This window comes from Chinchilla lanigera, unplaced genomic scaffold (genome assembly GCF_000276665.1).
Source record: "Chinchilla lanigera isolate Chin_1 unplaced genomic scaffold, ChiLan1.0 scaffold00054, whole genome shotgun sequence".
Classification (NCBI taxonomy): Eukaryota; Metazoa; Chordata; class Mammalia; order Rodentia; family Chinchillidae; genus Chinchilla; species Chinchilla lanigera.
In genome coordinates this window covers 1,042,041-1,111,054 of record NW_004955455.1, presented here as the reverse complement: position 1 = coordinate 1,111,054, position 69,014 = coordinate 1,042,041, and the positions used below count along the sequence as shown (strand labels likewise).

At 47.3% G+C, this 69,014-nt stretch overlaps 4 protein-coding genes across 13 annotated transcripts in view; 3 read left to right on the top strand and 1 right to left on the bottom strand.

Moving 5' to 3' along the window:
• The window catches only part of Tpst2 (tyrosylprotein sulfotransferase 2), a 22,053-nt gene extending 17,401 nt beyond the window's left edge, over positions 1–4,652 (top strand). The window contains exons 5-6 of one of the 2 annotated variants that reach the window (XM_013520468.1): positions 2,272–2,320; positions 4,164–4,248. In XM_013520468.1, coding sequence (XP_013375922.1) covers positions 2,272–2,313 — 42 coding nt within the window. In that variant the 3' untranslated portion in view covers positions 2,314–2,320; positions 4,164–4,248. Of the gene's footprint in view, positions 1–2,271; positions 2,321–4,163 lie in introns of both variants that reach the window. The other variant, XM_013520467.1, reaches the window with a different exon arrangement.
• Positions 4,653–13,821: 9,169 nt separating this feature from the next.
• Tfip11 (tuftelin interacting protein 11) lies at positions 13,822–27,239 on the top strand. The gene is made up of 13 exons (XM_005396148.2): positions 13,822–13,919; positions 15,307–15,524; positions 17,606–17,759; positions 18,044–18,200; positions 19,917–20,044; positions 21,363–21,515; positions 22,879–23,406; positions 23,515–23,621; positions 24,237–24,405; positions 24,867–25,110; positions 25,592–25,734; positions 26,128–26,293; positions 26,809–27,239. Exons 2-13 carry the CDS (start codon positions 15,316–15,318, stop codon positions 27,162–27,164), a joined length of 2,514 nt encoding a protein of 837 aa, XP_005396205.1. The 5' UTR covers positions 13,822–13,919; positions 15,307–15,315; the 3' UTR covers positions 27,165–27,239.
• On the bottom strand, positions 20,709–34,942 carry Srrd (SRR1 domain containing). 4 transcript variants are annotated; one of them, XM_005396152.2, is made up of 7 exons: positions 34,741–34,942; positions 32,345–32,385; positions 30,737–30,996; positions 30,541–30,639; positions 29,380–29,534; positions 28,743–28,788; positions 20,709–21,036 (listed from the first exon to the last, which is right to left on the bottom strand). In XM_005396152.2, the coding sequence occupies exons 1-7, from the start codon at positions 34,899–34,901 to the stop codon at positions 21,031–21,033; spliced, it is 768 nt and encodes a 255-aa protein (XP_005396209.1). In that variant the 5' UTR covers positions 34,902–34,942; the 3' UTR covers positions 20,709–21,030. The 4 variants fall into 4 exon arrangements, with proteins under 4 accessions (XP_005396209.1, XP_005396208.1, XP_005396206.1 ...); XM_005396151.2 differs by having other exon boundaries at positions 20,709–21,009; XM_005396149.2 differs by lacking the exon at positions 20,709–21,036 and adding an exon at positions 27,353–28,162 and having other exon boundaries at positions 34,741–34,941.
• A 15-nt stretch (positions 34,943–34,957) lies between these two features.
• On the top strand, positions 34,958–62,109 carry Hps4 (Hermansky-Pudlak syndrome 4). 6 transcript variants are annotated; one of them, XM_013520385.1, is made up of 14 exons: positions 34,958–35,033; positions 37,105–37,602; positions 39,768–39,858; positions 41,439–41,564; positions 44,789–44,896; positions 45,277–45,393; positions 47,234–47,328; positions 49,074–49,146; positions 51,828–51,864; positions 52,511–52,646; positions 53,176–54,085; positions 58,252–58,384; positions 58,801–58,909; positions 60,892–61,148. In XM_013520385.1, exons 2-14 carry the CDS (start codon positions 37,562–37,564, stop codon positions 61,061–61,063), a joined length of 2,148 nt encoding a protein of 715 aa, XP_013375839.1. In that variant the 5' UTR covers positions 34,958–35,033; positions 37,105–37,561; the 3' UTR covers positions 61,064–61,148. The 6 variants fall into 6 exon arrangements, with proteins under 6 accessions (XP_013375839.1, XP_005396200.1, XP_013375837.1 ...); XM_005396143.2 differs by having other exon boundaries at positions 41,421–41,564; positions 52,550–52,646; XM_013520383.1 differs by having other exon boundaries at positions 41,421–41,564.
• The last annotated feature ends 6,905 nt before the right edge of the window (positions 62,110–69,014 follow it).

The following is a 69,014-nucleotide window of genomic DNA, read 5'->3' as shown; positions in this document are numbered from 1 at the left end:
TTTATTTTGAGGTAGGCTCTCGTAAATTGCCCAGGCTAGCTTCAGACTTGCAGTCCTCCTGTCTCAGCTTTCCAAGAAGCAGACCTACACTCAAACAACATACACATTTTTGCATTCATTGCAGTTCCACTTTGTGAGCTGTTGTGTCTCGCTGTCTTAATACCTTCCCATCTATTGTATTTTACTATTTTTGTTTATATGGCCACATAATGTTCTGTATCATCACCTGACACAATTGGTTAAGTGCTTTCTTAGGATCATTTCCAGTTTTTGCATCTTCCTGAATGATGTCTTCTGCTCACCATCATAATTTTGCCTCTTTGCTGTGAGTGAAGGGGTGCCCTATTAAATGTTCCCTTAGAATACATTTGTGTGGAGTGGAGTTGGCAGGGGCAAGGGTGTGACTATTTTGCAGACTCAAAACAACAAGGCTAAAATCTTACAAGGGGATTGAACCAGTTCATATTCTACTGCAGCACTGGTGTGTACGAGACATTGAACTGACCTGGGACTTGCTTTGCTGCTCTGAGGAGGAACATGAAGGGATAGCCATGTCCTTGCCATCACACACATGGCCCTCTCAGGATGGCTGCCCTGGAAATGGCCTCACAGCCCTGCTTTCTGCCCTCACCTCCTCCACTGTCCTTCCTGAGCACATGACATCATTCAGGACATGAAAGCTGAAAAACCATCTTAGGGAAGCCTTCAATGAATGGTGGCACATGCATTCCGTGGGACACAGGTAGCCTTTCAAAGGGGTAATCATGAAAACCAGAAGTCAGAAAAAACGGCAACCAAGCAAAACAAAGCAGCGTACACATTACACATGAGAAATGTAACAAATGCAAAATGCCACCTCCCCCCTCCAACACATCACTGTCCCCTTTGCCGGGAAGCTTTTCCACCCAGATTTTTGCATGGTTCACAGTCTTAGTCACTTCCTGTTGTTAGACACAATACCCAGACCCGCAACTTCAAGGAAGAGAGGTTTATTTTTGTTCGCAGTTTTGTTCATGGTCAGCTGGCTCCAAGGCGTAAACGGCATGGTGGAAAGGCCTGTGTTAAGAATAGTTGTTCATCCTACAGCCGCCAGAAAGCAGAGAGGACAGAGGAGCCAGGGAGGGAGGTATAGACTTCCGGGTCGTACACCCAGTGACCGCCCTCTTCCAACCAGACCCCCTTACAGCACATTTAGCTATGCATTCATCAGTACAGCACCCCCGTGATCCAGTCACTGTCCAAAAGCCCAGTCTCGGAACATGTGAGACTTTGAGGGGACCTTCTGCATCCACGCCGTGACACGGACCTGGTTGCATCCCTCAGATCTTGGCTCACGGGGTCTTTTCTGACACCGACAGTCAGTTCTGTGATAATGCAGACACCAGCCTGGGGTTGCGTGGCTCAGTTCAGTCCTGACAATAATTACATTCGTGTCAAGTCCTATAGATTGAAGGTTCAGTTACACATGACTGTCCCACCTCAAATGCCAGCTCCAGTGGGGTTCCCATGTACCTCACCTCATACAATAATTTTCAAGAACAGCTTATAGAACTCAGGAAAACACTGTGCTTACAGACACCTGTTTATCATAACAGATACAACTCAGGGACAGATAGGTGGAAGAGCTGCACAGAGTGAGGCGGGGAATCATGGAGCTCCCCCCACCCCCAAGCATCTCAGTGTGCTCACCAGCCAGGAAGCCCTCCAGCCTGTCACTTCAGGGCTGATGTGGTGATTCTGTTACCCACGCATGAGTAATGAAGTCACTGGCCACTGACGAGGAGCTCGGTCTCCGGCCCCTCTCCCCTCCCAGGAACTCGGGATGTAGCTGAAAGTTCAAGCTCCCTAATCCTGATGACCACCCTCATTCTGGAGCTGTTTCTAGACATCTCCTTAGCATACAAAGACAGTCTTGTCACATAGATCCGAAAGATTTTAAGGGTTGTATGCCAGGATCCAAGACAAAGACCAAATATTTAGTATACTACATCTTATATGTCATTTTGTAGAGTCCTGTCCTGATCATTCTGAGCTCATTGTGTCACGCAGATTAGACATTACCTTGCATGTATGTATGTCTCAGATTTTGTCCCCAGCTAGAAAGTAAGCCCCAGAAGAATAGGGCAGGCACACTGTGCTCAGCATGAGCACAGGGCACCCAGCCTGTGTGCAGTCAGCATTTCATGAGTGAGGCATGACTCACAATGAAGGCCGTACCCTGCATCCACTACCTGGCCATGACCCCTTCCTCTGCCTCTTGTCTTTCCCCAGGTGAACCAGAACAGCACCTCCTCCCACGTAGGAAGCTTGTGATTTCCAGGTAGGCCTGCCCACCTCACTGGAGGCTCTTGCTGCGTCTGAGCCTGGGCACCACCTTTCTGAATGCCTGCCTGGGGAGAAGTGTCCACCAAGGTGGGCTGACCCAGCCCCATCAGACGTTTCCATGGTGACAAGCTGGGGAGCTATTTATAGAATGGAGGCTTAGTCTCCTAGCTCTGGATCAGGGATGGGGGCAGCAATTGATGCTGAGTGAGCAAGGGGAAGGTTGGTCCCGAACAGGGGAGGGGCCAGCAGGCCCACTGGAGGGGATTCTGAGGGCATTTTTGCACAGAATGCTGCCTGCCAATCCGGCTTCTATAATGAGCATCAGGTCTGGCCCAAAGCAATTAATGTTCCAATAATAGTCTCAGGCAGTTCTATTCTAAGAGTCATGCCCAAGGCATCAGGCCAGGTACTTCTCTGTGTTCCTCACTTAACTCTCACTTAACACAGTCCTGCGATTCTACAGAGGAGTAAACCAAGCACCCTTGGGCCTTTGACTTCTCCAAGACTACACAATGTCCAAAGGGCAGAATTCCTCTGAGTCATCTCCCCCAGAGCTTGCTTTTAGTGAATTATTTTTAAGTGCATGCTAACCCTTCCATGTTTTAAAAGAGATAAGAAAAGGGATTTTGAACTTGGGAATCCTAAGATAAAAGAGCACCAGGTTTAATGCCTCTCGGCCTCTGTTTTCTGCTTCTGGAGACTGGAGGTTCCTCAGTTCTAGGGAAGATGACTAGAGGCTTCTAGGAACTCACTGCAAGGAGTAAAACCTCTAGTGAATGTTTATAAGCTTTTCATCTTGGTGACCGCAGTCTTGAAGAAGGGGAGATGGGTTATGTAACGCCTCCCTGCAGAGGTGGTCCCGGGACGCAGGGAGCTGGCCCAGGTGGGAATGCTCAGGAACTGTAAAGTGCTAGGCACTTGCTGTGGACTTGGGCACTTGAGTTAAGGGTCCAGCGAGCGAGCTCAAGTCCTCAGCCTCTCCGATCAGGCTTAGGGAAACTGAGGGGAACCCCTCAGAGAGTCATGGATCAGGAAGGATCTGTACTTTCCTTTTAGGTTTGTTTATTTGTTTGTTTGAATGCTGGGGATTGAACCCAGGGCCTTGTGTGCATGTTATGCAAATGCTATAACACTGAGCTACACCTCAGTCCTCCTTGTAATTTTAAAATGAAGCAGAGCTTCTAGCCTGGGCTGGTTTTTATATCCCCATCTTACTTTTAAATAATCAGCATATTCATTAGTTTTTCTTTAAATCCACTTTTCAGGCGGGCGACAGCAGACTGTCTTTATCAGGGCTCCCATCTTGCGTTGTGCTGAGACCCTAGAGTTCTGTTTAATTCCAAAAACACTCCTCACTTTGAAAACGAGTGTTGTCTGTGTTTCTCCCTAACCTTATTCCTTTCACTCACTTTCTACAAACTCATTACTAAACTCTCGGGCCTTCTCATTTATAAAACTAGGTTCATTCCTTGGTTTACTGTTTAAGTAAGATGCTACCTACACGGTGAAGATGCAAACCCCTGACACAGAGTCGCCCTTGGGTGGATGTTAATCATTCTCTTTCCCCAAAAACTTCATTGGCATTGACCCCATAACCACTGCCGTTCGCTCCTTATAAGTAACTAAAGTGGGTCTTTGAAGGTCAGAAGGATGCGGGTTGAGATGTGGGTAAGAACCCCAGGAATATTTTTTAAATTGGCCATCTGGGATACACATATAAAACCTTGCATGCTTATGGGGATGGATGAAGATTATCTGTTCCACAATCACACATAAATATATGGAAGCTCTATTTCAGAGTTGTTAATCCGGGCCTAATGCAGTCTCCCCTCTTTCAGATCTCTGCAGATGGCTTTCTTGCCAACAAGCGAAGAAGCCACATTCCAATGGAAATCAGGCCTCTAATCCAAGCATATTGCTTGCTATTAATTGCCAAAACAGGGCTGCTACTGAAGAATGTATTTGCCCATGTGTGCAAAAGCGGAGTCATTGAAGAGGAACCTTGAGACTCTTCGGACATTCCCAGCTGGAGAGCGAAGAGTGTGGAAAGCAGTCCGGTTTGGGAAACTTAGGTATTTCATATTTTTCCCCTCAAGAACTTTTTTAAAGAAGTGGATTTGCCATCCTCCTTAATTTGCAGGACTGCCTTGGTGGCTTTGTTTGCTGAGACAAGGCCCACAACCTGTGCCTCGCCTGTTGACCCTGACTTTGAATTCAAAGAATCTATTTAAAAATCTTAATATATGAGACTTTCTTTGATTTCTCTTCAATTCTACTCAATCTAACAGAGATAAAGGAGTTATTTGAATAAAGTGAACAGAGGCTCATTGGTCTGTGCCTTCCTTTCCTTAGTTGGGTTGTTTTTATTTTATATTGAGATTTTTCACATGGATTGGTGACAAGCAGAAGAAAGAGAACAGGTTTTTGCAAAGACAGCTGAACTCCCATGTCTGGAGTCCTCCAGGGCACTCTCAGGTTTGGTGATTTGCTAGGACCCAGAACTGAAGAATGTCCCTGGTTTGTGTGGGTCCTTGCTCCAGAGCTAACAGAAATTAGAACTGAAGCAACAGCACACACTTACAGGCAAAGCTTTCACTGGAAAGTGAGAGAAGATGGGAAGGAACTTCAGTTTGAGCTAACGGAGCCTCAGCTCTGACAAGGTCAAGCTGGCCCATTAATAAAGGAGAGAGACCGGTTTTATGGGGCGCTGTTGGCCTCTGGTCTGATTGACCATTATTTCAGTTCCAGTTTTGCAGAAGCCCTAGTGACTTGAGGGGACATCTCATTCCCAAGAGGCAATTGCTCCTGCCTTAAAGGAGGGGAGTCTGAGTGTTTCGGAGGCTCTGCTGGAATCCAAGGTGCCTGCAGTTTTAGGGGAAATGACTAGAACCTTCTAGGTACCCATTCCAAGGGATAAAACCTCTAGTTGCATGTTTATAAGCTTTTTATCTGAGTGTTCTCGGTCTTGAAGGAGGATGAGGTAGGTTATGTAAATTTAGGGCTAAAAAAACCCCTTTATGTTATCTGTTTTTATACAGATATGCCTTAAGTGAGTAACATGGCTGAGCAGGGATCTGACCCAAAACTTTGAGGATAAAAGACACACAAAATAAAGGCAGTAATGTCAAGCTTTATCCAGGTTTTAGTTACCCATTAAGCGCTTGGTGAAGTGTTACTGGGTTTTTGTTTTTTCAAAAGCAGTTCTATCACTGGGACAAAATACGTGACACCCTCAACCTAAAGGAGGAGAGGTTTTTTTTGTCTCACGGTTTTAGAGGATTAGTCCATAGTCAGCTGGCTGCAAGGCAGGAAGGGCATGGTGGAAGGGTCTGATAGAGTGAAGCCCCTCAAGTCATGGTGGCCAGGAAGAAGAAGAGAAAAGGAAGGAGCCAGATGGAGATGCACCCTTCCGGTCACACCCCCAGTGGTCCCTCTTCTAAACAGACACATTCGGCTATGAACCCACTGGTGAGTTGAGTGCCCCCATGATCCAATCGCTTTCCAAAATCCCAATGTCTGAACATGGGAGGCTTTGAGGGACTTGCTAGATCTAAACCATAACAAGCCCTTAATTCCCAGACAGCCTCAGAGGTTAACACAGATCATGCTTTTAATGAATAACAGGTTAAGGACCTGGGAGTTTGTTGATCCTCTGTCCCTCTGCAATGATCCCAAGAGTTTTATTTTTTCATCTCGTTTATTCAGGGCCAGGGACAGCCAGGGCATCCTTGCTTTCATTACGCACCTGGTTTTTTTGGGTCTGTTTTGTAGTACTAGGGGTTGAACCCAGGGCCTTCATACTCAGTGACATCCTCTGTCCTTTATTTTGAGACAGGGTCTCACTAGGTCACTCACTCTGGGCTTGAATTTGTAATCTTGCGTCAGCCTCCCAGAGTGCTGGGATTACAGGCTTGTGCCACCATACCCGGCTGATGCACCTGGTTTTTGAGGTCAATAACAGTGTTTGAGAGAGTGAGGGGGTGGGTAGGGAAAAACATTGTGTTACTCATTGGAAGCAGGTCCTGCATTAAGGCTCAAGAGTACACCTGACCTTTGTCCTCATGGATGTCTCCAAACTATCTCAAGAGCCGTTAGGTTCACGGTTATGGCATATGCAGTGAAGGGATACAAATCAAAATTGGCAAAGGAGAAAGGAACATAGAGCAGAGTCCAAAAGACTTGGCTAAAGTTGTCAGCTAGTGGAGTCTTACAGGCCACCTGCTTGGTCCTCCCTGCAAGAATCTATGACAACACGAATGTAGAATTGTAAGACGAGCTCAACTAAGCCTTGAGGTTTATGATTTTTACTAGCACTCAGTCGCACAGGCCTGGAGTAGACACATGACTAACCTTAGTCACCAGTCCCTCTGGGGGCCAGTATGTTACAGCGTGGCCCCAAGCTCTTATCATGATCACATTATTAGATATCGCCTGGTGAGGCCCTGGGCCTGAAGCTATCCAAACCCTTCTGTCCAGGAAGATCACTAAGGGCTTAAAGCTCAGGAAAGTGTCCAGAGCTAGTTCTTTCTTTGAAATGTCCAGTCGTGCTGAGTTAACTCTTTACTGCACAGGCCTCACCTGCTAAGGAATCAACTAGGCCCAGAAGAGCTTTGTATTTCTGTGTAAGCATTAAGGTGTTTATCCACAGTCTTGCCTTATGCCTTTATAGCTCCCGATAACGCATGAGATTTTGGGAAAGTAGAGACTTACAGTGCTTCAGGACAGGGGTTTTCGAACCAGGCTGACCTCCCAGCTGAAAGGCCTAGGGCCCTGTGTCTTCATCTGTAAAGCGGGGTGTTAAACCCTCCTGGGTTTAATGGAGATGGCTAGCAGGCAACACTAGCAGAGGTACCTAGGATGTGATGCACCCAGGCAGGGCAGCTCTTGTCACCCCTTGTGAGACTGCTGTAGGATGGTAACCAGACTTTTGGGAGTGTGAGACCTTTTCCGTTCACTCACTGTGTGATTATTTGTCAGTCTCCTGCTCAGTTTACCAAGTGTGGCGCTTGCCCCCTTTGAAAACCTGGTGGTAGTTGTACATCTCACTACCCTGCCCTCCAGATTTATGACTGGTTCCAGGAGTTCACAAGTTTTGTGAGAAGCCCTTCCATGAAGACACTGGATATTCACAGAAGTACCAGGGAGAATATTAAAAACAAAAAGTCTTGTGAGGAGAAAGGAACAGATTCTGTTTCTCTCTCCCATGCAGTGGAACTGGGTCTTGTCTTCTGGGAAAAAAAAAAACAACTCATTTGCTCTTCACTGATTCCATCTGCAGAGTTTTGATTAAGAGCACTGCATGAATACATTATCAGATGTTAAGCACTCAGAAGAATTTATAGCAGGAGCACAGGAGGTCCCCTTTGTTCATACTCTCAGCATTTCCTTCCCGCCCTAGTGCTTCCAGACCTCTATGCTTTTCCTAAAATGTCCATACACAAAAATACCCTCCGTGAAGCCCTCTACTTCTATGGCCCCGACATCTGCAGTTTCAACTGAGATGATAAAAACTCTCAAAAAATTGCATCTTTATTAAATGTGGATTTTTTTTGTCATTCAGTAGTCTCTAATACAGTGTAACAGCTGTTTACATAGAATTTCCATGGTATTAGGTATTGTATTGTAAGTCACTTAAAGATTATTTAAAATACCCAGGAGGATATGTGTAGGTTCTATGCAAATACTACACCATGTGGTATAAGGGACTTGAACATCTGCTGATTTTGCAGGATCCTGGAACCAACTCCCCCATCAACACAAAGAGATGACCATATTTAATATGATCTTATGCTGAGGATGTGGCTCAGTGGTAGTTTTTGCGTAGCATGTGTGAGATCCTGGGTTTGTCTCCCTCAAAGAGTCATAAAATATCCCACTTTGAGAGGTTATCCTAAAATGTACTTTAGCAAATTGCACTATAGGGGTTTTCATGTGAACACATGCCGTGCAAGAAGGTATTCTAGATCAAACCTTTTTGGAGCAACCCACTTTGCTGCATCCTTCGTTCATTTTTAGTTGCTTCCTCACCAGCAAAGCTATGGTGGCTATTACCGTACATGCCCTTCTGGGCAACAATCTGAGTGTGTCTCCCTACAATGAGAAGTAGCATTGCTGAGGAGTAAAGCATACATATTAGCTTGATCACACTGTGAAGCCAGAAGCTTCCAGAGCCTTTCTTGGGGATGTGTTGGGGCAATGAATTAACGATCACTTGTGTCCTGGCCCATCCATGGTCTAGCTTGGACATCATGCATCACCTATTCTGTTTCTTTAAATTGCCATACACGAAAACACTGTGCTGTGTCCTTCACTTGGCTGCTATTATTATATACAGTCAGCTTTGGAGTCAGAGAAAACGGGTGTCATATACTGGGTTAAACCAGTTACTAACTGCATAGCCCTGGGCAAATGAATCCACCTTTCTAACTTCAGGTTTCCTTCTTATAAGACAGGGATAAATGGGTAAGAACTGTACTGATCTCATGCAGTGACTCAGAAATGAGTGAGATATGCAAACATATGATCCAGTTGAATGAAGCTTGAAGGCTTAGAGCCCCCGTGATGGAGCCTTGATAAATGATGACTATGATTACTACTAGTACTATTCTGAAAGAAGATATGGGTTGTGGCAGGCTATCCATGTCCTCTCATCAGGATGTACCTTTATCCTGTCAGTGGCTGGCTAGCTAGCGTCATGGTTGGTGGCCACAGAGCTCTGCTGCACATGTGCCAAACGTACAAATCTACATTCTCGTTACCGGCTGCCACCCTGCCTGAGCCATCAGTTCCTCCAAAGGTCTTAGCAAATTTCCATTTTAAAAGTATCTTCTTTAAGTCTATCCAAAGGTACATTACTGCCTCTCCAAGGTAAGGGATGGACATTTGAGAAAACTATGAACACAGGAAGCACATAGTCACCACTAACTGGGTAGCAAAGGATATCCAGTCTCAGGCCTGTGTTCCGCTCCTTTCTGCTTAACCAAGCTGCCCATATCTGGGTGACTGAGAACCTTATATTGTTAAATTTCTAAGTTTGTTGGTGAACTTAGAGTGAGGTAAGTGGTTCTCTATTCAAATGTAGGCCAGGATTTCTATCATCCAGAGGCTTCTTCTTTTACCTCTAGTGGCTGGGCTGCCCACATCACTGAACAGGGCCTGTAGAGATTCCCCCAAAGAGGAAATGAAACCTCGACTCACCCTACTCATAGCATAGGTTGTGGATTCACTTATTTCCATCTGTTATTTTTGTAACAGAAAGAATTGCATGACATGTCAGTGAGAAGCTAGAAATATTTATTAGGCAGAAAGAAGTCTGCATGTAGGAGTTCAGGGGCTCCTAGAGTGAGCTTCCACGATGGCCCCAGTGAATCTTGCCTCCTGGTACCCATGATTTCCACAGTATTGGAAGTCCTATTGTTCCTTCCCACACTCGATAGGGAAGAGTGCCAGCTTAAATATGCAATATATTTAATCTGAATGTCATATAAGACAATGAGTAATTTTGTAATATTGTTCATTTTACGTGAAATCCCCATTTAACTGGGCATCCTAGATTTTTATTTGCTAAATTTGGCAAGTAGGTTGTAACCAATAAGATATTCCGGAAATGATACTTCTGTGATTCTGAGACTCAGTCATAAAAGACCTTGTGAGTTCTTCCTTGCTGCTCTTGGGTCACTCATTCTGAAGGAAGTCAGCCACTGTATCATCAGGATGCTCAGCAGCCCTACGTTCACAGGAGGTTCACATGGCAGGAAACCAAGGCCTGCCCCTGACCAGCACCGGCTTGGTGCTCAAACACCTTGGAAGTGAATCATCCAGTCCTGGTCAAACCTCCATATGACTGCAACGCCGTGTAAACCCTGCGTTAGAACTACCCAGAAAAGCCTCTCTCCAACTGTTATCTGAAGAAGTTATGGAAGATATTTATTGCTGTTTCAAGATGCTAAGTTTGAGGTTCATTTTTATGCTGTACTAGATAATACATAGGTACTTAGTCAATATTTGTTAGCAAGTTAATGAATGAATAAATGCAGCTGTGCCTCCTAATTGTACCTGTGTGCTGCTTTACAGACAGCACCAAAGTCTGTGGAAGCTCACATCCAGCTTTCTATATAAGGACAGAGTCTTCACAAGTTCTTAAAGATAAAGTAGAAACCATCTGTAAGAAACATTTAGAAGGGAATTAGATTTGCTAATCCCAGCTGATCTGGATTTTTAATTCTGCCAAGTTTAGGACACCATATATATTTTTGTAACAAAATTCAAAATAAGAATGAGCCATGTGCAACTGCATAATGTCACTGTCCTAGAAAAAGTACATGTGATAGACATTAAATATATCAGCTTTGAAATGTGACTTAAGGATTGTTTCTATGGCACCAACCTATTTAAAGTTGAAACTGAGCAAAGGTTCTCCTTCTCTCCCCCAAATCTTTAGAGGAAATGTAGAAACTGCTGCATGCCATAGGCTTCATCAGGCAGTGGTTAGGAATGTGGACAGTGGGCTGGTAATGGAAACCATCTTAGAAGGTTGAAGAATTAAAAAGATGATGCATGCAGAAGAGTTTGACTATGTGATCCTGGAAACATGAAAGCCTCTCTATAAGTATTAGCTCAACCAGATAAATAGTCATGATGTGAGACCCTATACATCCTGTTGCAAAGAGAACACCAGCCTAAAGTCTGAGTTCTGGGTTGTAGACTTGGCTCTGTCCTTAAACTTACTATGTGGACCTGGACTTTCCCCTCTACCTGAACCTCCCCCTTTACTCCCTCTCTGGAAGGACAGGTAAGGGCCAATCAGTGTCAGAGGCCCCACCAGACTCTTGCCAGAGTCTGCTTGCTTGGCGGCCCCTCGTGGGGAGGCCATAGGTGTCAGTATCTCATCGGAAATCCAGACGTGGGCCTGGAAGTCTCCAAGGCAAGTGTTTTTCTGAGAAGTGATGAAAGATCAGGATGGCTATGAAACCCTAAATCTAGACCTTTGGTTTTTTTTTTCTCCTTGTTTTTCCACAGGTTGGGCAATGAACCTAGAAAACTCACTGATCAGATAAAATGAACAATATTACAAAATACTAAACCCACTGATCTCTTACCATATCAAGAACTTTCCATGCATTAATTATCACTATTTTGTGTACATACTGTGGGGTGTTTTGCAAACAACTCTTTTAGAGCAGTGCTGCTAATATCCCCATTTTACCTGAGATACAGTAAGGTGAAGCAACCTGCCCCAGGTCAAACATCTAGAAGCAGCAAAATAAGATTTAGATCCTTGAAATTTTCATTCTAGAGCATTCACTTAAAAACACACATAAAAGTTATAAGTAAATGGAGAAATATTTTTTCCTTCAATCATGTGAGATTAAGTTGCCTGTTTGAAGCCCTACCACCTCCAAATACCTTGGTATTTCCAACAAATAAGCAGAGTCTCTGATGTAACCAACAGACAACCATTAAAATAAAGAAATTAGCCAGACACATCACTATCATGGGTTCCCAGACCTCATTTAAATTTTTTCATCTGTTCTGATAATTTTCTGGTTTATTTTTATTTTTGTGCATGTTAGGCAAGTGCTATAGCACTGATCTACATCCCCTAACCCTCTAAAGTTTTATTTTGAGACAGGGTCTTGCTAAATTGCCCAGGCTGACCTTCAAGTTACAATCCTCCTAGCTCAGCCTCTTTATCAGTTAGGATTATAGGCTTGCACTACTGTGTCTGGTTCCAAAAATTTTATTTATTGCAAAAAAAATGCATGGCAGAACCGTGCACTACCAGTTAGTTGTTATGTCTCTGTAGTCTTCTTCAGTCAGGAATAGTTGTAGGTCTTCCTTTGATGTTCATGACCTTGATACTTTTGAAGATTCCAAGCCAGTTGTGCTGTAGAATGTGCCTTTATTTAGTTTTGCTTGGTAAATCCTCCTAATTAGATTCAGGTTATGCATCTCTGGCAGGCATGTCACAGGAGTGACGCAGTGATCTTCTCGGGGCATCCAATGAAGTTGCATGACTTTACTTTGTCCTCTTCCTGACAATTTGCACTCTGCTCACTTGATCAGATCCTGCACTCTTAATCACTGCATGGCAGTCTGCAAAGTTCCCTTCTACAAAAGCACATGGTAAGGGGCGTTTGGTGCCGCAAACTCCACTAGCATTAGCCCCTCATGATCAAAGTAACTGCAGCGTCATAAAGTCTGGTAAACTGTAAGCATAATGACAGAAGAGCCAAGCTTCCTTATACTGTATTTTTGGCTCTGGACTGTAAACATAAATATATATAGTTTCAGGTCCAGGCCCAAAGCACTATTTTTTTCCTTTGTTTCCTTCACCCTGCTCCCTGGCAGACCTTGTACTCTATTAGACTTTCTATCCTGGCCTTGGATTTCTGTTATGCTAAACCCCAGGCTCTAATTTCTTTCCTGAGTACTCCACATGTCACTGGGGATGTAGAGACCCTTAAGTCATACTTTCCATTCCTAAAAACCCCATGTTTAACTGGCTTCACATACATGTTTAATTCATAACAGTCATTGGAGGGAATATTCCAAGTCCAGAGCTTTGTACACAAGTTCCTCTTGGATTTTTTCATCACATGGAGGAGAAAGAAGCACACAGAGAAAAAAGAGTGAAAATTACCAACACATCCTAAGCACCTACTGTGTGCTGTCTACCATCTTCATGGCCCACGTTTCATCATATTGTATCCTCTACCGTTTTACAGAAGAGAAAACAGGCTCAGAAAGATGTAACACCTTGGCCCAGGTCCTCCACTTGTACATGGCAGAGTTAAGATCACAACTCCAGCACCAATCTGCTCTTTAATTTCTACGGAGAGTCCCAGGGCCATTGAAAGCTTCCCTGGGAGGGCCAGTCTCTATGTTGTTCCTTTTATCCCTCAGGCCTACAATGTAGACACTCAGGACATTTTAATTACATCAGTAGATAAATTTATTTACATAATCGTGGGAAAGGAAGATAGTGAAAATGTTTCTTGGAGAGAACACTTGGGAACTCTAAGAGTTTTCCCATTCTTTCCTCGCCGTCCCCGCAAAAAGGCTACTGCTCTGCTCCAACGCCTGTGCTTATACTAACACACAGTACCCGAAGATACTGGACACACAGTCTCATTTGGTCGCCATGTGTCAGGCTCTCTACTCTCCCGGTTATCCCTCACAACCATTTCAGTAGCTAGCTCCACATGCCTATTTCACGGATTTAGAATTTCATCCTGGCAAAGGAGTCTCCTTAGGCCGAGGTGGCTCAAGTACTTCTTTAACAGTCATCACAGGATGGACACTGCAGTACAAAACAGGCGCAGAACGGAGGCCGATAGGGCTGGGAAATCGCTCCCCGGCTACGCGCAGCTTTGCAGGCCCACTTTTCATTTTTCCTATCTCAAATGTCTGCTGTAACGCAAGTCCGTCGGCGCTACCATGGCAACCTCTCGCCATTTCCGCTGTCAGGCGTCAATTCCGGCGCGCCAGGCCGGAGGACTTCCGGGTCCCGGCGGCCGCCGAGCGGGTCTTCGCGAGAGGCGTGTGAAGTGCTTGTTGGTACCCTGGAGCCTGTGTAGAAGCGAGCGGGGCAGGTGAGTGCGGGTCAGGGCACGACGGGTGTCTGCGGCAGTCGGTGTGGATTCCATTGAGCAGACAGCTCTGCCGGGAAGGAAAGGAGCCGTGCTGATCAGGGGCTTCGGGGAGTACCTGCCTAGGCCGAGTTAGGAACCCAGATCTGCTTGGAAGTGTAGACAGCAGGGTGGAATGAAGGCCAGGTCCTGAGTTCAAGCACTAATGGTTTCGAGCTTTTCCTGCTTTGCAGCTTAGGGCACGGTACTTCCTTTTCCTGGCTTTCGTGTTTGTTTGTTTGTTTGAATCCGAAGCCTGGAAAACTTCGTAGTATCCATCTCGTAGAAGTGTCTTGTACTTAGCATCTACTGTGGGGGCTATAATTCACGACTACTCCGGGATTTTTACCATGTTCTCTGCCCAAAGAGGCAGCGCAGTATTTATTCCTATGCTGGAGGGCTCCCTGCTTCCTTTGAGAACATTTCCTACCTGTGCACTCTGGGTAAGGTGAAACCAGGTGCCTCCAACTGGTGCCCATGAAAGGGAGCAGGGAGAACATTCTGACACTTGACCAGAGTTTGACACTGCCCGAAGGCTGCTTGTAGCAAGAGTAGAGCAGAAGTCTGTTACTTCCTAACGCACCACACTTGGCTCTTCATGTGCATTTGATACTCAGTTTTACTGAGTTATCTGGTGGAGTTGGGATTTGAATCCAGACTGTTATTCTGCTGTGCCTGGTTTCAAAATCTCACAAGCATTCTAAGGTTGATTTAGTCGCTGATCCAGTTTAAGAAGGAGACAGTCAATAAATCCTAGCTATGAGGAGGTGGATTTATTCCAAACCAGAGAGGTGTAAGTGTTAACAAAAAAAAGTGTTCTTAATTACTGCAAACTTTCAACCCATCCAAAGATACTTGTTTTTGGAGGAAAACCAAGACTTTTGCTCAAGAGTCATTGGGTTTCAAAAAGTGATGTGTTTCAGAAAACAGTTTCTAAAATTCTTCTGGGACCACCAAAGCAGCAGATATAATTTTTTTCTCAATAAAAAAGTACATTAAGATGTGGGATCCAAGATGACGTTCACCCACTTTCTGAAGCAGTAATGTATAGATGGGTTACTTGGTTATTTTTCTGTGTATTGTGTATCTGTGTATGTGATGTTATTGACTTTGCTTAGACCTAAGAAGTGGTACATTTTAAGAAGCATATGCCTAGTTGGAGCTAGTCTTTTATCTGTGTCAGTACTGATTGCTTTCCAAACTGTTTTTTATGGTCTTCTCTTTTGAATGGTGACAGTAATTTTAATGGACTTTGAATTTGGAGAGGTGCTGAAGGCAGCAAGACTTTCAAGGAGTCCTCCTGTTGCTGCCCTGGGACTTATCACAGACTGTACTTCTTTTGTCCCTTTAGTGACTGGCCATGTCATTGTCCCACTTGTACCGGGACGGGGAAGGCCGCATGGATGATGACGACGATGAGCGTGAGAACTTTGAGATCACTGACTGGGATCTCCAGAATGAGTTCAACCCCAACCGGCAGCGCCACTGGCAAACCAAAGAAGAAGCCACTTACGGGGTGTGGGCAGAGCGTGACTCAGATGAGGAGAGGCCCAGCTTTGGAGGCAAACGGTATTGCTGCAGTGGGGCTGCTCGCTCTTGCTTTAGGAATGGGGGAGCCACTCCCATAAGAATATTTCTTTTCTTGCCTGTTGAGTCCCTTGGCTCCAGCATCAGCTAGAAGAGTCCAGTTTTTTTTTTTTTCCAGGCTGACATGCTGTTCTTTCACCAATTCAATCATCAGTCTGTATTTACTGAGGAATTACTATATACTAGGCCTTGTGCTGTAGACCCAGTCCTTGCCTTCCAGAGCTCAGACTCCAGTGGATGGAGACTAGTATCACTTAGTAGCTCAGACAGTCTAACTTTGTAGCTGCAGTACAGGACAAGAGGGACAGCACAAATGTCAAAAAGTGCATTTGGTCTGTTCTGAGAGTTTGGGGAGATTTCTCTGGAGTAGTGACCCTTAGCTGAGATGAAAATCAAAGGTGACTAGGGTGGTAGGAGAGGTGTGAGCGTGCAGAGGCCTTTGATGGAAGGCAGCAGGGTGTCCACAAGGATACAGAGGTGTTGCAGGCTGGAGCCAAGAAGGGAGGGTAGTTTGGGAAGGGGTGTTGGTAGAGAGGGTATGACATGGGGCAGGTTAGGGTTTGAGAAGACCCTCTGCAGCTGTACAGGGGAAGCCTGCAGCAAGTGTGAAGACAGAACTGTGAGAGGAAGCTGAGGCAGTGATCCCAGCAGAGGTGGTAGTGGCCTGGGCTGGGATGGTGGTGGGGTGATAAGGATTCAGGTCTCTTTTTCCCAGTGTGGGATCACATGCGTGTGGGGCTCCACTTGACCCATGTGCTCAGCCAGTGTGTGGCCGTGATTGTAACTTTCTCACAGTGGAGGCTGGGGGAGCAAGAGCATAAGGATCAGTTTTCACCCATGGGATATCTAAAAGCATATGTGTTAAGTGGACCAGGGATCAAGAGTAACATAATCTTAAAGTAATAAGAATAGCCAATGTATATTGGCTGCCTGGTCCCGTTTACCTTATGAGAAAGGTACCATTATTATCCCCATTATGCAGATTAAGAAATTGAGGCCAAAAGTCACTCAGCTAGGTGGAACCTGAGCTGGCATTGGAACCTGTACCTCTGTGACTCTTGAGTTGAGACTGTTAGCCACCAAGTTATAGTGCATCTTTTAGGAAAAAGTTCTGTGAACTCTCTTGCTGTTGAAGGGATGTTTAATTAGTAGGTTGGTCATTTTCATAAAGCATCACTTTATTTTGTAATATGCCAGGGTTTTCTATGGGATTTGTTTCTTTCTGTGCTTAACCGCACAACTTTTGTTTTACACAAAAGTGAACTGAGGGTAATCACTGTAATTGCTGTGCTTGAAGAGGTCAGAATTTAAATCAGTATGTTTCATGGAGTTTATGTCTTAGAGTTTTCAAATAAATGTAATGGGTATCATTTTCTCAATTTGATTAATTGTTAGTATACTTTACATTCACATAACATTTCAACAAATTTTACTTACGATTTTTATCCATCTGAATGTCTTTCTATTCCTCTGTTGTTTTGTTTTTTGAGACAGGGTCTTGCTAGGTAGTTCAGGCTGGTCTTGAATTCACTGTGTAGTCCAGGGTAGCCTCGAACTCATGGTGATCCTCCTGCCTCAACCTCCCAGGTGCTGAGATTACATGTGTATGCCACCACATCTGGCTCCTCTTTTTTTATACTTGAAATAGTATCTAAAACAAGTGATTTTTAAGGTATGAAATGTAAAAGGAGCTGGGCACAGTGGCACACACCTATAATCCCCACACTCTAAGAGGCCAAGCCAGGAGGACCACAAGTTTGAGCCTCACCTGGGCCACTTAGCAACTGTCTGAAAATGAAAAATGGACTGGGGATATAGTTCAGTGTAAAAGGCCCTGGGCTCAATCTCCAGTACCACCAAAAAAAGTTATTTGTGATTACAAGAAGCAAAGTCTGTGCTTTTCTAATATTCTGGTATATAAATAAATGTGTCTCTTTAAAAGACACATTGGATCCCGTGAGGTCCCCTTTGAGGAATATTCTAGTGAGCCAAATTACTCCAGCGGGACAGAGGGCTACAGAAAAGTTCTTTACAGACCTGACGTTTTGTATCTGTGCCTGCAGGGCCCGGGACTACTCTGCTCCTGTCAACTTCATTAGTGCAGGGCTCAAGAAAGGGGCAGCTGAGGAGGCAGAACTGGAAGACTCTGATGATGAAGAGAAGCCTGTTATGCAGGATGAATTCCCTAAGGATTTTGGACCAAAGAAGTTAAAAACGGTAGAGTTTTACGGCAGGATACTCATTCAAATGATATCCTTCAGTCCCTGTGACCTGAGCATCCCTCATGGTGGAGCAGCTCAGTGGCACCAGTCATGTAGGTTTTTCCCCACGGCAGCGTGTTTCTGTGTGGTTCTCTTTCCCAACATGCACCGTGGATAGATTTTTGCTTCACATGACATCTTTCATTGTGCTTCATAAGTATCAGGACATTTTCTTGTTGGCTAAGCTTTTTTAGATTTTTCCTTTACCATTTGCTAAGTCTTGATTTTTCTTCTTTGCAGGGTGGCAATTTTAAGCCCAGCCAGAAAGGTTTTGCAGGAGGTACCAAGTCGTTCATGGACTTTGGCAGCTGGGAACGACACACAAAAGGGATTGGGCAGAAGCTTCTTCAGAAGATGGGCTACGTGCCAGGGCGGGGCCTTGGGAAGAATGCACAAGGTATGGCCTGGGCGTGTGCTCAACGGAGGCTGGGCCAAGAGAAGAGGAGGGCAGCTGAGGGAGGGGCTGCTTTTCTCTTCTCTTTCCCTTTCAGACGTCTTGAACTCAGTTACTGGGTTTGCCAGCACAGGCCCCTTGTGGTCCACATCTACCTACTTTCCCAAAACCAGGTTCAGTAAAGTGCTTGGGTGGAAGGAAAAGCATTTGGGTGTAAAACACTCAGGAGATAGCTGAACACAGAGTTTGTTTTGGCCTGACCACCAGTGTTTCTAAATGAATTATTTGCCTATGTTGCAAAATCAGTTTCACCTAAAAGCTTAGGTTTTGGCTAGTAGTAGTTTAGCTGAATCCAGGGACCGCACATGCCTTCACCCGGAAGCAGACTTCACCACTTCCTGTTGTCTTGCACTCTCGCCCTCTTTTATTCATTCACGTCAGCTTTCCTGGGCCTTGAAGGCATCTCAGTTTCCAGTCCCTGTTCACAGGGTTTAGATTTTCCAAAGACAGTGATTTGTCCTTCAGGAATTCCAGTGAAACATTCTGTGTCGCTTTTTTTCTTTTCTTTTTTTTTGAACTGTGAATTGAACCCAGGGCCTTCACATCATCCCCAGCCTTTTTATTTTTTGAGACAGAGTTTCACTGAGTTGCCTCTTGAATTCAGCCTCCAAGAGTGCTGGGATTATAGGTGTACACCACCATGTGAGGCTCTGTGTGGCTTCTTTAGTAGCTAGAGATGAGTAGCTGTAGCATCTGCTAAGCATTTCCTGCCTCAGGTCCCTCCATGCACACTCAGCAGCCCAGTCTCCTCTCGTCCTCTACCCCCAGCCCTGTCGAGCCAGCCCCTCACGCACAGGCTTGTCTGCTCGATCCCAGAGCCACACAGTTGGATTCTTCCTGCAGGAACTTTTCCTCTCTTGAGCTATTTCCTGGGAATGATCTGAATTGGGAATCAGATAAAATCAGAAGTATTTCCTATGATTCACATTCTAGTTTCCAAATAGCTGTTAAAGTTAACTTCAGGTTATGTATTGAAAACATTAGCCAAAAGGAAAATGCATGGACATGAAAGATGGTAGAAATGCTGACTTAGAAGGAGAATGTGGGTGCAGATCTTATTTGAGATCTCAGCAGTACTGGGTATGGGCAGGGGGATTGGAAAATTTAGGGTAGGGGGAGGCATCATCATTGCTGTCTTATAGTCCTGTAGGTAAAGGCTTTTGTGAGAATACCCTAACATACATGTCCAGGCAGTATGAACTGCTAAGTACATAGATAAGTGTCTAAATATTAAATGGCAGCTTTACTTCCATCAGAATCAGTATACTGCCCAAATTATTGTGTTGCCACAATAGAGGCATCCAAATGAAGGAAGTGTAAAATTTAGTATGGCTGAGTCTCAGTTCTAAATGAATCGTGAATCATATCCATTTTCTTTCTGTCCACTTAAAATGGTGAATCCAAGTAGAAATGGAAGTCTGCCCTTTGGACATAACCAACCTCAGGTCAACAGACAGTTCCTTGGTAGCATCGGTAACGAGAAGTTTCAGACCACACGGGCTGTGGACAGTGTTCAGAGCACAGGGCAGAGCACTCCTGATGGGTAGCATGGTGTTTTGTGTAAGGAGCAAGGAAATGTGATTTCATTGAGCAGCTTGTTCACACACATGAGCCAATCTGATCTGAAATCTTTTTTTTTCTTTTGCTGAAATTGGCCAGGCATCATTAACCCCATTGAAGCCAAACAGAGAAAGGGAAAAGGAGCTGTGGGGGCCTATGGCTCGGAGCGGACCACTCAGTCCCTGCAGGACTTCCCCGTGGTGGACTCAGAAGAGGAGGCTGAAGAGGTGAGCAGAGGGCTGGAGCTGGGCGGGGGGCATCCTGTGCCATTGAGTGCTGTCCATCCCTTTGTGCATCCTGTGTGCCTTCGGGTGTTTACTGTTCACAGTCAGTATGCTGGGTACTTACCTGGAGGCTAGATGTGGGAAGGAGGCTCTGAGGGATAAACAGAGGCCCTATTGGGTAGCGACAGACAGCACACAAGTGACCACAGTGTGCTTAGGAATGGCAGTGTGCGCCAGGAAGTGCCTAGAGAGAAAATAAGGCTGGGAGAAGGGTGCTGACCTGTGTCTAATAAACAGGGTGGGAAGCTTTTAGGGAATGAAACATTTCAGTTGAGACCTAGTGGAGAGAAGGTGCTAGCAATAGGAAGAGTCAAGAGGCCAGAGCGCACTGGGTTAGGAGTGCTAAACATGAGAGTTAGAGACCTTACAGGATGCCACTGTGGGGGAACAGTGCACAAGCCAGGGGAAGTGGTGTGCTCAGGGAGGGGCGGGCTTCCAGCAAGGCCTGGGTGGCCATTCTTAGGTGCTCAGGTTTCATCCCATTGCTGCAGTGAGCCATCAGTTGGCACCGGTGTGTCACATTAGAAAGGGCAGCTCTCCACTGAGGCATTCCTCTTTTGCTCGTATGAGCGAAGTCAGGATGCTGCAAAGAAATGCATTGTTAGTATTCTTGTCGTTGATCTCCTTTTAATGAGGAAGGAGGCACTTGGTCATTTGCGGCTGACAACTGAGTCAAGGCTCAGCCTTAGACGTGAACGGATGTTAGGCGTCAAGTGTGTAATAGGAGTGTGTGAGATATGCCAGGTGCAAGACAGCACGGAATAGTGGAGAGTAAGGCACCGGCGAGGTGCAGCCATCTGAAGGGGAAGTCTCTTTTCAGCTCTAAGTCATTGTTGCCACCTGAGAATGTGGGCTCTGATTCCCCTGATCTTCTCATTTCCTCCAAGCGGTCAGAGGTCCAGATATTCCTTGAGAAAAGAAGTACAGGGCTAAACCTGTGTGAAGAAAATAAAATGACAGCCACAAAACCGACTTCTGAGGGCTGGACCCCATATGCCAGTTTCCTCCTGCATTTTACATCACCCCGTGGAGAAGTCTGGCACACCTGACTGTAAAGGATACCTTTGCTTTGAGACTTACGGACTGTTCCTCATGATTTGTAAGAGTGTCATTGGACGGTTTCAATGTTTCGCACATACAGTTTTTCACAAAGAACCTAGTGTAGATTCAGGCAGCAGCTGGTGACTGATGTCCTGCATGGCCCCACCTGCTGTAAGAAGTGGCACTTCCTGTTGATGCTGACTGTAGTCTTCTGCTCTAGGAATTTCAGAAGGAGCTGAGCCAGTGGAGGAAAGACCCCAGTGGAAGCAAGAAGAAGCCCAAGTATTCATACAAGACAGTGGAAGAGTTGAAGGCCAAGGGCAGGATTAGCAAGAAGCTCACTGCTCCCCAGAAGGAACTTGCTCAGGTCAAGGTATGGTAGATATGCCTGGATACCCAGACCAGGATCTGTTCAGAAACATAAAAAAAGCAGTCCTTCATCTGAATAGACACTCAGCATTTCCTAAGCTTCTTTAGGAATTCTCCTGTCCCAGCCTCCCAAGTGCTGGGATTACAGGCATGCACCACTACACCTGGCGTGGGTCTTGTGATGTGATAGTAGCAGGTTCCCATTCAAGACACCAACATGTTCAGTAGTGTTACTGAGTTCCAGCTGTGTGCCAGAGACCCTCAAGGCACAGCAGTGAAGGTTCCTCGTGTGTATGGTATATTAGTTTCCCATCACTTTCTCAAGGAGCTAAGGAACAATGGAGAGAACTGGCTGTTGTAGTTTTGGTGTAGGATATAGAGTGTGTATCACAGAACTCAAAGCCCAGCATGGGGTTTTCAAATGACCAGTGTGATTGGCATCAGATTATCTGGGGAACCTGGTAAGAAATGGGGGTGTGTAGATTCTACCTAGCGATTCCGAGTCAGTAAATCTACACTGTTACTTTCCCCCGTGGTTCTAATGCAAGTGGTTCATAGATCACATTGCTAGTTAAAGTGACATCTCAGAGCCAGGGATATAGTTCAGTGGCACATGTGCCTGCCTGGCAAGTGCAAGATCCTGAGTGTGATTCCTGGTACCAAAAAAAAAAAAGAAAAAATTAAAAAAATAAAGTGACATCTCTGTTCAGGAATCTGTACTCAGATTTCCTCAGTTTTCCTACAGTGTTGAGATCAGTTCATTCCCAAAGCTGCTCTTGTCCAAGAACTTTTTCCGTTTTTTATTTTTGTTAGAAGACTCATGTGCAGGGCATTTTAAAGCATTAGGAAATACAAAAATATGAAAGCAGAAGTATGAAAAATAGTTTGTGTTATCCCAAAGATTACTAAATTTTAACAGCTTAATGTACTTCCTTCTAGGTCTTCTTCTGTGCTTGTATGACTGTATATGTGGTTTTTTTTTTTTACCAAAATGCCAGTTTGATTATCTATATAGTTTTGTTACCTGTTTTGAGCAGTATGGTCTCTTCTTTTCCATGAAAATGCATTCTCCTCACTAATATTTAGTCTCTATTGAAGTGTCCTTTGTTTTCCTAACATCTGCTTTCTGGATAGGTGACCTAAGGGATCAGTCTGCCGCTGCTCTCTGCACCTGTCCTGTCCTCCGCAGCTCCTCTCATCCAGTACAGTGCAGTCCTGCCTGTAGAGACTCTGCCCTTCTCCAGCAGTATTGAGTAGTGTGGTTCTTACACTCTACTGGCATCAGGCCTTCTGCCCTTGGCTTTGTGGTGTTTAACAGGCAGCAGTGGTGAGTGTTAATCTCCTCCCCTTCTGCCCACTTCTCCAAGGTCATAGACATGACGGGCCGTGAGCAGAAGGTGTACTACAGCTACAGCCAGATCAGCCACAAGCACAACATGCCAGATGATGGGCTGCCTCTGCAGTCCCAGCTGCCGCCCCTGCCTGGCAAAGAGGCCAAGGTCCCAGGCTTTGCACTGCCTGAGTTGGAACACAACCTGCAGCTGCTCATCGACCTCACCGAGCAGGAGATCATCCAGAATGACCGGCAGCTGCAGTACGAGCGGGACATGGTGGTCAACCTCTCGCACGAGCTGGAGAAGATGTCTGAGGTCCTAGACCATGAGGAGCGGGTTATCTCCAACCTTAGCAAGGTGCTGGAGATGGTGGAGGAGTGTGAGCGGCGCATGCAGCCCAGCTGTGGCGACCCACTCACCCTGGATGAGTGTGCCCGAGTCTTTGAAACCCTGCAGGATAAGTATTATGAGGAGTATCGGATGTCAGACCGCATGGACCTCGCGGTGGCCATTGTCTACCCACTCATGAAAGACTACTTCAAGGAGTGGGACCCCCTCAAAGTGAGTCATGGGGGTGCCTGCCTGCCTGCCTCACTTGGGGCGTGCCCTTGCTTGACGGTTGTGCAGAGGGCAGGAGGGCTAGCTGACCTGTGAGGTCTCTCTCTGCAGGACTGTGCCTATGGCACCGAGATCGTCTCCAAGTGGAAGAGTCTCCTGGAGAATGACCAGCTCTTGTCACACGGTGGCCAGGACCTCTCAGCAGATGCCTTTCACAGGTCCCCATGGCAAGCTCTGCTATCTGCTGGGGCTGGCAGGGTGGGGTTAGGGGATGCAGAGGCTGGGAACAGCTTGGCCTTGGCCCTTATGAACCCTGTGCTCCATGCTGGCACTCTGGGAATTGAGATTCATTCATTCCTCCACTCAGCCTGCACTTGTTGAGTGTGGCGTGAGTGCTCAGTGCTGCCCGGGAGTACTTGGTGCTGTGGAAGTGGCAGGTGGCGTGGAAGGAATGAACCAGTGAAGCAGGAAATGGGGCAAAGCAGTGCAAATAACAAGGGCAAGCAGCCACTTGGGGTGGGATCGGAGCAGCGACCTCAGAGGAAGGGACTCAGCCTGTGTCCCAGAGCATGAGGTGTTAGCTAAGGGGAAAGCACCTGGTGCTGGGAAGTGTCCTGATGTTATCCTGAGGACTGAGCCCCAGGGGTCAGAGGATAGCCACAGGATGAGGAGGTAGCAGCAGACTGACATCTGTCTAGCCACTGTGGGGACTGGTTTGGTGGCTTTCTGTGGCTGGATTTCTGTTTCTTCTAGAGATGGGAGATGGTGGTTGCTTAGTGGCTTTCAAACCAATCAGATCAGCTACCCAACTTGCCCTCTGCCTTTCTCCATAGGCTGATATGGGAGGTCTGGATGCCTTTTGTTCGAAATATTGTCACGCAGTGGCAGCCGAGAAACTGTGACCCGATGGTAGACTTTCTGGACAGCTGGGTGCACATTATTCCTGTGTGGATCTTAGATAACATACTGGACCAGCTCATCTTCCCCAAGCTGCAGAAGGAGGTAAGGCAGAGTGTGGGGAACAGCTGCCATCGGGCACTCTGGGGACTGGTTTAGCATTTTCTCCATTATGATCTCGCTTGTAGAATTTCTGTAATTACAGGAATTACGTCCATACAACTCTTACCCTAAAGAGCACCATAGCCTTTTTCTCAGTACTTTTTTCCCACTCCTCCTTGAAGAGGGAATTCATTCTCTTGGTAGCGTCAGTGAAATCAGAATTGTGCATTTCTGTGATTCATCGACAGTGCCTCCACTCAGGGGAGATGAAATGCAAAATGCCTACAGTGCACCTTGGCTGCCTCTTCGTGCCAAGGGTTTCCCTCCATAAAGTGGTGGCTGTGTCCTCCACACACAGGCAGAGCACTGGGGCCTGTAGCTAGGCATGCGTGGGCCTCCTCACAAGCAGCCCTCTCCTGTAACCTGACAGGATGGGCTGTGTTTCCTTGCCCGCTGCCATGCAGGTGGACAGCTGGAACCCGCTGACAGACACTGTCCCCATCCACTCCTGGATCCACCCATGGCTGCCCCTCATGCGGGCACGCCTGGAGCCGCTCTACTCCCCCATCCGCAGCAAGCTGTCCAGTGCCCTGCAGAAGTGGCACCCCAGCGACTCCTCGGCTAAGCTCATCCTCCAGCCCTGGAAAGACGTCTTCACCCCTGGCTCCTGGGAGGCTTTCATGGTCAAGAACATCGTGCCCAAGCTGGGTAAGGAAGTTGGTTCACACATTGCAAATCTACCATTCATTCTTGGTGTCTTGGTCTGCAGGCAGTGGTCATGAAGTAAACTAAAGCGTGGCCTTTGAATTCATGGAAATGCTTCATACATGCCATTTTGGGCAGAGGCCACCTGTAAGTGGAGTTAGTGTCCTCTCTGCGGTTTGGTTATGGCAGTGCCTGAAAGTCTGCTGTGAGTGTCGGGCTCACGTTGCCTTGTGGTTGCCCAGTTGGCCCTGTCTTTGCGTCTGATGACGGGACAGCCATTGCTGATCTGAAATTTTTCTGCCATTTCACTCTAAATTATTAGGAAGTTATTTCTGGGTAGGAGGGAAAAATGGTTTTTAAGAATTGCTATGTCAACAGCTATAAAACTGACATTTAAGAGCAGATACAAGCTGCTCTGTCTGGCGATAATTGCCCTTTGACTTTGCCAGGACAAAAGTCAACCTAGGGATGGCTTCTCTTGCAGGGATGTGTCTCGGGGAGTTAGTCATTAACCCCCACCAGCAGCACATGGACGCTTTTTACTGGGTGATCGACTGGGAAGGGATGATCTCCGTCTCCAGCCTTGTGGGGCTCCTTGAGAAGCACTTCTTCCCCAAGTGGCTCCAGGTGCGCTTTGTTCTGCTTGGCTTGGGGAGGACAGGGTGGCAGGTGGGGCAGAAACTGAATTTCCTGCTGTGGCCTGGCTGCTATGAGAATGAATTCCAGGGTGAAGTGGGAAGGAGTGACAGTCATGAGTGGCCTATTTGCTGAACATGTCATGTTCCAGCTGCTGTCCTAAGTGCTGTATTTGTACCAGGTCACCTCTTCAAGCAGCTCCTTGGGGAAGGGACTGTGAGGTCTCAACAAGGATACTTAGCTACCAGCAGCCACTCTTCTATGCCAGACTCTTCAGTTCCTACAAGCCCTGCCAAGTGGTGTCACCTGTGTATAGGACTAGCCTTGGGGAATTATTCTATTTGTTGCCTCTGGGGGTGTAAGCGTCTCATCTGTTTTTGGCAGGTGCTGTGCTCCTGGCTCAGTAACAGCCCAAATTATGAAGAGATCACCAAGTGGTACCTGGGGTGGAAATCTATGTTCTCTGACCAGGTGCTTGCACACCCATCTGTCAAGGACAAATTTAATGAAGCCCTTGATATCATGAACAGGGCAGTGTCCTCTAACGTTGGTGAGTAGCGATTCCTGTTTACCATCTCCTGGCCCATGAACATGGGAATGACTGTCTGCTCTCTGGTACCCACTGGCTGCCTGAACAGGTCCTCACTTTCCATTCTCGCACTGACTGTTGTCCACTGGGTTCTGTTAGCTGTCACCTCATATGCACTGCCCAGGTCTGTGTATGTCCCTGAATGCAGACTGACGGGGACTGGATTCCAAACATGCAAACCCAACTCAGGGCTCGCCTCCTTTCCTGCAGTGCTGTGTTGCTTAGGTTCTGCGGCTCCTGCCCAGCTGCCTTGGGTGTGCTGCTTGCATGTCAGTTTGTGGTTGCCACAGACTTAATCTTTGTATAATCCAGCTGTGTAATCTTCCCCCAAAGGGGCTTGCCTATTACTCCCTTGTGTCTTTGGGGCACAGCTGCCCTCTGTGCGGCACAGGTGCAGACCTGGCCCATGTCACGGTGTCAGTTCTGGTACTCCTTGGAATGCTGCCTCTCACTGCCCTCCCTCCTGTGTGTCTCAGGTGCCTACATGCAGCCAGGGGCGCGGGAGAACATTGCCTACCTCACCCACACAGAGCGGAGGAAGGACTTCCAGTATGAGGCCATGCAGGAGCGACGGGAGGCTGAGAACATGGCCCAGAGGGGCATTGGCGCGGCTGCCAGCTCTGTGCCCATGAACTTTAAGGACCTCATTGAGACCAAGGCGGAGGAGCACAACATTGTCTTCATGCCCGTCATTGGCAAGCGGCATGAGGGGAAGCAGTTGTACACCTTCGGCCGCATTGTGATCTACATTGACCGAGGGGTGGTGTTTGTGCAGGGTGAGAAGACCTGGGTGCCCACCTCCCTACAGAGCCTGATCGACATGGCCAAATAGACTGTGGCAGGTCCACAGCAGGCCATGGACTTGTTCTTGACAAGGACGTGTTACGAATAAATAATTTTAAGTCATCTTTGGAAGCCTAACTTCTCTACTCAGGAAATACTCCAGCAGTAGGGATGTGGCTTAGGGCTTGCACTGGTCTACATTCCTGTTGCTTGGACATAATACCCGACACCAGAAGCTTAAAAAAGGAGAGCTTTATTTGGCCAAAAGTCTCACAAACCCACGCTTGGCTGGCTGTAGGACAGGAACACGGCAGAGGGTGTAGTGGAGCAGAGCTGCATGCATGGCAACCAGGAAGCAGAGCACAGGGGAAGAGTGCCCGTGAGAGACCTTCCCTCTAATGGCACGGCCCCGGGGACCGCCTCCAGCTGGGCCCCACATCCTCACAGCCCATGCAGCTCATACATCAGTGAGTAATTTTCTCAGGAGTAGTGTCCCCAAGATCCAGTCACCTCTTCAGGTGCCTTTCCACAAGTGGTAGAGCACTTGCTCACCATGCACAAGCCCTTGGTTCAATCCCCGGCGTCACATACTAACGTGGAGATACTCTACATCAGACCAAGCCTCCAGGGAGGGGTATAAAAATGCTATTTTAGAAGTTCATACATCTTTATATTGAGTTCTTACACAGCATGTTATCCTTAAAACAGGACAGCTCCCTTGCTGTACTATCAGTTCTCATCTGGGACATTTGGCCCACTGCAAAGGGTTCCTCTGCGTCTCTCCCCAGCAGCCTTCCTTTCTGGCTGGCGGCAGCTTCTACGGCAGCGCTGAGCACCTCATGGAGGGTTCACAGTGGGAGGGTCTGTCTTCCTGATGATCTCAAGGTCCTCACAGCCCTGGTAATCAGGTTCCTCCCGAAATGTCCACAGATCCCTGGGGAGCCGTTCCAGCTTTTGTGTAGGGAACCAGTGGACAGAGGTGTCATTAAATGTGTCCATGTACTCTGCAGTCTGAGGAAACTCCACCTCCTCCAGTCCTTCCAGAATCTGAGCAGGAAAATCCAAATATAGACACCTTGGTCACAGTAACCCTCACTCTTCTAGCTTTTTTTTTTTTTTTTTTTTTGTCTTTTTGAGACAGGGTCTCACTGCAGTTCAGGCTGGTCTTGAGTTCACTTTGTAGCGCAGGCTGGCCTTGAACTTGCAACAATCCTCCTGCCTCAGCCTCCTGAGTGCTAGGATTACAGGTGTGTGCCACCACATCCAGCCCATTCTTCTAGCTTAAATTTTCATTTTACTTATCACCCTATTATCCTTTTGGAAAAATAGGAATCTTTTTACTTAGATGTGTTTGTGCAGTGTGAGTTGGAAGCCACAAAGGCAGAGGATATGTTGGTCTATGATACTGAGAATAAAGGAAATTGGAACAAAACTAAGATGCACTAAAATGCTTAAGCTTTCTGGAGCAAAGATCCATGGAGTGCGCTCACTGACAGTGCACTACTGACCTCCATCCCTGGCCCCCAGTTCCCTCCCACACGTACAAAAGCAGACTTTTTTAATAGTGCGGGAGAAATAGTATGATTTCACACTGCTTCCCTCCCAGCCCCCTTATTCAGATAGATACCTTGGCAATATAGGGATAATTTTTCTGCAGAATCCTGGTCAACAACCTAGAAGTAAAAGTAAAAGAGGTGTGTGAATGGTTTTATTCAACTTAAACACAGAAAAGCAAAACAACTTAAAAAATAGGGAGAATTTAGAACAGAGTGAGGGATGTGGAGTACATTAACTAGCAGACAATGTGAATACCTAGGATTTGTGTTCCTGTTGTCAGCAGAGAAATGCTAACAGACACCTACGCACTGTGAAATGGAAGGTAGGTGTGGACCAACAGGCAACGGAATCAAATGGCTTTTCAAAAACATTACTGTCTTGTCACAGGAGAAGGGAAGAATTATTTGTAAAGACTCCTTTACCTGCTTCACAGCTTGACTAAGGGTCAGATACACATTTTTAACTGTCTGTCCAGTTCCTCACAGAATAGCAGCTCCAGGGGCTAGGGATTTAGCTCAATGGCACAGCGCCTGCTTGGCAAGCGCAAGGTCGTGAGTTCAATTCCCAGTACTGGGAAAAAAAAAAAAAAAAAAACAGAATAGCAGCTCCATGTCCAGAAGGGTCATGGGAACGTTTTCTGTTTGTGGATCAACCTGGCATGGGCTTCACCTCCAGGCCTGACTGAATCCCAGTGTCCCGAGGCTCACCTTTCCTCAAGGCCTTTGAAACTGTTCCCGATGATGACCATCCTGGACAGGGCATCTACTGACCAGTTGCTCCACAGAAGATTGTTGTACAAGGCGGTCCCGCAGTGCAGCATGTAGAAGATGGTGAGTTCCCCACAAACACTCCGCTTGCCTTCCTGGGGGATGAAAGGGACAGACAGAAACGCTCACAGATCACAGGGAGATATGGGTAACAAGCCGAGATAAGCAGAACATCAAATGAAAAAGACACTAGAGGCGAGTGGAATGGCTCCATAATGAAATCCATTCGATCACGGGATAGAAACAGTCGGGAAGTCGTGACATCCAGGAGGAAATCACTTATTTAGCAAATGTGTCACACGAACATAGAGAGCTCTGGGCTAATGAAGGGTCTTCTTAGGTTTGTGACAGTAAGGACAGGAAGGATGACAGCTGTTACTGTCCCCATGGGTTACGTTCAGGAATCCTCCGTGCCATCATAACCAAAGGCCCTTCAGATGTCCCTGGGAAGGCACAATGTGTCTTTTCTGGGACTCACTGCTCTTCACCAAACTCCTTGGCAGGAACACAGGCCCAGTCTACGTCTGAAAACCACGTTCAGAGGTGTCTGCTCATACTGGTGTCAGCCCTATGCCTACAAAATGAGTTTTTTGAGCTGTCTCACAAATATCAAATCCCAGCTCTTCGTGGGGCGGAGGGGCAGCAGTGGGTTTACCTGCAACTCACAGCTAGGTGCTGGGTGTGACTGAGCTCAGCATCACGGAAGGACAAGGAGAGGCCCCACCCCCTTGTACTGCTGCCCCTGGACAGGGCACGTCCAGCCAGAAGAGCCTCAGTCATGGCACCCAGACCTTTTGCCTTCTCAGTTTTTAAATAGCAGCAGCAAATACCAATCAGCATAATTCCTGGACAAAGAATCCTTGCAGGAATTTTGAAAACTTAACATGTTCTAGTTCATACTATATGTATAATTTTAAATTTTTCTGACGGGCACAGCATGAACCAAAATGGAGGTGACCAACTAATCAAATTTTATAGACACTAGGAAAGCAAGCAGAGAAGAATGAACACCATTTCAAAGAAATGTGTCCATGGGTAGAGCCCGGCATTGGTCTAGTTAATATCTACACAGCCTGTCCATGTTTCCCCTAAGCTCCTTACCTCATTCTCACTGAGAACCGTCACACCAAGGGTGTTAAGAACTGCGATTTCCAGTGGACTGAACAGAGGATCGTAGACCCAGCAGTGACTTCTAGGAGTCTACAAGGGAAGAATGAGTTATTTCAATGGAGTCATCCATATACATACTGTGTGCAAGATGAGGGGAGGGGAGATGATGGTGGATCCAGAAACTTACCTGGCACTTGTCCAGGAAGAGAAGCAGAAATGCTAGCTGGATCCTTGCTGTGATACAGGTGGCAAAGTTCCCAATGCCATAACACACACACTTCACATGGCAGGTTCCCGGGTCCAGGGTTTCTCCTGGGCTGGAGGCATGGGCCACATCGGATTTACCTAGTGGTGAGTCAAGGTGCAGGCTTCCAAAGGCTTCCAACAGTGTCCTCACAGGAGGCTTCTGCTGTCCCAGCTGTTCTGTAAGGCATTGGCTGACAGTTTCTGAAACAGCAGCCCCCACAGGCAGTCAGAGGGTAGGATTTGCCTGACAGCCAGATCACCCAACCTAGAAGGCCCAGAGCCAGGGAGGAGGGGAGCAGGGCAGTGAGGGCTTCAACTCCCCAGAGAGAAAAGCCGCCTGGGATGTGCAGCCACTTGCCTCAATCTGACAAGTTGTCCCAGGCACTGGATTCCTAGGGCCCAAACCCTAAGAGGATATTTCAACAAAAAATGGGCTTCATTTATGGGCAGTTTCCATCTAAAACTCTAATGTGAACTCATTCTAATTCAACAAGAAGTTCCTAGTAAGTCCGGGTTATGCTTTGAAATAGTGTGCTGATTATAACAAAGATTAGAAGAGCGTAACTCAAAATCATACTATAAATGTCTCAGAGCCTGAATGCTAACCTGTGAAAAGGTCAAAGAGAAAAAAAAGGATAGGCTGGGGGCTTCAAGAACCTAAGAAAAATACTCTGTTTAAATATTCCTTTATAGAGATAGATTCTCTTGCTCCTTTTTTGAAATTATACTGAAACTGAATTTAGTTGAACAAATCTGTATGCAAGCAAAACAAAAAGCCATACATCGCAATGATAAGAAACTAATTTTCACTTATCAGAGTAGCAAAGCTTGCTATGTAGAAGATCAGGACAGGAAAGATTATTTGAAAAACTGGCTCTTTAGGTCCTTGCTCATGTGAGAACTGGCAAAAACTTTTCTGAAAACAGCTTAACAATGCAAAGTTAAACAAATCACTGAACAACTTCACTTCTGTGAATATATCCTACTGAATCATACTAAACTTGGTAAAAGCTTTATATATAAAGCTGCTCATTGTGAAGTTATATGTAATAACTAAACGTAAAAGAAAACACTAGCGTTCAACAAAAAGGATAATTATGGCTACGTTAACTTCATGCATAACTATTATGCTGTTATACATTATATTTAAGAAGATTATAACTGCCTGGGAAAAAGTACACTATCATGTCAAGGGAAAAGAACATGATATCATAAATTCCTGCGATAATGAATAAAGACAGCTAACATTTATTGTCTTTTGTGTAGCAGGGAAGCACTGTGCTAAGCATGTATCTATACAACCTCATTTAATTCTCAAAACTATATTATTGGATATGTCCATGACCATCTCCATTTTACAGGTAAAGAAAATGAGGGTTGGATATAGTTAAATGACAAAGGATACACAGCCCTAAGGGAGAACCAGAATTAGAACTCAGTAGGAACATTGCTCATGGAGGGAAATGTCCTCAAATGAGGATGGATTCCCTTCTTTGTCCACACTGAGTCCCCTCTCCCACTCCTCCTAGCCCTCCCCAGTGGTACTGACCTAGTGCTGAACTCCAGAAAGCAGAGATAAGCAGATCATTCCTGTTGAGAAAAGGGCATAGTCATCTCATCCTTTCAGCGCCACCCCAGCAGTACCTTTCTGCCTGACCATGAGGTAGCTGCCCAGAGGAAAAAGTGCCCTCCACCTATAGCCCATCCTTTCTGAATGGTAAGAGATGTGCACGCACCAACAGGGCCAGAGCCAGTGTGCATACTGCTGGGGCCCAAGGGGACAGGAGAGGCAGTTTCTTAGTGCAGGCCCTGGATTCTTGGCCCACAACAAGTTCGGCAAGGCTGTGGTTAAACAGCTGTCAAATACTTGGCCTTGGCCTACCTGAGCTTTTAGTCTCTTCATCTCTAGAATGGGGATGAGAATTATATCTATTAGGAGGGATTAAACAGGCCAGCATTCTTAGGACAGTACTACATAAGAAGTTACCATAAAATGCCTTTGTTTCTAAAATAACTCTAGGGAAAAGTAAAAGAAGAGATGAGTGTCTAGCCTTTCTCTATTCCAGTCAACTGGTTTCTACAAGCCCAGAGCTAAATAAAGTCAAATTGTGAATTAAACTGGATTTGAACCAATAAGCAATAAGAGACAGTCTTTAGGGGCCTGTTATGGTTTAGATCTAAAACATGCTGCCCCCTCCACAAGTCTTGTGTTCATAAGCAGGGCTTTTGGAAGGTGACCGGATCATGGGGGCGGGGCCTGGCCAGAAGAGGCAGGTCACAGGGGGCATGACCTGGATGGAAGGGTCAATTCTTGTTCTTGCTCCTTCCCTGGATCTCTCCTGTTTTTGGCTGCCATGACATGAGCAACTTTTCTCCACCATGCCCTTTCACCATGCTGTCTCTGACTGGGAGCCAACCACCCATGGACTGAATGCAGTGAAACCATGAACCATAATAAACATGTCCATGAAGTTGTGGGTGTTGGGTGTTTTGTCCTAGCAACAGGAAACTTGACTAATACAGGGACTCAGGGAGGAACGAATTATAAAAAGCTCTTTCCCAACACTGCCCACTGAGGGAGAAGGTGGGCAAAGGAGAGCTCTAACATACATGAGTGTGCATGGTAAACTGGTAAGTCTGTGCAGAGAGTCCTGACTCTTCAACTGCTCAAGGCATGATATAGTGAACATACCATATTTAGGGGTGATGTGAAAAATAGGGAGCCTCTGGGGATTCTGAAGAAGCTGAGGAAATAATCACAATGTCAAGGGGCATGGAAAGAGCCTTAGGAGTTCTCCAAATCCCCCGGCACACTCACTCTCATTGAAATGAAATCTGGTTTCATTCATTCATTGCCTATATCTGAAGCCTCTGTTTTGTTTGTAGTGCTGGGTACTGAAGCAAGGGCTTTGCGCATGATGGTGAGCATTCTACCTCTGAGCTATACCTCAGACCTCTTCATTCATTTTCATTTTCATTTTGGGACAAGGTCTCACTAAGTTGCTTAGGCTGGCCTTGAACTTTCAATCATTCTGTCTCAGCATCCATAGACCTGCAGAAATCTTATGAAGAATTGCTGCTGTTTTCCCCTACCCGTCACACTCAGCCAGCTGTTCAAAAACTTCTTTCTACTGAGAAGTAAAACTCTGTGATCCTAATTCTAGGAAAGAGGAGCCCATAAAATTAAGTCTAATCTCTCCTCCTTATGATGGCTCTCCTCATACTGATCTGAAGAAGGGCTAACTAAAGTTATTTCTTGAGCCCTAACAGGACTGACACTAAAAAAAAAAAAAAAAAAAAGTGCTATTCTCAATAACAGTAGTAAGGGACATTTACGGAGTTCGTGTGTTGGGTATTGTCTGTGTACTTTCTAAAGGATGGGGCAAGGTATGGGGGGACCTGGGTGACATAAAGAGTCCAGAGTGGCAAGATGCAAGCAAAAGTTTTGGAGTCACCAAGACTTAGGTTTGAAATCTGGTTTCATTCATTCATTGCCTATGTCTCTTTGGGCTACCAGGCTCCTAGTGTGGCAGTGCTGTTCAACGCTGACAAAGCGCCTAGAATGCTTAAGGCAGTGCTAGGCACGGAGCAGCTGGTCAATAAATGAATGATGATAACGGTGACAATCACGTGTGCGTGTTGCTCTCTCGCACTAAAAATACTTATAACTAACACTGGACATGGCATTAATAGCAAAACGTGGCCTAGCTCTTCCCACGTGCCGGGAAATAGTTTACATTTACTAAATCGATGATCTTCAAAGCAAGCCACATAGGTGATATCTTCATCCCCCATCTCACAAATACGAAAACGCAGAGACATCCTGGACTGTAAGGCGCTCGTTATCTCCTCGAAAAGTACTTTTAGCACATCCCCATTTTAGAAATGAGGAGACTGAGGCTTTAGAGAGTGGCCCTTTGCGCGAAGATTCGACCCTGCACTCACTCGGCCTCCTGGAGGCGACGAAGCACGACTTCGGTGTCGGCCTCAAGCTCTGTCTCACGGCCTCCCGCCTTCACCTCCTGCCGCGGCCGCCGCGCAGCAGAGCGCCGGCGCGAAGCGGCAGTCTGCCAGGTTCCCGGGGCCGACCTCGCGGCTGCCGCCATTGCTCCGTGACGTCACCGCCGCGCGGTGCTCTCGGTTGCGTCATCGCTGCGCGCCGGCTCCCCACGACCTTTAGGGGGCGGACCCGGCAAGCGGGGCGGCGCGTGACCTGGGCCGAGGCGCGGTGCGCTCAGGTACCGGGTGGGAGTCTCGGGCTCTCCGCCGCCGCCCACATTCCGGGTCCAGAGTCCTGAACCTCGAGCACCTGGACTCCTGGCTACTGCGGTGGGTGGGTGGACGGGCGGGGCGTGGGGACGTCGGGGGTGGGACCCGGTTGACCCCTGTGCTCTCCCGCCGTTTCTCAGCCTCCTGGCGCTGAGACCTGTCGCTGAGGCCAGAGGCCTCGTGCGGTTTCCAGCAGCTTCCTGAGCCTCGGGGACTGTGTCTTGCAGCGTCCTGGCCATTTGCAGCCATTAGCACCCCCTTTTCAATTCCCGTGATCGACTGAGGTTCCTTCCTGCACCCCCGCCACTACACCCCTTCCAGGCCTTTTGTTTTCCACTTTTTTTTTTTGAGACAAGGTCACGCGCTGTAGTTCAGGCCAGCCCTGAACTCACTATGTAGCCCATGCTAGCCTCAAACTATTGACGATTCTCCTGCCTCAGCCTCCCAATTGCTGGGATTACAGGCGTGCGCCACCCGACCTTGTTTTCCCCTTCTTGTCATCCCTGAGACACTTCCCAGACTTCCAGAACCATTTCTGGTTACATCCTGATACCTATGACCCCAGGGTCACTACTGGCCTCTCCTGGACATTTCAAGAGTTCAGGGAGTAGACCTCGGTAGTGTAGGACCCAGTCCTCTAGGAAGAAGGAAGGGGGCTTTCAGGTTGCTGTCCTTGGTTCCAGAAAGTTCTTCCCCCTGCACCCCCGGTACCGGGAATCTTAACTCACGACCTCACTCTTGCCAGGCAGGCGCTGTGCCCCTGAGCTAAATCCCTAACCCCTGGTTCCAGAAAGTGAGATCTCACCACCGTAGGTCCCAGAGATACTCTGTAGAATGTCCTGGGAGTGGTCCCATGAGGGAGGGCACCCCAACGTATCTATCAAAGAGACTTTAACCGTGTTACCATCTGTTCTCACAGAGAGCCCAGTATTTGAGACAAGCTCACTGAGGACATTATTTAGCTTAGAGGAAGTGACAATAGGAATGAACTTCTGCGGTGATCACAGGGATATCCCATGGAAGAATTAATCCTTGCTTTGTGTTTTCCTGTAGTGTCATCCAGCTGAGTGAGGGAAGGGTCCTCCGAGGCCAATTGAATCACCCTAATACTGAGACTAGCCTGTCTTTGCGGGTGGGGATGTGCCAGTGGCTGACAAGATAGTTTTGGTAGAGAGTGAAAGGGACAAAGATTAGAGAAGGTGAAGCCAGGGTCCCTTCTAACTGAAACTCCACAATACACCGAGTTGTCTCTCTGGGGGGAGTTTTTGGTTGTTTATTTTTTAGCTTGTTAAAATTTTTTTTAATTTTTTATTTCAAAGAAATAAGAATAAAACAGTTTCAAAACAGGTTATTAGGACAGTTACAATAATTAATACATTGCATATCGTTGTCTTCATAACAGTTACAGTATGATATAGGAATGATAGCTTGTCCAAACAATATGAGCACAAGCCTTTCTTTTCAGTGAACTAGGAGAAACTAGATATATAATTATCTTAGCTGTCTTGTGTATAAATATATTCCCTCTTTTTCCCTTTCTTCCTTTCCCCTTCCCGCCATCACAGTGCATATTTGCAGCAGCACAATTTGTAATGGCTAAATCTGGGAAACAACCCAAATGTCCATCAGTCTTTCGGGAGTTTGAAAGCCATTTGCTGGAAGTGTTCTTTTTGCTCTTTGAAAACTTGCTCAGCTGTGAAATTTGGCATGTTCGGGTTTCTTTTGGGCTGTCAAGGTGACAGTTCCTTAATTTGGGTTCCATTATTACTATGGCAGCCACTTTATTTATAGTGAGCCCAGTGCCTTTTCACACGAATGACTTAATTTTATCATCCGTGATGCCTGTGATTAGTTGTGGGAGAAACTAAGGCACTTGCTCAGAAATCTTGGCTACCCTTCTTTTTTAAATTTTGAAACATAATTTTTGCCAGTATAGAAAGCCTTTTTGAAATATACCATTTATTCCACCCCGCCTGGGTCACATGCTTTCTCATGGGTTTCTGAAAATAATCCATTCTTTGTGTTTATTTCACAACCAAGGCACTGATGTTTGAACTGGAAACTTCAAAACTTTTGAAAGAACCTTCAGGATGGCTTTGAACTCTTCAGGTTAGAAATCTGTCAGAACATTTCCTCCAGCCGGCATGCGTCTCCCTGTGGGGATTTCCTAGAGGAGCTCGAAGAGGTCATTCTGCAGACAGCCATGCTGATGGCTCATCGGTCCTGCCTGATGGATTTGGCTTTCTAGTAGTCTCTTGCTTTATTATGTTCTCTGCCGCAGTTCTAGAAGCTGTAGAGACAATCGTGGAACGGAGAGGTCTGCAAGGAAGGAAGTAGTACTTTCCTGCTGACTAAAAACTAAGCAACTGGCAGTTTTGACACAAGACTCTTAATCTTCCCCCACCTGGATTCACTGGTTTGGGGACACAGTTGGAAACAAGAAGTGACACTGGGAAAGGAAATCCAGATGAAGAGGATGAGGCCTACTGGAGAGTAAATGGCCGCCTCCACTTCTCCAGAGACAAAGTCAGCCTCCTGGTGAGTGCTGGGCCTGCTGGGGTATAGCTCTTGGCAGGCTGCTGGGTGGATCTCTTGGGTGATTGAAAACCCCCAGCTGGATTGTCTTGATGTTATTAAGCAAAAAATGAGTCATTTTCTTTAGAGCAGCCACATTTAGAGCTAATGTGTTTTGTTTTGTTATGTCTTTGGTAATGGGGATTAAATCCAGGGACTCTCTACCACTGAGCAATACCCTCAGCCTTTTTTTTTTAGTTTTTATTTTGAGACAAGGTCTTCCAAGTCACTAAATTGCCCAGGCTGAGCTCAAACTTGTTATTCTGCTGTCTCACCCACGCAGAATGCTGGGATTATAGGTGTGTGTCACCACACCTGACTGAGAACAAATGTCTCTTAACCTTGCCAGCCTTTTGCCCCATTTAAAGGAGCTCAGCATTGCTGGTAGATTGTAGAGAAGACAACCACAGCCCATTATGCAGCCAGCTTTGATAATAACCTGGGCGTGATTCTCTTCACTGTGGAGAGATGAGGAATGGTTACAATTGAGAATCACTCAGACAAAAGGTCTGGCCAGTCTGGCTCATGGAGGGAATTGCACAACTTCTGCCGGAAACTCATGTCCCTGCCCAACTCTGTATGGGCTGATAGTTTTTCATAATTTGATCCAGCAAACATTAATGAGGAGATGAAAGTAAAAGTGATGGTTTTACCAGAGTTAACATATTTATATATATATATACTGATTATAACCCAACGTGGTGGTGTGTACCTATAATCCCAGCAGTGTGGGAACCTGAGGCAGGAGGATCAAAAGTCCAAGCCCAGCCTAGGCAACTCTGGGGATATAAAGGCCCTGGGTTCAGTCCCCAATACCAAAAAAATAAAAAATGAAATAAAATTGTGGGCTGGTTATATATGCGTAAGTCAGTTCAGGGTATGCTTTTATTTAGGACGTGGGGAAAAGGGAGGATGAGGCTAGGGAGAGTTGACTTTGAAACATTTATCGAGCCATTTTTGGGGAGGAGCGTTGAACTGGGGAATCAAACCCAGGCTCTTGCATCTGCTAGGCAACTGCTGTATCACTGAGCTGGATTCTTATTTTATTTTGATACTGGCTTTCACTAAGTTGCCCAAGCTGGCCTGGAACTTGTCATGCTCCTACCTCAGCCTCAGGCATAGGTAGGATTACAGTTGTGTACCACCACACCCTGCCTATTGAGGCTTTTTGATCTGGACTGGCACTAGAACTCTAGAAAGTGGATCATCCCAGAGATAGATGGTGGTTTCATGAGCAAAGAGAGATGGGAGGCCCAGGGTGGGCATAGAACCCTGTGAAAAGAGTGCAGGGGACATCTTCTCCACTGTAGGCTGCAACCTCATGAATGTGCTTTTGGAGATTTAGAAATAAAACCGAGGTCCAGCTTTGGGGAGTTCACTCTGTGGTCTGAAGAGGTAATCAGATACTGAAGATAATGAATGTTACATAATCATACTGTAGAGCAGACCCTAAGAGTCTTTAGGAAAGAGGGGGTAGTGGAAATTTAGACTCCTCTGGGCTGAGGCAATTAGGAGAAAGTTGATGAAGAAGCATATTTGAGTGATGCTTAAAGCCTGATAAAGTTTTAACTGACAGAAGAGTCTGCTGTTTCTCTGTAAACTCCCAAAGGCCCCTGCTCTTCCTTGTAGACTCGCTGCCCTGTATTGAAAGTGCATTCTGCACACTGCAGACCCTCAGTGAACATCTGTTAGGTAAATTCCTGGTATAGGGACTATTTCTGGAGATCTCTGTGCTCAGCAGTTGTGAGAAGTGCAGCTTAGACATCCCTAACCTATCTCGTTATCATAGCCTTGGAGGACAGTGCACCAGGCTGTGTGGTTGTACAGTTAAGGTTCAACGTTTCAAATAAGAGCTGTCATTGTGGGTGCACCAGTTTTCCTCCAGCTACTCATGTCTTTTTGGGCAGATGGTCTGACAGCTGGATAGAGGCGTATTTTTAGTTGGCCTCTCCTGCGCTTGAGGAGTGGTTTTATCTATTTGTAGCTGCTGGGTTGCTTCTCTATTGGTCCTAGTAGAAGGCCGCACTGGGTAACAAGGCCTCTTTGGGCTAGGAAGTAGGAAGCTGCATTTTAACATGCCATTGTCACTGGGTGAAAGAAAGTATGGCTCCATTTTTTTCTCTTACCAGGTGGAATTATTTTTTTCTTTATGATGGCTCCAAGGTGAAGGAAGAAGGAGATCCAACCAGAGCTGGCATTTGTTATTTTTATCCTTCCCAGGTAAGCCACATGACATTTTAGTATTCAGCATGGATCCCACTGTCTCCAAGTGGTGAGTTTTTATAGGATTTAGCTCAGGACAGCTTTCTTTGGCCAATCCAGGCATTTGACACTTTTGCCATCTTATTCTAAGATGTACTATTTCTTTGTGTTCTGGTCTTAAAATCCCTAGGCAGCTTGGTCGGGACTTCTCTCTTCCCCAGCTCTCTGCTGTTATCATGACTTTTTTGTCTGTTTCCTCATTTTGAGAAAGCTTTTATTGAAACACATACAAAAGGAGAGAAGATAGTATCATGAACCCTCATTTGCCAATGCTAGTACTGACTGTTATCAACACATTACCAGTTTTATATGCGCTAACCTTTCTCCTCTTATTTACTTCCTTGAAACAGTGGAAGGAAATTCTAAACATTGTGTCATCTCACCACTATCAAGTGCCATCTCTACGCAAAAAAGGATATTAAACATTTTCACATCTAACAAAAGTTGTAATAATTGATAACAGTAATTCCTTAAGATCACGCTACGCAGATTATATTGATTTCACCCTTCTATCATTTTAGTCTCTCTCTCTCTCACTCTTTTTATCTCTGTGTTTCCTAATCCATCCAAAAACATGCACATAGTCTCTGATTGTTTTGTACTTTCAAGGCCATTTATAATACTCCTTACCCATGCACCCATTCTTTATTCTGCCCATGCCATTGAATTATTTTTTTTTTTTTTTTGAGACAGAGTCTCACTCTGCAGTTCAGGCTGGCCTTGAGTTCACTTTGTAGCCCACATTGGGCTCGAACTCACAACACTCCTTCTGCCTCAGCCTCCCAAGTGCTGGGATTACAGGTGCCATTGAATTATTGAGGAGACCCAGCCAAATTGTGTGGTAGAATGAATGTTAAAATATCCCACACTCTGGGCTTGGCTGATTAGTTTCTCAGGGTGATGTCATTTGCTGTCTTCTATCTACTGTATTTCCTTCAGAATAGTAGTAAGCTTGATTAGATTCAAGTTCAGGTCTATCAGGCAGAAATTCTTCAGAGATGGTGTGCACATTTTCTGTGGCATCACGTTGTGTCTGGCTGTCCCACAGTTCGATTAAGGCTAAGACAGATAAGGAGATTGTGTCCATTCATGTGATTACGCTGTGACTTAGATGGCCAGGATTAATCCAGGCTGCTCAGACTGCTCTGTGCTGGAGATTAGAGTGGGAATGAAAGGACTGTGTGTCTACTCAAGTGTGTGCCTGTAATCCTCGGAACACAGAGCTCTGTGCTGTTTCGTGCACTCCCTGGGGAATCTCTGACAGTCAGCCACCCGACAGGCTCGACAAACTTGTAAAGGGCCTGATGATACCTATGTTGAGCTTTACCTAACAAGGGCTCTGTCATATATTACTCCTTATTTTTATGACCCTTAAAATATATAAACAATTCTTGGCTCCTGGGCTACATAAGAATAGGCAGAAGACATCTTTTGGCATTTGGGTTTTAGTTTTCCCTGAGGAATGACCCAAGAGTTCAAGAATTTCAGCCTCTTGTCTGGAATCTGCTCCTTTCTCACAGACCATCCTTGACCAGCAGGAGCTGCTCTGTGGGCAGATCGCTGGAGTCGTCCGCTGTGTCTCTGACATTTCCGGCGCTCCTCCCACTCTCATTCGCCTGCGGAAACTGAAGTTTGCCATAAAGGTTGAAGAAGATTACCTCTGGGTAAGTTCAGATAGGCCCTGTCACTGCTGGAGTGTTACAGTGATCTGTAGCTTTTGAAACTCCAGTTTATTTCCCCTCCCCTATGCACCGTGTCCCGTTGTCATCCCCCCTTCTGGTGATGCTTGCTGACATGTCTGTCATAACCAAGTGCTGTCCAGAACATTCCTGTTTTTCCTTTGTGCAGAGGATTGAGCCCATCTCAGGGCTCTGCACGTACTGAGCACATGCTCTACCCCTGAGCTCACCCCAAGCTCTGTGTGAGACATTTCTAATGTATCCTGTTTTGCACACAGCTAGGTTCTCTTTCCTTTGCAAGACTGAGGCCAAACTGTGGAAATTGCATTTGGTTTGTGTTGCAAATTGAGTTCTTATTTCCATCTTTTCTTCCCTATGTACTCTTTGCTGTCTACACTCGGAGCAAAATAAAAAAACCTGACATTCATATATACAGTTAGGTTTTAAAGAATACATTAAAGGTAAACAAATTTAAAAATCCTTTTATAGCCATTTAATTTAAAGTGTATTTTCCCTTGCCTTCCCTTTAAGGCTTTGGAGGTAAAGGAATGCTGAAGTATGGGGTGGTATATTCTCTTTGTAGATATTTTTCCAACATTTTATTATGAAAATTTTCTAACATACTGAACAGTTGCAAGAATTTTACAGTGAAAACTCATATGCCTTTTTTTGCAATTAACATTTTATTGTAGTTGCTTCATTATATATTGTTATTTTCATCCTTTTATCCTTGCATCTATCCAGATTTTTAAAAAATATTTTTCAAAGTAAGTTGCATACATTAGTATATTCCCTTATCCACAAATCCTTTACCATAAATGTAATCAACTAAAGTTCACTGTCTGTGGTTCCTTTGTTCTTGTTTTGGTGGGGGTATTGAGACTCAAACTCAGGACCTCGCCCTTGCCAGGCAGGTGCTGTGCCACTCAGCTCTATCCATGGCCCTGTTCTTTTGTTCTTGAAGTGAAATTTACATTTGATGAAATACACAGGTCCTGAGTGTGCCATTTGATACAGTTGGACAAATATTGCACACACTACACAAATTCCTGGCAACATACAGCAAATGATCACCAGCCCCGAAGGCTCCTTCATGTCCCACTCCAGTTAATTCTGCCCATTCCAACTCCAGGCAACCATTGCTTTGAATTTTTCCACTATAGCTTAGTTTTGCCTGCTGTAGACTCTCATATGAATATTTAGTGTACTATTTATTTTAAATGACCTCTGTCTGCCACCTAATATTTGTGAGATTCCATGAATCAGTATTCACTCCTTTCTACTATTAAGTAGTATTCCGTTTTCTGACTATATTACAGTCTGTTCATTCTCCTTTTGATGGGTGGCAACATTGCCAGCTTTGGGAAATTGAGGGTAAGGCTCCTAGGAACATTCTCATGGATGTCTTTTTACGGAAATGTGTTTTCAAACTGCTGATCATAGGGCAAATATATGTTGAATTTTATAAGAAGGTGCCAAACCTTGCTGCCAAGTGGTTGTACACTCTCAACAGTAATAGTCAGAGAGAACTGCACTTATTCCCCTTCCGCACTGGTAGCGGCAGTGTTTAATTTTATCTCTCCTGCTGGACTTGTGCTGGTGTCTTGTTGTGGCTTCAGTTTGCATTTCCTGTGAGACCACCACGTGGAGGTGCTTTCATGTGCTCAGGGGCCATTTGTCTGTCTTCCTTAGTGAAGTGTGTCAAAACGTTGGCTCCTTTTTTCTTTCTTTCTTTTTTCTTTTCTTTTTTATACTGCCCTACTGGGGATTGAGCCCAGGAGCTCTGAACTGAACTACATCTCCAGCCTTTTTTATTTTGAGACAAAGTCCAAGTTGCCTGGGCTGGCCTATAATTTTTAATCTTCCTGCCTCTGCCTCCTGAGGAGCTCGGATTACAGGTGTGCACCATCACATCCAGCTGTACTTGTCCTTTATTTAAGTTGGGTTTTCTTTTTTACTGACTTGTAGTTCTTCATATATCTGAGACCAATTCTTTGTCAGATACATATTTTTAAAATATTTTCAGCCAGTTTGTGCCATGCCTATTAATTTTGTTTGATGAGTAGAAGCTTTTAATTTTAAGGTTACTTTTTGTATCCTAAAAAACTACTTCCTACCACTTTGGCCTGTTTTTTTTTTTTTTTTGAAAAAACTTTCCTGTTTCTATTGAATTTCTTTGGCTCTTTTGTCAGAGATCAGGTGGCCAAATAAGTGTGGATCTATTTCTGGGTCCTGGATTCTCTTCCATTGATATATTTGAGAATCCTAGCAAGTACCACACTGTCTTGATTTCAATTTATTGTAAGTCTTGAAATCAGGTGGGATAAGTTTTCCAACCCTGTTCTTTTTTAAGGTAGTTTTATATATTTTAGATCATTGGTGTTTCCATTGTTAAGCCACTTTATAAGTTTCTAAAGGAAAGCTGATGGGATTATGACTGGAATTGTTCTTAGTTTGTAGATCCCTGGGGAGAGAGTAAACATATCCTTGTGCCAGACTGTTAAAGTCTTGGATCACTTCAGGGGAGAAAACATTGCTCTCCTATAGTTTACGTTTAAGAGAATTTTTGTTTATTTGTTTTCTTTCTACGTTTGTTAATTCCGGATTGCATTCCATTAGGACAGATTCCTAGAAGTAGTATCACTGTGCCAAAGACTATGAGCTGTGTTCAGGCTCTTTAAACAGATGACCAGATCTCTTCCCTAGTCAGCCAGGGTTTGTCAGCCCTGCACTTAGCCCTTTGGGGGTTAGGACTGTGATGACACAGTCAGTCCTGCCCTCGAAGCTCTTCACCCAGCTGGAGGGACCAGGTGACCACTTATGGGACAGTTTAAGTCTGTCCAGGGTTTGTGGTGAAGCCCAGGTCAAAAATACAGTGGTCAGTACCAGTTCTCACACTACTTGGGTCAGAAAAGAGGTCTACTTTGGCCACAGTTAGCAGAACAGGCGTGGTACAGGTGCTAGAATCCGGAGTGGACCCTGAAAGGTTTGGGCAAACCCAAGGTGAATGAACAGGAAGGAGGAGTGCGTTTTAGGCTGGGCACCATGAATAGAGGGGCAGAAAATACTTGTTGTCTAGGGAAATCAGCTTGGTGGCAGTGGAAGGTATGTCAGCCTTGATGGGAAATGGAGAGCTGTGGATGCCAGGATTCTGGGCTTGGCCTAAAAGAACAGGGAAGTGCCTGATCCCCTGGGTTTCCTCTTCTCAGGTGCTGGGTTGTGCTGTGGAGCTCCCTGATATCAGCTGCAAGCGGTTCCTAGATCAACTCATTGGGTTCTTTAATTTCTACAATGGTCCTGTTTCTCTGGCTTACAAGGTATGAGTGTGGCTTGGGGAATCATGTTGGGTTTCTTTAGCAAAACCTCCACTGCTAGAATGCAGCACTTTACATGAATACATGGTGTCCAGTGACCAGGTTGAGGGCCCTTGGAGCCCCTCTCAGATGCCTGTGTTCCCAAGAGTTTTCTCCACCCCCTCTTCCCTGGGATGGTAAGGATGAGCATGTGCCCTGGTTCTCTGGCGGGGCAGGTGGGAAGGGTGGGAGAAGGGGATATGTGTGTGCAGGGAGTCAGAATAATCCACCCCTGCAGCCAGTTTCCTGTGTGGATTGGCCTTTAGCGTAGTTGCAGTCCTTGCTGAAAAGTCTGTCTGTCTGTCGAGATGTCAGGTACTGACCTCAAGCTGTTTCTGTTTTAGAACCAATCTCAAGAGGAGCTGAGTTTGCAGTGGAATGCTTTCATTGAGCAAGTTCTGAAAAACACTAGTGATCTGCATAAGATATTCAATTCTCTCTGGAACCTGGATCGAACCAAAGTAATGTTTTTATTCTCCTTATTTACTTCATGCATAAGAACAGAGCCTCAGGACAGTATTTTAAAAACATTTCTGAAATGAGCTACATATAGAGAAGTGCCTGGAACATGTTGTTTCCTAGGCAGGCAGGCACTCAGCCCTGTACTGGGCTTCCCTGTGGCTGCTGAGACAGGGCACCTCGGAGAGCCTCCCTTCCCTCATCTGTAAACTGGTGTTGTGATACCAGCCTCCCAGGATTGCTTTGATGGTACAGGGAGGCTGTACCTCAGGTGATACCAAGTAGGTACAAGAAGTCCCCAGCTTACAAGCGAGTTTCATTCTGGGAGAATATTCATAATTCACGTTCATTTGCAAGTCCAACAAAGTGAGTCTTATACAGCCTTGACACAAATATACAATGTAGAGCATAAAAAACCCCCAAACACATAAACATCCTAGGCTCTGGTTAAGCACGGTACTACTGTATAGTAAGCACACAGCAGCACAACTGTGACAGTGTTGGACAGACACGTGAACTACTTTCTGTGATTTGTGGATGTTCATAGTGGATGTTTATAGTGTGATGTCCATTTGTATCTGAAAGTTTGCAACTCAAATGTTTGTAAGTCAGAGACTTAATGTATTCAGTATGAGCAATTACCATTTTGCTATTGCCTCAGCAGTGTTGAACTCAGGAACTTGAAGTTCCTCTCCATGCTCAGCAGTAATAATGTCATCTGATTTAATTATTCTCAACCTCAGAAATGCCCAGCACTAACACTGTAAAACAGACTTGCTAAAAGAGAGAGACAGACAGACAGACAGAGAGAAAGAATAGAGAGGAAGAGATAGATACATAGGTTGGGAAATGGTTTGCCTCTTTGAGCCATTCTGTTTGCCCTTGGCACTTCTAAAATCAAGCTGCTTGCATGGCTGGCCAGGCCACCTATGCTGTCCCCTGAAGAATGAGCTATCCAAGCCCTGAGCATCTCAGGTGAGCCTCCTGCATCTCATAGCAGGGGCAGATGTGTCTCTCTGACGGGGTGTGGTGCTGTGTATCAGCCTTCACACAGATGAGTCCACTGGACAGGGAAGGGTGTTCCTTGCTTCTGTTGAAGGGACTTCATGGAGTTGGCCCTGAGTCATACAGGGTGCTGGCTGGCACTGGGCAGTCTTCAGGCAAGGAAAGAATAAACAACCTCTTCATGTGGCAGCTGCCCCAGGACTTGGTTCCATTCATGCTGCATCCTGGCACCTTGTGGGTGCCTGCAGGGCCTCACTGCCAGGCAGACAGATGGAAATATGAGGAGGTGGGTGGTATTGCTGGACGCTCTTGACCAGGTTCAGATGCTTTTCTTGTAGTTTTAGGGACTTCTAGGCAACTGATTCCTCATAGGGATCTGGAATCAAGCTGTGCTGCTCTCCTTTATGTGACAGGATTGAGTGATGGCACCTAGACAGATATCAGTGAAGCCAGCTAAGTTTCCCTTGGGGCTGCTCTGCAGGGTGGGTGGGTTTCACTTGGCACCGTGACTTGCTGCCATCTCATCTCAGCATGGACAGTCAGGGTTTCCCGGGCAGTCTGCTTTATCTCCAGCAGTAGCCACTTGCACATTCACTGCACCTTGCAGCTTCTGCAGAGGCCTCCTGTGCCCAGCATTTGACATTTTGTTGGTGTGAGCAGTCGTGGGTACTGAGTGCAGATCAGACTCAAGGCATGACAGGGTCTGACTGTGGGACACCTCCTTTCTCCAGGCTTTGAATTATAACCTGCCTGTCTGTTTCTGAAAAAACCGCTGCCCTTGTATCCCTTGCTGATTGTGAGCATGCTAATGAGTGGCCACGTGTCTTGCCTGCGCAGGTGGATCCCCTGCTGTTGCTGAAGGCAGCCCTCATCTTGCAGACCTGCCAGCGTGCGCCTCACATTCTAGCTGGCTGCATCCTCTATAAAGGATTGTGAGTAGTGCCCATCCCTTTCCTCTACCACACTCTCCCATTGCAGAATTGACTGCCTGGCCTCCTCTAGGTCATAGGCAGGGAGCTCAGTCTCTGGCCAGTTCCACGTGGGCTTATTTGACAACTACAGTGGGACCTTGGTTCATGAACTTAATTTGTTCCACAGTTTTGGAAAAGATGTCCACAGTTGTGTTCATCACCTGGTGCAGAGTTTGCAAACAAAAACAGAATTTTGCGAAATGCTTGTTTGTGGACCGTATTGTTCCCAAACAAAAGCATTTGTGATGTGCAGTACTCTGTACTGTATCTGGTTGTTTAGATTTGACTTGAGGTATGTCCTTGTCTTTGAGCACAACTGAGAATTGGAGATTAGAGTGTTTAGAAAAGGTGGACCTATGAAAGGGGTCCATGTAATTCTCAGTGTGGGTCATACTCTATAGTTGTCACTTACAGAATGTCAGTGTGGAGCTCCAATCTTGGTAGCAGCCAGTAGTATAAACGGAGGGATGTGAAGCCTGCAGTGACCTTCATCTTGTGCCCTGCGGGCCCCAGTGCACTGGCTGCAGCTTAGCTTGCAGAGCAGCATCACATGCTTCTCGCCAGCTCCTCCCAGCCTAGTGCCCAGGTCTGCATCTTGACAGGCCTCTGAGAACTCACAGACCCCTTCACCCAGCTGGAGGGCCTCTTTGTGAGCCTGAGTATCTAAGAGCCACTCCATGCATTGCTGAGAATTGGTCCTCATGCCAGAGTCAGAGCCCAGAGGCCCCTGCTGACCGGGTGACCGTGCAGCTGAGGAGCACTCCAGGTGCTTCTGGGGAGGCTCTTGAGAGCAGTGCTTTCAGGCCTGACAGGCTGGGCTGTGAATCGTAGCTTCTCTTCCTCCCAGTCCTCTAGGCTTGGACAAGCTGCTTCACCTTGGATTTCTCTTCTGAGAAAGAGACCCTGTGCGGATAATGAAATGACTCAGCAGATGTGGAAGGACTGAGCACAGTGCACCGTATTGCCTTGTCCTCTTCCTCTGTTGTCAGCAGGATACCGCTAACTGAACTTGCAGGGTTGCCAAGCTCACCAAGACATAGCTTTCAAAGATAGCATTTACCCCGTATTTTACATTTCCTATATATTTTAAAATTATATGGCTAGTACTTACTTCAACACTTTCTCATTGTAAACAACAACAACAAAAATCCACCAATAGAGAAATATACAGAACACATGGAAAAGTTCCTTTTCTTTCTTCCTCACTGTCCCCTAACCCCCAGAGTCAGCAGCTGACCAACATCCAGGCTCTTTCTTTGCATTTCCCACCTGTGCACAGGCACATGCATTGATTCTGCTTATTTCTGCTCTCTATGAAAGTGGAATCACAGGGTTCCTCTACTCGATGTGTCCCATAGCGAGTTCTTTACCAGGCCATACAGGGCCGTCTGTTTTTGGAAAGGCCGTGCATGGGTTGGTGATCTGGCTAGGCCATGATTTACTTAGTGAATCTTTAATTGTTTACTTGTTTTGCATTTTCCCTGTAATGAATATTCTTACACATAGATCTTGGTGCGAGCCTGGTCAAAGGGTTTATTAGGCATTTTAACTGTTGGTGGGACCTGCCAGTGTACCCTTCATAAGGGCTTTAACCAGTTGAGACTCCCACCATCCATCCCAATATGGAACATTAGGCATCTCTTAAATGCAGAGGGCTGCATTGTGTTTCTTCTCACTGTGCTGTTGTTCCTGTGTCTGACCTGCAGGATTGTGAGCACCCAGCTTGTGCCCTCCCTCACTGCCAAGATCCTGCTTCACAGACCTGCACCTCTGGACCAGGTATGGTAACACTCACCTGCCTGGCCAGGATGCTCGCCCCACAGTGCCTGTCACCAAGTCTGGTGGGACTTACCCGATCCCACGTACTGCTGGGCCTGGGGTACTTGTTTCACTGGATGTTGTCAGGACCCTTGGTCTATTAGCGCAGTTTTCCTCAGCAGGGAAGCCATTGACAAGGTTGAAAGGAAGCACTTTCTTCCATGTGGTAGGTTTGGATAGCTGCTTTTTCTTCAAACAAGTGGCTGTCAGAATTTGACTTGCTACCAAGATGGTCTTTATGTCAAAGAAATGTTAGATTTTTCAAAGGTGCCCCAGTAAAGAACTTGTCCTTTAAATAACTTGGGAAAACAGAGACTCATAATACTTCCATTTGGGATTTATTTAATTGTGTATATAGTGGAAAAAAAAAGACGTAATCATTGGGAATAAAATTCCCCACAATTGGACCACATGAAGATAACCATGGCTAATACCTCACAGTTTTCTTCCATCATTTTTCCTTCCTTTTTGTGTATTTTAGGATATGAAAGTGTGATTTCAGTGTATCACAAAGCTATCTCTTCCCTTATGAAGTCAGCAGATAACGTAAAATGCTGGTGGGCCTCTGTCCAGGCTCCTTACCCCTGGTGGTGGGGTGTTGGTGAGAACACACTTTCTGGTAAATAGTCTGATGAAGGGAGCTTTAAAGCTGTCCTTCCCTTCTCTTAATAATTCTACTTCTTGAAATCTATATTAAGGAAAAGCTCTAGCTGCTGAAAAAAATTGATATTCAAAATTCAGTTGTTAGCCAGTGCAGTGGCACACACCTATAATCCCAGCTACATGGGAGGCTGAGGCAAGAGGATGGGAAGTTTGAGGTCAGACTCTGTCTCAAAACAAAATAAAAAAAATAAGCCACCCTAGCCGGGCATGGTGGTGCATGCCTGTAATCCCAGCACTCGGGAGGCTGAGGCAGGAGGATCGTTGCAAGTTCGAGACCAGCCTGGACTACTACTGCGTAGGGAGACCCTGTCTCAAAAAGACAAAAAATAAGCCGCCCTTGGTAGTGTACAATTGTAATCTTAGCTACTCAAGTGGCTGAGGCAGGATTGCAAGTTCAAGTCCTGCCAGGGCAATTTACAGAGACCTTGTCTCAAAATAAAAAGGGCTGGGGATGTAGCTGAGTGTGAAGACCCTGGGTTCAATCCTAGTACTGAATGAATGGATGAATGAGTGGATGATGGAAATGTAGTTCAGTGCTTATGTAGGCCCAGGGTTTGATTCCCAGCACAGTGTTACCTTGGTTCACAAACTTAATTTGTTCTACAGTTTTAGAAAAGATGACCGTGGTCATGTTTGTTACCCGATGCAGACTCTGCAAACAACAAAAGTTTGCCAAATGCTTCTGTTTGCGAATTAAATTGCCAACAAAAGCACTTGTGAGATGAGGTACCACTGTACTGAGGGGTGAGGGGCAGCTTCTCTCACAGCAGGATTTATGGATGTGAAAAACGTCTAAGGTGGGATTTGGCAAACTGGCCTACGAGCCAGCTACATACAGTACAAATAAAGTTTTATTGAACTGCTGTTAAACCACAGCAGCAGAGCTGAGTCTTGGGACAAGGCCACGTGGCTCATAAAGCCGAAATTGCATATCATCTTTCCCCTTACAGAAGAAGTTAGTCAACCGCTGACCTAAGGTTAGGGAATAATTAATTTACCCATACTACTGTAAGCTTCATAAGATCTGAGCCAGCCATTTAAAATGGCCAAAGATGTTTTGAAGACAGGATTACATACTACATTTTTAAGTGGACAAGTAGATTTTTTTTTTTTTTCTATTACTAGAGATGGAGTTCAAGGGTACCACAACTGCTGGCTGGCCTTGAACTTTTAGTTCCCCTGCCTCAGCCTCTCAGAGTACTGGGATTTTAAGGCATGCAGAAACTCAACCCAGCTGCAGATTTCATATAATATCTCAAAAGTACAAAAAAACTTAAAAATATCCAAGTATTATTAGTTTAAGGAGAAAGGATTATATGTGATTTTTTAAAAAGAATTTTTGTCTGGAATAAGCTTATGGATGGCATAGTAACCTTAGGATGAACTGTTGAAATCACTGAAGAAGAAAGCAAGGCATACCATCTTATAGGACTAAAAGTCATTCTGGCCAGAGGAGTAGTGTTGGTTTGTATTTTGTTTAGGTAGCTGCTTTTGGAACCTTCAGGTTTTTTGTTTTCTTGTTAGAAAATCCCTGTTTCTGGCTTTGGCTGTGAACCAGAATAAGCGGAAGATCTGGTATGGCACTGGGCTCGGGTCAGGTCCCTTTGAGTGAGAGTGACACATTTTGGACTCGCGCATTTTGGTTGTAGAATGATTCTCTGTGGTGCAAAGGAAACCAGAAATTCATGTTTATTTCCCAGAGGGAGAGACTGAGCAAATCAGAACTCTGAGCAGTACTTGAGTTCAGGTGAGCGCGGTGTTGCAGCCTGAGCGGCCTGATTCTTGCCTCCTCCTAGCGGTGGTGGAGCAGGCAGCTTGGGGGAGCTCTGCTCCTTCTGCCAGGCTTTTGGCATGTGGCTGGGACAAGCTCTTTGGGCTTGGCGAAGGCTCATGAACAGATGGCAAGGTGAATTCCTGATAGTTAGGTCAGGAGGAGAGGGTGGCATCTGGTGCCAACCTGTGTGCCTGTTTGTTTTCAGAGACCACCTGCAGCAGGGAATGCTCCACAGGACCTGGGTAAGTGGAGCCCTGCACTGTGGCCTTTGAGGACGGCACACCAGTGCTGCCTGTCACTGGACAAGCCATCTCAAGGCTACCCCGTCCCTTGTATTTATTTCCTCTGCTCATAAGATTAGGGGACTGGATCTAAGAGATCCTCAGGATCAGCGTTATGACTGGAATCCTAGTTGTCAAGCTCATGCCTTCTTGATCCCTGCATGCAGACCCTCCTTAGCTCAGTGCTGTGACGCTGCTCAGGCAGGTTCCTGGGCTCTGGTGCCTGCAGGAGGCCCTTTTGCAGATTGTGGTGGCATTGCACGAGGACATGGTTCCCTGTGGAAGCCTAAGTTGGGGCAGTCCCTTTGTCAGTTAAGCCCTTTTTTTCTAGCTTATTTCTTTTGTGTTTTTTTTTTTTTTTTTTTCCCTTTGTCAGTTAAGCCCTTTTTTTCTAGCTTATTTCTTTTGTGTTTTTTTTTTTTTTTTTTAATTAAGTAAACTTTCTTCCATTGACTGTCCCCCTTCTCTCCAGCTGGGATGGTGCTGTCTGCAGGGGCTCTTCCCCTGCAGTTGTGGCTTGTGTCCACGCTGAAGGCTGCCTTCCTGCATACTCTCTGGGTTGGGTGCATGACCACAGGAACAGTTTCTGCCCTTCTGTTTCCTCCAGCCCAGGGAGAGCCCTGCCCATGTTGCTTTACAATTCCAGGAGCAGCGTTTCCGCCAAATGTCCAGATCACCCCTGTCTTCCTCACCGAAGAGGAAGTTGCCAGTCTCCATGAGTTCCCAGTGGAGCAGATGCCCAGGTAGTTCAGAGATCACCCGGGAATTCATCTAACTGCACATTGCAAAAGACTTGCTTACATGTCCATTGAAAGGAACCCTGGTACTTCCCATCCCTCCTCAGTGCCAGCCCCTTGCTGTTTTGCGTTACAGACAGGCATCTGCAGCTTGAGGGTGTTGATCTGAGAGTGTGCTCAAAATCCTAGACCCCTTCCTTATCAGTTATATGACCTTGGCCCAGTCCATTCCCCTGCACAGTCTCTTTTACAGGTTCACTGTGACAGTTCCTCATGGGAGACCCTCAGTGGGTGACTGTTACTCAAGGGCTCCCATGTTCAGTAGCAGGTTCTGGCCTCATGCTGGGAACCCCCAAGCGTCAGATGCTACCTTCCATTTACTCCTGTGGTTTAACCATGATAGCATCTTAGGCTGTGTGGCCTCAGGCACCCACGTGTCACTGACCCTGTGCAGTTACGGAATCAGTGCTTTCATCTCCCCCCGTGGAACTGCTTAGGCAGTGTGCCCCCTCCTCACGTATGTCTTGTTCACCAGGCCAGCCAGGCCCCAGGACAGCACGGCCCAGCATCTTGCAAAGGATTGGAGCACATCTGCCCTAAAAAAAGATGCCACCAGGCAAGTGGCATCTGCAGCTCGGATGTCACCTACCATCCTGGAGCCCATGTTCCCTGACAGAGTGTGGCCAAAGGGCAAAGGAGAGAATGGATATTTGCCTGGCCATGAGAGGGACGAATGGGGGCCCACAGGACTGCACACTACTGCCAGGGGCGAGGTCCCTGGCCTCAGCTGCTCCTTGCACAAGGAACCAGGCTTTCTTCAGGAGGAGATTGACTTGTCTGAAATCCATATTCCAGAAGCTCAGGAAGTGGGAGCATTCTCAGGTCATTGTGCCTTCCCACAAGTGTGTGCCCCAGCTGGCAGAGGTCTTTACCGCGAGGACGCTGTCAGTGATGCCAGCAACCAGGAACGCATGCCACCTGAGGACATGGCCACCAGCAGTCACCTCTCTTCCTCCTCACCTGATGTGCTCACCCAGAATGGAGCCCGAGAGCAGTATGGAGACCTTCATGGCACCAGCAGCCACACCCTTGTTCCTGGAACAGACCCCCTTCCCAGGCAGACCAGCTGGCCATTGTCCCCTCACCCAGATCCAGATCCTGAGCAGAGAGGAAGTGAGCTTCTTGGAGGGGACCAAGGTGCAGATCAGCAGGTTGATGGTGTCTGTGAGAGCCTCGCAGCTACTGGTCTAGAGTGTATTTCTGATTCAGCAGACTCCCTGCACGATGGCTCCTCCGCAGACAGAGTTGATTCCAGGTTGGCCCCAGTGGGGGTCCCCGTGAGACTCATGCAGATGAACCTCTACACCCACAATGTTAAGGGGTTGGTGCTATGCCTGCTTGCCGAGGCACCGCTACTGAGAGACAGCACAGCCATTGAGGAAGTGGTGAGTGTCTCCAGACCCGCTGCTTGGGTGGCCTGCTAGAAATATGGATGGGCTGGCTCAGTCTCTTGCTTTGTGTCCCCGGGCAGCCTCTGCCTCTTTTGCTGTGGGGGTATCAGCAGTGCCAGCCTCCTTGGTGTCTGGGAGGTGGGGTAAGCCATGCATGTGGTGCAGTGCTGGTACAAAGGCATCCAGCTGTTGGTTCTTTGCCACTTCTCCTTCCTCCAGTTTCTTGGATGGTTGGAGTTCTGGCTGTGTCATTCTCCAGAGTTTGTGTGATCTTGCACAGAAGCTCTTCCCCTCTGAGTCTGGGATTCCTTATCAGTAGCATGGGGTGGTTCTGGGCCTCCTGTTGCACATGCAGTGAAACAGTGCAGGCAAGGGCTGCATGTGCAACCATTGTATCGCTCCTGCCCTGGCCTCATTTTCTAGCCTGGGCAGCTCTAGGTTCCATGTTGCATGGAATCTGTACTCTGAAGTAGTCTGCCTGGGTGGGAGTTCCTGGAATTCCTGCCTTTCCCTCCAGAGCCCCACCATTGCACAGTGGTGACCCAGAGTGCCTTCCCCTGAAGGCCTGGGACATCTGAAATCTCAACTGGCTCTGGAGGGATCTTCTTAAGCCCTTTCAGCCCCTTTCCCCTCTTAGAGCAGTGATCTGACCTTCTGTAGGGTCCAGGCCTATGCTGGAGATGCAGTTGCTATGGTAACAGCCTTGCTTTAGTTGGCAAGGAAAGTGGTAGAGGAAGAACCGCAGGTTGAAATTGCTGCAGGGCAAATGGTGTCCTGGGGTTCGCCTTGTTTTTATTCTTAAATCTATGTTATTCTAAGCCAATCTTATTAGCATGCAGGGCTTGTGACCCTCCATAAATGAGCAAGTCACCTTGGAGCACAGAGGAGGAGGGAAGGCTGCTGAGCTGCTCCGTTTGCACAGAGCTTCTAGCAAGAGACTGCTCTTCTGCAGAGTACTGGCTTAGCAGTCCTCTTTCCACAAACCCCCAGGGCACCAAGTTGTCACTTGTTTGCTTCCTCTGTCCTCATTCTCTATAGCTGTCACTTCACCCATCTCTCTTATAACAGCAAAGGTGGGTAGGGCTGCAGCTGCCCACATCTCATCTTACTGCTTCAATTTTCACCACCTATTCTGCACTGTGCTGAGCCTTACAAATGTTATTTTGAAGGCCAATGTGGGATGCAGTATGTAGACATAATATGTTTCTTTTTACCTTCTTCCCTAAAAGAAAAAAGTAGCACAGGCTGCTCTGTGAGATGTGTTTTTTATTAGCTAAATGCTACTTCACATCTGTTATTTTAGCCAAGCCTTGATTCTGCGGAGAGACATCCATTGCAACTCCCATCTTACCAGCAAGGAAACTGGGCCTGCTTAAGATAGATCTTAGGCAAGTGGCAGGTCCAGAATTCTTCCTGGCTTCTTGTTTCCCTGCCTCAGCCTCTCTGTGCCTCAACTCATCTGTCCTTGCTATGGTAGGTGGGAAAGCAAAGGCAGGGTGATTGCCCTGCCCTCTGTGGCTCTTGGTAGGTGGACATGGTGCATGGCTTGTCAAGGCCCATCCATGCCTTCTGTGCAGAGAAGGGTTTGATGCTGGTGAGACCCCAGGAAATAAAATGCAGTTTTATGGAAGAGGAAAAGCTAGTCTTTTCTAAAAAGAATAGGGGTAACGAACTTGGGTCAGCCTGCTGGTTTGAGAGTGAGTTTGCTAAGCAGACCCGAAGCCTGTTTTGTATTTGGAGGAGATTGTTTTTTGTCTTTCTGTCCCAGATCCGCACAGAAAACATTCAACCTGATTTCCCTGCAGCTGTGCAGAATGCCGGGGTCCCTGCTGATTGGGGACAGGCCAGATGGGACAGTCGGGGAACAGTCCCTTAGAAAGGGATCCTATATGTTACACACCAAGGTGTCCTTGTGTCATGTTACCAACTTATCTATCAGTGGTTGGGCTGAACTACTAGGTCTGCAGAGGATGGAGCTGACCAGCGGGAAGGGTGGGAGGAGCCGGGGGAGGGAAGCAGCCCTAAGGGGTGGGTAGGGGTGGGTTCGGAGGAATGGAGTAGGCTCCCACCAGGGGGCAGCATAGAGCCATTGATGCTGTTGCTTCCTGCCTGGAGCCCAAGATAAGCTCAGTGACCTTCAAATACTGTGGTCAGATCAATTATTCATTGCCCCATGAGGACATTGAGCTGTCATTAGACAAGTCCTGAAGCTAGGGTGAGAGTGTTTCATGAAATATTTTATAGACGAGCCACTCCCCTCCCCACAGCCTGTGCAACTGTGCTTCTCTGAATACATGTCCCATGTCCTGCTGCTTGTGCGTGTCACAGTCCCCACAGGTCTTCCGGCCCTTTGCTGTCATGTACACTGGAAGTCAGGGGGGTCCAGGAATTATCTCCAGCTCTGCACCTCCTACGGCTGTTTTGAGGATCATTGTATGTATCAGGATTGGTGAACTTTATGTAAAGACCACAAAGCAGCTATTTTCAGCTCTGCATAGCTCTTCAGCTCTGCCACTGCAGTACAAAAATAGCCATAGATGATATGTAAATAACTGGTGTGGATGTGTGCCAGTAACACTTCATGAATATGGACGTCGGAGCGTCAGATAATTTTTACATGTCACAGTATTATACATTTCCCCCTAGCCGTATAAAAATATAAGAGCCATATAGAAATCATTCTTACTTCTTAGGCTGTATAAAAAAATAGGCATTGGGCTGGATGTAGCTCATAGGCCATAGTTTTGTGACTCCTGGTATTGATGAAAGCATAGTTATCCGTACAAGTGTCCATGTGTCATCTGACATAGCATCTTGTGGTTAACTGTATGTTTGTTGCCAAGTGATTTTATCTTGAGGACAGGTGAGGCAGAAGATTCTGGAAGCAGAGCTCAGTGCCTGCAGGGAAAGCAGGTTTTAGCATGGCTCACTGGCTTTGTGAAACTTCTCGTGAGGCTGTGGCCTGACCTCATGGTGAATGCATGTGGGTGCCTGTGAGTACTTGTGAATGTGCACACATGCACATCTGTCCACATGGAGGCTCCTTAGTGTCTGCTACAGTCAGTATTGGGTAGGGCATTCAGGTCATTTGACCATGGGAGATTGTGTCTGACTCTCCTGAACACACAAAACTCTGCCCTCTCTGTTTAAGCCATTGTGCAGATGGGGGAAAAATACACACACACACACACACACACACACACACACACACACAGAAACTTAATAGCTTGCCCCTGGTCACCTGGCTAGGAAGTCGCTGAGCTCAGATGTCTTTACCTGGGAGCTGTCTGGAGCTCAGGGACAGCGGTCTTGTGGCTTCAGCAGCCCCAGGAGGCCCCGTTTCAGGTGGAGACCACATGGACATAACTGATGTTCTCAGTCCAGCCCTAAGCATAGCCTCAAGAACACCACGTGCCCAATAGGGGATGATGCTATAGAAGATTTAAGGACCAGGAATGTAGCTCCTACTGTATCACTAGATTAATAAGCTAGCATCTGTTACTATCTATGGTTTGATCCCATTTTTATTTTATAAAAAAAAAATACAAAAAAGCCTCGTTCAGTGTTACAACTGGATTTACACACTACCCATCCATTGGGAGGTTTTAAAAAATGCAAGTGTGGGGCCCTCATCTCCCTGGTAGCTGTCCTTAGCTGGTTCCTCCCAGAGCCCACAGAGGGCATCTGTGACCCTTGTGAGTCTGCTAGGAATGACACCAATCTCAGTGCTGTGGAGAGGTACGAGGGCAGCCACTGGCATGGTCCTGGCCGTCAGCACTGTTGAATGAACCACCTCAGGGAAGCCGTGGTTGGAGGGAGGTGTGCCGTGGTGTGCTGTGGTGATGCTGTGGCGGACTGTGGTGAGACTATGGGCAACTTTTCCTCGCTTTCTTTTCTTTTCCTTCAATTTAGTTTTCTGCCCATCTCTCTTTTCTTATCTTCTGCATATGTCCTTTAATTTAGAAACATTAGCACATAGGGTGTGAGTTGGTGCTTCTCTGTGAACAGGCAGAAACACTGGTCAGAGCCCATTTTGGCTAAATCAAACAGCCTCCGAGACCTTCAGGGGAGTTTAAACTAAGCCCACAGTCAGATGGGAGGCCCTGCAAGGGCTGCGAGGCCAGTCCTGCTGCCTGTGACCCTCTCCCCACCCTCTGCAGTACCACAGCAGCCTGGCATCCCTCAATGGGCTGGAGGTGCATCTGAAGGAGACGCTGCCCAGAGACCAGGCCGGCCCTGCAGGCAGCACCTACAGCTTTGTGCACCATGACCACATACAGAACATGCTCACGGGTAAGGAGCTGGCGGGTCGCAGGGCTGAGGACACCTCCGGAGGTGGTGGTGGGACAGCTTGGCATTGTGCCAGAGTACCTGGCCTCTGGTCAGGGTGCTGCCCCCCTGGGAACCCAGCCCCACCCAGCTGATGCCCCTTGGCTTGTTTGTCTTTGCTTGGCATTTCCCCAGTGTTGTGAGCAGAACTCACTCCTGCTCAGATATCCCTGAAAAGGCCTGCCTAGATTTTTGAAGCCTCTGTGTAGGAACCGGCCGTGGCTCCTGGGGCACAGGCAGAACTTGGTGGCATGGTGGCACCCTGTGTCTGCTCCTCTCCCTCTTCCTTGACACCCACACTCTGAGCCTTGAGCCCGTCCACCGGGTCGTGTGGGAGTGGAAGGGCTGCTACTCACCACCTGTGTCCTCTTCCCTGGAAGCCAACCTTCCCCCGGGGGGCTCAGCCCAGAACCGCCACTTCCTCCAGGCCGTCAGCCTCATGCATGCAGACTTCGCCCAGCAGCCCACACTGTACCAGATGACTGTCAGGTGAGCCTCCCCAGCCACTCTAGGCCTATTCCCCACAGTCCAGCTCAAAGGGAGCCCCTGTTGGCCAGGCTGCCAGTGTGGCGGTTCCCAGTGAAGAGCATTCTGCTCACTGTGTTCAAGGCCTTACTTTATCTGCGCCCATGCACTCACATACCAGGGATTTTCTGGGTCCCTCTCTGCTTTAGACACTAGGGTCCATGGGGACAAAACCCAGAATCCTCACTGTCATGGAGTCGCACCCCTTCCTGAGGTGTGTCCTTGCTGGAAATTTGCTGGAATAACATTGTTGTCTTTCAGATTTAAAAAAGTGATATATGCCCACATTAGAAACACATTCAGGGTGCTCAGAAATCTGTAAAGTAAGGTATTTTCTTCCCTCAATCCATCACACACCCAAGAAATGACCACATTTCTCCTTTTGCTATGTGTTACTCCTGGTTTTTATTTCTGTACAAAAGCATGGATTATTAGTGTTTTTATTTTAATTAGCTTGATAGTCCTTTTTCTGGAAAAAAAGATTGTACTAATGAACTCTTTTCCTCACACCATGGCATAGATACAAGTGTGTAAATTATTATTGTAATTTACAGTATTTTACCACCCAACTTCTGTTTTGCTCTTTCTGTACGCATCTCTTATGAAACAGCAGAAAATAAGGCAAGACTGAGGGCCAGAGGGGATGTGTGTGATTTTCAGTTTAGCCTTTGGAACGATCTGGTCCAGTGCATTTTTTTTTTCCTTAATTCCCAGAAAAGGAAATTGAAGCATCAGTAGAATCAGCAGCTTGTCCTGGAGCCACATTCCTACTGCACTGCAGGGCTGGGATTTGAACCCAGGCCTGTGTGACTCTGAAGTGTATATGCTTTACCCTCATACGTTTCAGTTTGAGGGGGCAGCTTTGGCGAGAGGCTGGGTTGGGCCCCTGGTCACTGAGGCACACAGGAACCTCAGCTGGTGGCATTCTAGCGCCCTGTCACCTGCCACGCCGTCCCCAGCTGGCGCCTCACTCCAGCCTCTATCACCAGTGAGCCTGCTCTAGTGTGCTCCAGAGCTGCCCCAGGCTGGCGGCCTGGGTGTGAGCTGCATCTGCAGCATGGTTTGGGACCCGGTTGTGTTGGGAGGTGTGTGGCTGTTTTGTGGGAGGTGGCAGCGAGTAAAATGTCAGCATCTGCTCCACCAGGCTTCTTGCAGCTACAGCGTTTCACCTTCCTGGGAGCCGAGAGGGATCCGTAGCTCCAGGGATTTGTTGGGAGGTTATTTCCGTAACAGCAGTGGAGACAGCAGCTGCCCTCCCTTAACCACTCCCCGTGTGCTAAGCAAGTTACATATATTTTTACTATGTAATCTCTTAAAAGCCTCAGGGAGGAGACATACCATTGTCATAGCCAGTGCACAGATGAAAAAGTTAGGACTCAGAGAGAGGGTGAGTAACTAGCCTAGGACACACAGCTAGGAGGTGAGGCTGGGATTCATACCCAGCAGCGTGACTGACCTCCCCTTAGAACCACCAGGCCACGGTGCCTCCCATGGCTCTGTGAAGAGCTCGTCCCCCTGGTGTAGTCAGTGGTAAGGACACTAAGATAGCCAGCGCTTCAGGCCCGTGAAGTCCCTGCAGGAGAAGCCAGAAGAGGATAGAATTCTCTCCATTCTTCAGCATAGGAGAGATCCAAGGGAGAGGAGCCTTAGTGGTCCCTGACTCCACTGTCATGCTAGACTTGAGGCAACCGAGACTCCATGGGGACATGGTGTGAGACGTCAGGCCCCGCCACAGACTGTCCTTGTCTGCAGTAAGTTGAAAGGATAGGAAGACTGCTGTTGGGACTGAGGCCTGAAACTCTGATGAACGAAACGAATCCTAAGCCACACACTGCACACCGCAGCGTTCGCTGTGCTGGCGTCCCCAGGACAGCCTTACCAAGGTCTCTGTGGCCAACCTTCCTGCTGCCCCTGTGGGACCATTGTCTGCTTTCCTCTTCTAACAGGAATGCCTCCACGGCTGTGTATGCCTGCTGCAGCCCTGCCCAGGAGACCTATTTCCAACCGCTGATGTCTGCCGCCCGGGGCTCTGGCTTCCCGAACCCACAGGATGGAGCCTTCAGCCTCGCGGGCAAAGCCAAGCAGAAGCTGCTGAAGCACGGGGTGAACTTGCTGTGAGCCAGGCCGCAGCCCAAGCCCACTCACTGCCTGGCAGCAGCCTCAAGACAGTGCCAGCAAGGGAAGCTCCACCTTTTATAATGGAAAAGGTCCCTCCGTTTTTCCTGGAGTAGTACCTTTTATGGAACAGAACATTTGAGTTTTTGTGACTCTTTTTGCAGGTTGGAATGTGGATATGTGGGGGCTGTTCTTAGGGTCTGCATACACAGTGCACTTGGTAAAGAACTCGATCATACCAGCAGTATTGGGCCAAGATGGCCACTCTCTCTTCATACCAGAGAGGTTCAGGGTCAGTTTCCATCATACGGAGCCGGGGGCATTTGATTATTTCCTGTTGCTGTCCATCCCGGCCTGAACGGCTGCCAAAGCATTCTGGGGCGGCAGTCTATAGACCTGGGCTGTCCTGGTCCCAGTGTCTTCAGCCCTACAACCAGGTGGGTGTGGGGCCTGACTGCACAGTGAGGAGGTGGGTCTGTTATCAGGCTGTCCCCGCTGCCACTGCTCAGGGTCCTCCTGTGTGGTCCTCCTGGGAGGTCTGTGGAAAAGGGGCGCTGGGTCCTCAGAATACAGCAGTGGGCCAAGTCCTGATGATACAGATGGGAACGGGGGCCATGGAGGTCACGAATCACATCCCCAAGGGCAGAGATGGAGAATTGGTCTGTGCTGCCTTTGGGAAGGAGGGGGTTATGCATCTGCCTCCTGTCCAGTGGGTGTCCCAGATAGGAGTGTCCAAGACTGGGGGTAGAGCGGGACTGCGCCCTCCAGTGGTGGTTGTGATGAAGGGAACAGCATGCGGTTCTGTGTTTCTGAACCCATGTGGCCTCCCACATTGGCTCTACTACTTCTGATCAAGTCTTTTGTGATCATATGATGTAGATTGCAGGCTGAATCTCAACTGAATGTTTACTGCCAGAACCTGAAGTGCTGTTTGAAAGTGATGATGTTAATGATTTCATGTCAGTGAACAATATCTAATGTTTATGACGTGGTCTCTTGACACAGGTTTCTAAGGGCCAATAATAAAATGGCCAAAAACCATGAGTACATGTAACCTTTCCAGTGACAGAGTCAAGATGCACATTAGTGTGTGTGTGTGTGTGTGTGCGCGTGTACATGTACATGTATATAGTCAGCCCTTAGTATCAGTGGACTGGTTCCCAGATATCCCAAGGACACCAAAATCTGAAGATACTGAAAGCCAATGTACCAGATCATGTAGTATATGCAGAAACCAACACACATCCTTTCATATTCATTCTTTCTTTCTTTCTTTCTTTCTTTCTTTCTTTCTTTCTTTCTTTCTTTCTTTCTTTCTGTCTCCCTCTTTCTCTCCCTCTTCTTCCCCTCTCTGTCTCTCTCCCTCCTTCCCTCCTTCCCTCCTTCCCTCCCTCCCTTCCTTCCTTCCTTTCTTTTTTTGTCTTTTTGTGATAGGGTCTCACTGTGCAGTTCAGGCTGGCCTTGAGCTCACTTTGTAGCCCAGGCTGGTCTTGAACTCACAAACATCCTCCTGCCTCGGCCTCCTGAGTGCTGGGATAATAGGCATGCACCACCATACCCGGCCTGCTCATATTCTTCAAATCATCGCTAGATCGCTTGTGATACCTAACAATGTGAATGCTAAGAAGATAGTTGTTGAACCATATTAAGGAATAATGACAAGGAGTCATCTATACATGTCTGGAGCAGATACATTTCTTTCCCAGATACCTTTTTGCTCCTTGGCTTGTTGAGTCCTTGGATACAGATTACATGGGTACAGAGGGACAACTGTGCATTTTTTCCATGGACACTTTCCTCCTTCGCTGAATGCAGTATGGCCAGTTAAGGAACTGTGAGGTACAGCCACACCCCCATGAGCACCAGCCTCTGTGTGATAGCCCCAGCACACCGGGCCTGTGTCTCTTCCTCTCTCCCTGGGGTTTCTCCAGCTACTGGCCAGCCACAGATGGTCACCTTGCCAGGTGGGGGAGGATCCTGCCTCAAGCTAGGATAAGTGTATATTGTCTACTTCTCTAGTCAGTCCTCCAAGAAAGAATTCATTAAAACTTGTGGTCCAGCCTCTGAAGGGACCTTTCCTTGTCAGACTTCCACAGCTCATTCTTTTCCCGTCACTGGGGTATTTGTAAGCAGCCACTCTGATTGATGCTCAGTGTTGAACTTGCTGAAATTACAACCCGCCAGGTATTGAAACAATTTGGAGCCCAGAGCTGTTCTCATCTGCCTCCTGATGGGCCTGGTAACGTCTCATGTTTGAGGACTCTTTCCCAAACAAGCCGTTTCACAAGGATGTCTCTGGGTTGTCCCTCAGCCCTGCCCTGGAGATCCAAGCCATCAGCAGATCTTGGTCTGTTAAAAAAACAAAAAACCTCTTTCCATCTAATTTCATAAGGCTGCCTGGAGCCTAAAAATATTTTCAATACAAAATGTATTTCTTTCTAAAAGTCAGTGCTACGGCTTCCTGTTAAAGCTTACCCCGAAGCTGAGCCATCACCAAATAGAGTATGTCACAGATACCAGAAGCACAGAATGTGGAGACCCACACGCTGGGCTCACTTTAAATTATGTCCACAAGCTCTGCACTGCAAGTTAGGAGTCTTGGTCCCCTTCCTTGAGTGCAGGCTGTACTTAGTGATTTGCCCTAAGTAGTAAAGAAGGTAGAGCGTGACCTCTGAGGATGGGTTACAGAGCACATTAAAGTTTCCGTCTCTCTTGGCTTACTTGTTTCAGAAAAGCTGGCTGCCACATCTTGAGGATGTGCAAGCAGTCTGTGTGAGCCCTGGTGTGAAACTCTGGCCTCCAGCCAGCAGCACATCAGCCATAGGGTCCTACAGCAATGGTCAAGCCTCCTGAAGAGATACAGCCCCATCCTGACTGCAGCCACGGGAGAAACCAAACCAGATGCCAACTTGAGCCATTTCTGAGCATCTCAACCCTTGGGAAGAGCAGGGTGATAAACCGGTGTGAAGCCTCTATGGGGCGGGGGTAACTTGTAGAGCGCAAGGTAACTGATACATCTGATGTCCATCTCCCACCCACGAACCCAGTGTCCATAGAGCTGTAGCGGAGGACACTGCTCAGACAGCTTCAGCTGGGAGCGCAGTCACCTGCATCTCCACCGTGGAGAACTGCATGAGACCAGGAACATGGAGCCCTCCCATAACTTCCTTCCACAAGTTCCAGAGCTGCAGCAAATGGCCAGCTGGGTTTTTGCTGCCTCCTTCCAGGCCCTGCCCTGGCCTCTCTGATCTCTAGCATCCCAGGTGCCTCCATAGCATGGCACCCTGAGCGGAGAGCGGGCTTCCCCCAAAGTGGCCCATAGGCCCTGCAGTCTCCGTGCCGCCAGCCTCCCTTATCCCGCCTTGCCAGCTTCTTGGGTGAGGGCAGGTGGCTTGATGGACGCATGTGGGATCAGGTCACTCCCGGCAGTTTGAGGAAACTCATCTGTGGAGGCCGGGGACAGGGTGGTGGTAGGTGAGAGATCCCAGTGCGAATCACACTGTGGTCCTAGGATGCCTGTGCCAGGCTGAGGTGCAGCAGGAGGAGGGGAAAGGGGCAGGCCCTCACTTTCTGATTACACTGCTTGAGGTTCACCTGGAGAATGGCTCCACGGCGTGCTCCGGTCCCTGAAGTGTCTGTGGTCCTTGACACCAACCTGCCCAGCAGTGTCCCCAGTACCAGACCAAGGAGGACAGCTTTCTCATGTGTTTGCCCTGTGAACCTTCTTCTATTGCCAAAATGGAACCTTCTGAGTCTTATCTCTTGTGTATGAAAAAGGAATCCTTGAATCTTATCCAGCTGCAGTAACTTACAAAAGTCAAGTCCTGAAACACATGCTGCCTTCCTCTTTCTTGGCTGCACAGCTTTAGTCCTGCTTTGTTTCCACAGCAGAGGCGCCACTTGGTCCCCTCAGAGCACTGGGGGCCTGGAACCTGGGTCAGTATCTCCAGATCTTGGTGATTGGCCTGGAGGCTGCTGGGAAATGAACATTTAAACCCCAGCTTCCTGTCTCAATATGAGAGCCCCAGGGGGGCTTTTAGGATGTGGCTTATTCACAGCCCCAGACTCTCATGCTCAAAATTAACCTCTAAGAGTAAGGTTCCCTGACAACAGCAGCTTCTTCCTACGGCAGTGAGCGCTGCACCTCCTGTGGTGGCAGTGTGGGAAGGAGGCATGTGCAAGATGGCCTGCCCTGTTGTCACGGTTGACATCCAGAGTGCCACTGTCTCCCAGGACCAGGCTCCACAGACTGCACAGCTGACAACACAGGAGGGGAAGGACTCAGAGGCTCTGTTCTGGGCCAGTCCCTGCTGTGTCTACCACCTGTGAACAGCAAGGATCACGTTCCCAGGAGAGATTAATAGTCGCTGTCAGATTCCCACTGGGAAAGAACCTCTGATCCTGAGGGAAGCAGCCTAATCAGTCTGCCTCCTCCCCCGGAGGAGGGCATCCAGGCATCATCTGCTCTTGTCACCTTGACAGTGGGAGCCGTGGGTGGTGGCAGCACGTGGAGACTGGGCTCGTGTTGCAGTCACCTTTGCTGGCATCTCTCTGGTGCATCTTATCCCTGCACGCTCCTTTCCAGTGTGGCTGAGATGTCCCTCCCACTGCACCCAGTGACCCCCAAGGGGGTTAGTACAGACACATCCTCCACTAGTGTGGGCCTTTTTGCAGCAGGCCACAGGCTCAGGGCAGCAGGCTGAGCAGTGGTCCCCAAAGACATCAGGTGCCCATCCCTGCACCTGGGAATGTCACCTGGTGTGGTAGAGTCTGTGCAGTGTGATGCAGTTACGATCTTCAGATGGAGGATTATCCTAGGCTATCAAGCCCAGCCATCAATGCCGTCACACTGTGTCTCTTGGGGGGGGGGCTGCTGCCAAAGGAGATGTGTCCCCCATGTGAAGAGAAGTCCATGTAAGCAGGGAGGCAGAGATTTAAGGGACACAAGCCCAGGGAGCCCGAGGCTACTAGATGTTGGGAAAAGCAAGGAATAGATTCTGTCCTGGAGCCTGCAGAGGACATGTGGAATGTAGGTCCAATGAAGCTGATCTTGCACTTTGAGCCTCCAGAACTGTGAGAGAATGAATTTCGGTTGCCACAGTTTTTAGTAATTCCAGCAGCCACAGGAAACTAATATACCCACCTGCAAACTTGATGTCTGCCCTGGTACTCCAACCTCCCTCTTCAGGGGCGCAGCATGGAGCGCCAGTGGGCATCGGGAGAGGCGAGGCCTCTTGAGGCTGAGGTCATGGAGGTGCCAGGCAAACGGGCGACTAAGCAGGATGGCTTTTCTGTTCTCAGCAAGAGTCCCCAGCTTTTGCCAGATCAGAAGCCAGCATGGCAGAGAAAGGTACTAAGAGGCTGTGGCTGTCCAGGCAGAGAGGTCAGTGGCCTGGAGCTGGGCAGGGCTGCACCATGGGCAGATCTGAGGTATGAGCAAACAGGAGATAGGAAGCAATGGCGTCTGGACACAGTGAGGTTGGGAGTGGCTAGAGGGTGTGCCTGCTTGGTGACAGGCACTGTCTGCAGGTGGGAAAGGAGCCAAGGAGATTCCTGCTCTTAAGGAGCTTGTGGAGAGAGGAGATTGACGGCTGACAGACTGAGATCACAGCGGATATACACTGCCTGTCCAACACAACCGTGCATAGACCTGCATACACCTGAACCCTTCCCTCCACTGTCGCTTGTCCTAGGCAGGGAGCAGCGGAGAAGAAGGCACCTGTCCCTCGCTCTGCTTCTCCATTCTGCTGCCACAGGACCCCTCTGAGGAGATAGCAAGATCGGGGGTGAAAGCAACATCTGCCATCCTAGCTTAGGAAAAGAAGATGCTCTGCGTATTTTCCCAACATATTCATTTAGTTTGGGGAGCTTTAGATGAAGGTTCTAAAGGCTTCAAGGTGAAAAAAGGACACCTTTAAATGTGCAAACTGGAACTGAACTATTGCTGTTAAGAATCCAATCCAGGCTGCTTTTGGAAGGCAGTAGAAAGCCGGAGGCTGTTTTATGACTGCCCCTATGTGCTCAGGTCCACGCCCAGTGGCAGCCCTGCTCCTGGTGGCCGGCGGAGTGCTCCCCGGCCTGATGCCCAGAAGGCAGGGGGCCAAGACAAGCCGGCTGCTCAGAGGTGCTGCCTTCCACCTCCCTCCCCAGCCTCCCCAGCTGGTGCCAGCCACAGTAGCACGGCACAGGGGCCTGGGTGCCAGAGCTGGGTCCACATCACAGCTCTGCACCTTCCTGCCATGAAAATTGGAATAGGCACTTTATTTCTCTCAGACCCCAGTGGCCTCTTGAAGGGAGAAAGTGATGTATTCAAGGTGGGCACCTTATGGATGCTCAGGAAAAGGGGTTCCAGGACTGTGTAGAGAAGGCGGCCAGTGTCCCTGGGGTCCCTCTGCACACCAAGATGAAGCTGAAGTGTCCAGACCTGGGAAGACAGAGTTGTCCCCGGATATCTAGGGACAGATACTCCATGGTTACTAAAATTCAAGGCAGCTCAAGTCCTTTATGGTACAGTATTTGTACATAACCTGCATACATCTTCCTGTAGACTTTAAATCCTTTCTAGATTACTTACCTCTGACGAGGTAAATGCTATGGAATAGTTGTCCTACTGTATTATTGAAGTAATAAGAAAAAAAGTCTATACATGTTCAGTGCAGACATATTTTCTTTCCAAATATTTTTGATCCGAGGCTAGTTGAGTCTGTGTTGGTGGAACCCATGAATATGGAGGGCCAGTTGCTTCGAGCAGCAAGCTTGCATACCTGGCTTCCAATTCCAGCTCCCTTCAGCTGGCTACACAGCCTCATTCCCACCAAGCAGGTTCCGAGCCAGGTTCTACATGTGTTAAAGTGCATGACGGTCCGCAGGCACTAAATGGGATGATGTATGGAAAAGGACTCTCACAGGCTACACAGCATTCTCTGTACTTGAGAAAAGCACTGTGAGCTTGGGGAGTGGATCACGCATGGACCTGGGGATGCTGGGAGAGAGTAGGTAATCAGAAGTTAGGACCAACACATATACCCAGGAAGGAGGCGGGAAGTAATCCAGTCCCTGTGTGTGTTGCCTCCTGCCACCTAATGCTACAATCTGCTTGAGTATTTTCACTGCCATCTGTCAGAAGCTCTAAAATATGTGGCCTTATTCTGTCCTGTTCCCTTTGTTTACATCTGGTTAGCGAGAGCTGTTATGGAAGGTTGCTGGCTGTGAGCAAGCTGATCCTTAAAGCCAGCATTTTTGGCCAGGCATAGTGGCACACACCTGTAAACATGGCTACTCAGAAGGCCAAAGCAAGAGGATCGAAAGTTCAGGGCTAGCCTGGACAACTTGGCAAGACCTTGCCTCAAGATAAAATAAAAGGTGCTGGATCTAGCTTAGTGGTGAAGCACTTGCCTAGCACACGTGAAGCCCTGGATTCAATCGCCAGGACCACAAGAACAAAACAACAAAAATCCCGATGGCATTTTGTACTTAGCTTTTGCTACTCCTGTTTACATTCTAAAAATATATATGGGTACCTCCTATCCCCCCCAGAACTTGACGAGGTATTACCTAATTATCAAAACCTCACTTTAGGCCTATGAAAGGAGGCATGAGGCCAGCCCATCTTCTCGATGGAACTTAGAGTGGATTAGGACTTTTTGGTGACAAAGGATAGAAATCAGAGTTCAAATATGGCTTAAGAATAACAAAGGGAATTTACCGGCTCATGAAACTGAAAAGTCCAGAGGTGGAGCTGCCTTCAGGCACAGCTGCATTCAGGATCCAGATAACCTGCACAGGGGGGGAACTGGTTGCCTCTGCAGGGCTCACTTTCAGGTTTTCTCCCCACCTAATCCCTAATGCCACCCCGTGAAAAGCTGCCTTTCCTCAACAGTGCCAGGCAACTTGAATCATGTACCCAGCCCTACCGTGATGGGGTGGCCAGGAGCTTGGGAAGCTCTGACCGGCC

What these genes read in the sequence shown, in the direction of transcription:
- Srrd (XM_005396149.2), bottom strand. Translation starts at nt 34,901, where the DNA reads ATGGCGGCAGCCGCGAGGTCGGCCCCGGGAACCTGGCAGACTGCCGCT. An exon ending in CGGTTCTCAGTGAGAATGAG is followed by an intron (nt 29,535 to 30,540) that starts GTAAGGAGCTTA and finishes TTCATCCCCCAG; the next exon opens with GAAGGCAAGCGGAGTGTTTG. An exon ending in ATTATCCCTATATTGCCAAG is followed by an intron (nt 28,163 to 28,742) that starts GTATCTATCTGA and finishes TTTCCTGCTCAG; the next exon opens with ATTCTGGAAGGACTGGAGGA.
- Hps4 (XM_013520383.1), top strand. Translation starts at nt 37,562, where the DNA reads ATGGCCGCCTCCACTTCTCCAGAGACAAAGTCAGCCTCCTG. An exon ending in TTGAAGAAGATTACCTCTGG is followed by an intron (nt 41,565 to 44,788) that starts GTAAGTTCAGAT and finishes TCCTCTTCTCAG; the next exon opens with GTGCTGGGTTGTGCTGTGGA. An exon ending in GGAACCTGGATCGAACCAAA is followed by an intron (nt 45,394 to 47,233) that starts GTAATGTTTTTA and finishes TTGCCTGCGCAG; the next exon opens with GTGGATCCCCTGCTGTTGCT.
- Tfip11 (XM_005396148.2), top strand. Translation starts at nt 15,316, where the DNA reads ATGTCATTGTCCCACTTGTACCGGGACGGGGAAGGCCGCATGGATGAT. An exon ending in GACCAAAGAAGTTAAAAACG is followed by an intron (nt 17,760 to 18,043) that starts GTAGAGTTTTAC and finishes TCTTCTTTGCAG; the next exon opens with GGTGGCAATTTTAAGCCCAG. An exon ending in CCTTGGGAAGAATGCACAAG is followed by an intron (nt 18,201 to 19,916) that starts GTATGGCCTGGG and finishes GAAATTGGCCAG; the next exon opens with GCATCATTAACCCCATTGAA.